Source organism: Oncorhynchus mykiss, chromosome 7 (assembly GCF_013265735.2).
Source record: "Oncorhynchus mykiss isolate Arlee chromosome 7, USDA_OmykA_1.1, whole genome shotgun sequence".
Taxonomy (NCBI): domain Eukaryota; kingdom Metazoa; phylum Chordata; class Actinopteri; order Salmoniformes; family Salmonidae; genus Oncorhynchus; species Oncorhynchus mykiss.
In genome coordinates this window covers 6,523,872-6,591,650 of record NC_048571.1, presented here as the reverse complement: position 1 = coordinate 6,591,650, position 67,779 = coordinate 6,523,872, and the positions used below count along the sequence as shown (strand labels likewise).

At 46.0% G+C, this 67,779-nt stretch overlaps 7 protein-coding genes across 15 annotated transcripts; 2 read left to right on the top strand and 5 right to left on the bottom strand.

Moving 5' to 3' along the window:
* Positions 1–11,749: 11,749 nt before the first annotated feature.
* LOC110538829 (dystrotelin) lies at positions 11,750–33,018 on the top strand. 2 transcript variants are annotated; one of them, XM_036982259.1, is made up of 22 exons: positions 11,750–12,121; positions 12,241–12,428; positions 12,570–12,804; positions 13,042–13,299; positions 13,423–13,507; positions 13,607–13,698; positions 14,126–14,294; positions 16,228–16,979; positions 23,259–23,296; positions 23,550–23,624; positions 23,753–23,954; positions 24,597–24,682; positions 24,764–24,855; positions 25,387–25,458; positions 29,791–29,954; positions 30,575–30,686; positions 30,767–30,903; positions 31,011–31,182; positions 31,340–31,392; positions 31,480–31,621; positions 32,134–32,596; positions 32,694–33,018. In XM_036982259.1, exons 4-22 carry the CDS (start codon positions 13,076–13,078, stop codon positions 32,858–32,860), a joined length of 3,297 nt encoding a protein of 1,098 aa, XP_036838154.1. In that variant the 5' UTR covers positions 11,750–12,121; positions 12,241–12,428; positions 12,570–12,804; positions 13,042–13,075; the 3' UTR covers positions 32,861–33,018. The 2 variants fall into 2 exon arrangements, with proteins under 2 accessions (XP_036838154.1, XP_036838153.1); XM_036982258.1 differs by lacking the exon at positions 25,387–25,458 and adding an exon at positions 25,289–25,360.
* On the bottom strand, positions 17,493–21,174 carry LOC110528739. Its single transcript, XM_036982267.1, has 5 exons — positions 21,072–21,174; positions 19,234–19,935; positions 18,865–19,028; positions 18,561–18,645; positions 17,493–18,442 (listed from the first exon to the last, which is right to left on the bottom strand). The coding sequence occupies exons 2-5, from the start codon at positions 19,363–19,365 to the stop codon at positions 17,729–17,731; spliced, it is 1,095 nt and encodes a 364-aa protein (XP_036838162.1). The 5' UTR covers positions 19,366–19,935; positions 21,072–21,174; the 3' UTR covers positions 17,493–17,728.
* LOC110538824 lies at positions 32,971–38,731 on the bottom strand. Of its 5 annotated transcripts, none has more exons than XM_036982264.1 (7): positions 37,326–38,731; positions 37,168–37,218; positions 36,781–36,832; positions 36,456–36,683; positions 35,095–36,342; positions 33,633–34,979; positions 32,971–33,526 (listed from the first exon to the last, which is right to left on the bottom strand). In XM_036982264.1, the coding sequence occupies exons 2-7, from the start codon at positions 37,202–37,204 to the stop codon at positions 33,523–33,525; spliced, it is 2,916 nt and encodes a 971-aa protein (XP_036838159.1). In that variant the 5' UTR covers positions 37,205–37,218; positions 37,326–38,731; the 3' UTR covers positions 32,971–33,522. The 5 variants fall into 5 exon arrangements, with proteins under 5 accessions (XP_036838159.1, XP_036838158.1, XP_036838156.1 ...); XM_036982263.1 differs by having other exon boundaries at positions 32,971–34,979; positions 37,168–37,242; positions 37,326–37,428; positions 37,560–38,731; XM_036982261.1 differs by having other exon boundaries at positions 32,971–34,979; positions 37,326–37,428; positions 37,560–38,731.
* Positions 38,732–39,059: 328 nt separating this feature from the next.
* Positions 39,060–41,801, bottom strand: LOC110538826 (elongation factor 1-beta). The gene is made up of 6 exons (XM_036982268.1): positions 41,646–41,801; positions 40,901–41,023; positions 40,480–40,597; positions 40,143–40,209; positions 39,731–39,856; positions 39,060–39,362 (listed from the first exon to the last, which is right to left on the bottom strand). Exons 1-6 carry the CDS (start codon positions 41,723–41,725, stop codon positions 39,208–39,210), a joined length of 669 nt encoding a protein of 222 aa, XP_036838163.1. The 5' UTR covers positions 41,726–41,801; the 3' UTR covers positions 39,060–39,207.
* Positions 41,802–42,137: 336 nt separating this feature from the next.
* LOC110528737 (NADH-ubiquinone oxidoreductase 75 kDa subunit, mitochondrial) lies at positions 42,138–52,968 on the top strand. Of its 2 annotated transcripts, none has more exons than XM_036982265.1 (17): positions 42,138–42,424; positions 42,957–43,033; positions 43,157–43,248; positions 43,373–43,639; positions 43,721–43,851; positions 45,337–45,522; positions 45,639–45,773; positions 45,881–45,995; positions 47,695–47,840; positions 48,481–48,609; positions 49,022–49,151; positions 49,454–49,614; positions 49,859–50,013; positions 50,173–50,348; positions 52,150–52,284; positions 52,528–52,600; positions 52,718–52,968. In XM_036982265.1, exons 2-17 carry the CDS (start codon positions 42,961–42,963, stop codon positions 52,807–52,809), a joined length of 2,196 nt encoding a protein of 731 aa, XP_036838160.1. In that variant the 5' UTR covers positions 42,138–42,424; positions 42,957–42,960; the 3' UTR covers positions 52,810–52,968. The 2 variants fall into 2 exon arrangements, with proteins under 2 accessions (XP_036838160.1, XP_036838161.1); XM_036982266.1 differs by having other exon boundaries at positions 42,141–42,424; positions 43,169–43,248.
* A 5,547-nt stretch (positions 52,969–58,515) lies between these two features.
* On the bottom strand, positions 58,516–60,547 carry LOC118965228 (ADP-ribosylation factor-like protein 6-interacting protein 6). The gene is made up of 4 exons (XM_036982257.1): positions 60,071–60,547; positions 59,860–59,913; positions 59,550–59,682; positions 58,516–58,982 (listed from the first exon to the last, which is right to left on the bottom strand). The coding sequence occupies exons 1-4, from the start codon at positions 60,225–60,227 to the stop codon at positions 58,889–58,891; spliced, it is 438 nt and encodes a 145-aa protein (XP_036838152.1). The 5' UTR covers positions 60,228–60,547; the 3' UTR covers positions 58,516–58,888.
* Positions 60,548–61,735: 1,188 nt separating this feature from the next.
* LOC110539057 (ropporin-1-like) lies at positions 61,736–65,507 on the bottom strand. Of its 3 annotated transcripts, none has more exons than XM_036982256.1 (6): positions 65,384–65,507; positions 63,210–63,363; positions 62,812–62,905; positions 62,489–62,650; positions 62,167–62,348; positions 61,736–61,899 (listed from the first exon to the last, which is right to left on the bottom strand). In XM_036982256.1, the coding sequence occupies exons 2-6, from the start codon at positions 63,323–63,325 to the stop codon at positions 61,833–61,835; spliced, it is 621 nt and encodes a 206-aa protein (XP_036838151.1). In that variant the 5' UTR covers positions 63,326–63,363; positions 65,384–65,507; the 3' UTR covers positions 61,736–61,832. The 3 variants fall into 3 exon arrangements, with proteins under 3 accessions (XP_036838151.1, XP_036838150.1, XP_036838149.1); XM_036982255.1 differs by having other exon boundaries at positions 61,741–61,899; positions 62,788–62,905; positions 63,210–63,326; positions 65,384–65,501; XM_036982254.1 differs by having other exon boundaries at positions 61,744–61,899; positions 62,788–62,905.
* Between the last annotated feature and the right edge of the window lie 2,272 nt (positions 65,508–67,779).

Sequence of the window (67,779 nt, the reverse complement as noted above, 5' to 3'; positions counted from 1 at the left end):
ACACAGGTTTTCCAGCTACCTTCGTGAACATATACTCCGACTCCCACCTTGTTTGAAACCCCCGGTTCTCAGTATCCACCTTCCGTTTTGCCATTTTTGATGGGTATCTGAAAGTTAATTTTACTGTGATGCTGACGACTGCTGTGCCAATAAATATTGAAATGAAGCAGCCTACTGCTCGGTGCGTCACCTTTGCATTGTGGGAAATGTAGTATTGGTGCGTGTAAAAGATCTGCGGGCTGCCGGCTTGCTGCGGGCCGGTTCTAATAATAAATCAAGATCATCCCAGGGGCCGTAAAAAACCTTCTTGCGGGCCGGATGTGGCCCGCGGGCCTTGACTCTGACATATGTGGGTTAGGGTTACAGTAGAGGTTAAGGTTAGGGTTACATTAGAGGTTAAGGTTAGGTTAGGGTTACAGTAGAGGTTAAGGTTAGGTTAGGGTTACAGTAGAGGTTAGGGTTACAGTAGAGGTTAAGGTTAGGTTAGGGTTACAGTAGAGGTTAAGGTTAGGGTTACAGTAGAGGTTAAGATTAGGTTAGGGTTACAGTAGAGGTTAAGGTTAGGTTAGGTTAGGGTTACAGTGGAGGTTAGGGTTAGGTTAGGTTAGGGTTACAGTAGACGGTAGGGTTAGGTTAGGGTTAGGTTAGGGTTACAGTAGAGGTTGGGGTTATGTTAGGGTTACAGTGGAGTTTAAGGTTAGGTTATGGTTATGGTTATAGTGGAGTTTAAGGTTAGGTTAGGACTGCTGGTTTACATGGCCTGTGGAACCATGTAACATTCAATCCTGTTTGCTGGACACAGTCCAGGGTCTCTGGACAGATCTCTGGCTGACACAGCACCCCAGATGTACACACTGCTGTCTTCACCTAATCCCTCAGCACTGATCACACACACAAATACACATACACACACACCAACACACACACAAATAAAGTTCATGACACTGTTGTGTCAGGTTGGGTATCAAATGCTGGCCATAAAAAAATGTGTCATGATTTGACATCATTGTGAACCTCTAGTGGTAGGCCGTGTGTGTGTGTGTGTGTGTGTGTGTGTGTGCGTGTTTGAACCTGATGTTGTATTCCTAATGAGATGAGTTAGTTCTCAGGTCATTATATTTCCCTCCTCGCTCTGGCCTTTCCTGTGACCCCCAGTCTCCAGCTCTGAGTGGAGGGCGTAGCAGCACTGCCATTGTGGTGAAAAAATAAACATTAGTGTCAGTGTGTGACCAACCCTCTCGTGTTTAACATATACATTGTCTCGAAGGCGTCTAGTAGACCACTTAAGATAATATATATTTCCTTTCTTTGGACAAAATGTATTTCCTTAACAGTGGGACGGCTCCTACACCATTGGATGGGGCAGGGACAGGGGTGAAACACCATGGGGTTCAGGTCAAAAGTCCCCAGATGTCCTTATATGGCACATTCCTCACATGTCCTGCCTCTGTGGGATCCAATCCTGGCTTTCTCAACTATATCTCCCTCTGTCCATCTCCTCCTCACAGCAATAAAACATTTACATTACTGGTTTTGATGGTCCTGAATGACAGCAATATATAGGCCTGTCGACCTTAAAGGGGAATAGAAACACTTTAGGAAGTTTACAGTTACAGTTAGCTGGCGTTCAAAATCCTAGTGTTTCCATTCCCCTTTAAGATTACATTTCAACCTCACATTAGTGCAGAAAAGGAAGAAAGGTCGCCCCAGACCACAGTACTGAGACAGTCCTCTATATAGTACCACAGTCAGACCACAGTACTGAGACAGTCCTCTATTTAGTACCACAGTCAGACCACAGTATTGAGACAGTCCTCTATATAGTACCACAGTCAGACCACAGTATTGAGACAGTCCTCTATATAGTACCACAGTCAGACCACAGTACTGAGACAGTCCTCTATATAGTACCACAGTCAGACCACAGTATTGAGACAGTCCTCTATATAGTACCACAGTCAGACCACAGTATTGAGACAGTCCTCTATATAGTACCACAGTCAGACCACAGTATTGAGACAGTCCTCTATATAGTACCACAGTCAGACCAGAGTACTGAGACAGTCCTCTATATAGTACCACAGTCAGACCACAGTACTGAGACAGTCCTCTATATAGTACCACAGTCAGACCACAGTACTGAGACAGTCCTCTATATAGTACCACAGTCAGACCACAGTATTGAGACAGTCCTCTATATAGTACCACAGTCAGACCACAGTATTGAGACAGTCCTCTATATAGTACCACAGTCAGACCACAGTACTGAGACAGTCCTCTATATAGTACCACAGTCAGACCACAGTATTGAGACAGTCCTCTATATAGTACCACAGTCAGACCACAGTACTGAGACAGTCCTCTATATAGTTCCACAGTCAGACCACAGTATTGAGACAGTCCTCTATATAGTGCCACAGTCAGACCACAGTATTGAGACAGTCCTCTATATAGTACCACAGTCAGACCACAGTATTGAGACAGTCCTCTATATAGTACCACAGTCAGACCACAGTATTGAGACAGTCCTCTATATAGTACCACAGTCAGACCACAGTATTGAGACAGTCCTCTATATAGTACCACAGTCAGACCACAGTATTGAGACAGTTCTCTATATAGTACCACAGTCAGACCACAGTACTGAGACAGTCCTCTATATAGTACCACAGTCAGACCACAGTATTGAGACAGTCCTCTATATAGTACCACAGTCAGACCACAGTATTGAGACAGTCCTCTATATAGTACCACAGTCAGACCACAGTATTGAGACAGTCCTCTATATAGTACCACAGTCAGACCACAGTATTGAGACAGTCCTCTATATAGTACCACAGTCAGACCACAGTATTGAGACAGTCCTCTATATAGTACCACAGTCAGACCACAGTATTGAGACAGTCCTCTATATAGTACCACAGTCAGACCACAGTATTGAGACAGTCCTCTATATAGTACCACAGTCAGACCACAGTATTGAGACAGTCCTCTATATAGTACCACAGTCAGACCACAGTATTGAGACAGTCCTCTATATAGTACCACAGTCAGACCACAGTATTGAGACAGTCCTCTATATAGTACCACAGACAGACCACAGTACTGAGACAGTCCTCTATATAGTACCACAGTCAGACCACAGTATTGAGACAGTCCTCTATATAGTACCACAGTCAGACCACAGTACTGAGACAGTCCTCTATATAGTACCACAGTCAGACCACAGTATTGAGACAGTCCTCTATATAGTACCACAGTCAGACCACAGTATTGAGACAGTCCTCTATATAGTACCACAGTCAGACCACAGTATTGAGACAGTCCTCTATATAGTACCACAGTCAGACCACAGTATTGAGACAGTCCTCTATATAGTACCACAGTCAGACCACAGTATTGAGACAGTCCTCTATATAGTACCACAGTCAGACCACAGTACTGAGACAGTCCTCTATATAGTACCACAGTCAGACCACAGTATTGAGACAGTCCTCTATATAGTACCACAGTCAGACCACAGTATTGAGACAGTCCTCTATATAGTACCACAGTCAGACCACAGTATTGAGACAGTCCTCTATATAGTACCACAGTCAGACCAGAGTACTGAGACAGTCCTCTATATAGTACCACAGTCAGACCACAGTACTGAGACAGTCCTCTATATAGTACCACAGTCAGACCACAGTACTGAGACAGTCCTCTATATAGTACCACAGTCAGACCACAGTATTGAGACAGTCCTCTATATAGTACCACAGTCAGACCACAGTATTGAGACAGTCCTCTATATAGTACCACAGTCAGACCACAGTACTGAGACAGTCCTCTATATAGTACCACAGTCAGACCACAGTATTGAGACAGTCCTCTATATAGTACCACAGTCAGACCACAGTACTGAGACAGTCCTCTATATAGTACCACAGTCAGACCACAGTATTGAGACAGTCCTCTCTCTATATAGTACCACAGTCAGACCACAGTATTGAGACAGTCCTCTATATAGTACCACAGTCAGACCACAGTATTGAGACAGTCCTCTATATAGTACCACAGTCAGACCACAGTATTGAGACAGTCCTCTATATAGTACCACAGTCAGACCACAGTACTGAGACAGTCCTCTATATAGTACCACAGTCAGACCACAGTACTGAGACAGTCCTCTATATAGTACCACAGTCAGACCACAGTACTGAGACAGTCCTCTATATAGTACCACAGTCAGACCACAGTATTGAGACAGTCCTCTATATAGTACCACAGTCAGACCACAGTACTGAGACAGTCCTCTATATAGTACCACAGTCAGACCACAGTATTGAGACAGTCCTCTATATAGTACCACAGTCAGACCACAGTATTGAGACAGTCCTCTATATAGTGCCACAGTCAGACCACAGTATTGAGACAGTCCTCTATATAGTACCACAGTCAGACCACAGTATTGAGACAGTCCTCTATATGGTACCACAGTCAGACCACAGTACTGAGACAGTCCTCTATATAGTACCACAGTCAGACCACAGTACTGAGACAGTCCTCTATATAGTACCACAGTCAGACCACAGTATTGAGACAGTCCTCTATATAGTACCACAGTCAGACCACAGTATTGAGACAGTCCTCTATATAGTACCACAGTCAGACCACAGTATTGAGACAGTCCTCTATATAGTACCACAGTCAGACCACAGTATTGAGACAGTCCTCTATATAGTACCACAGTCAGACCACAGTATTGAGACAGTCCTCTATATAGTACCACAGTATTGAGACAGTCCTCTATATAGTACCACAGTCAGACCACAGTATTGAGACAGTCCTCTATATAGTACCACAGTCAGACCACAGTATTGAGACAGTCCTCTCTCTATATAGTACCACAGTCAGACCACAGTATTGAGACAGTCCTCTATATAGTACCACAGTCAGACCACAGTATTGAGACAGTCCTCTATATAGTACCACAGTCAGACCACAGTACTGAGACAGTCCTCTATATAGTACCACAGTCAGACCACAGTATTGAGACAGTCCTCTATATAGTACCACAGTCAAACCACAGTATTGAGACAGTCCTCTATATAGTACCACAGTCAGACCACAGTATTGAGACAGTCCTCTATATAGTACCACAGTCAGACCACAGTATTGAGACAGTCCTCTATATAGTACCACAGTCAGACCACAGTATTGAGACAGTCCTCTATATAGTACCACAGTCAGACCACAGTATTGAGACAGTCCTCTATATAGTACCACAGTCAGACCACAGTATTGAGACAGTCCTCTATATAGTACCACAGTCAGACCACAGTATTGAGACAGTCCTCTATATAGTACCACAGTCAGACCACAGTATTGAGACAGTCCTCTATATAGTACCACAGTCAGACCACAGTATTGAGACAGTCTTCTATATAGTACCACAGTCAGACCACAGTATTGAGACAGTCCTCTATATAGTACCACAGACAGACCACAGTACTGAGACAGTCCTCTATATAGTACCACAGTCAGACCACAGTATTGAGACAGTCCTCTATATAGTACCACAGTCAGACCACAGTACTGAGACAGTCCTCTATATAGTACCACAGTCAGACCACAGTATTGAGACAGTCCTCTATATAGTACCACAGTCAGACCACAGTATTGAGACAGTCCTCTATATAGTACCACAGTCAGACCACAGTATTGAGACAGTCCTCTATATAGTACCACAGTCAGACCACAGTATTGAGACAGTCCTCTATATAGTACCACAGTCAGACCACAGTATTGAGACAGTCCTCTATATAGTACCACAGTCAGACCACAGTACTGAGACAGTCCTCTATATAGTACCACAGTCAGACCACAGTATTGAGACAGTCCTCTATATAGTACCACAGTCAGACCACAGTATTGAGACAGTCCTCTATATAGTACCACAGTCAGACCACAGTATTGAGACAGTCCTCTATATAGTACCACAGTCAGACCAGAGTACTGAGACAGTCCTCTATATAGTACCACAGTCAGACCACAGTACTGAGACAGTCCTCTATATAGTACCACAGTCAGACCACAGTACTGAGACAGTCCTCTATATAGTACCACAGTCAGACCACAGTATTGAGACAGTCCTCTATATAGTACCACAGTCAGACCACAGTATTGAGACAGTCCTCTATATAGTACCACAGTCAGACCACAGTACTGAGACAGTCCTCTATATAGTACCACAGTCAGACCACAGTATTGAGACAGTCCTCTATATAGTACCACAGTCAGACCACAGTACTGAGACAGTCCTCTATATAGTACCACAGTCAGACCACAGTATTGAGACAGTCCTCTCTCTATATAGTACCACAGTCAGACCACAGTATTGAGACAGTCCTCTATATAGTACCACAGTCAGACCACAGTATTGAGACAGTCCTCTATATAGTACCACAGTCAGACCACAGTATTGAGACAGTCCTCTATATAGTACCACAGTCAGACCACAGTACTGAGACAGTCCTCTATATAGTACCACAGTCAGACCACAGTACTGAGACAGTCCTCTATATAGTACCACAGTCAGACCACAGTACTGAGACAGTCCTCTATATAGTACCACAGTCAGACCACAGTATTGAGACAGTCCTCTATATAGTACCACAGTCAGACCACAGTACTGAGACAGTCCTCTATATAGTACCACAGTCAGACCACAGTACTGAGACAGTCCTCTATATAGTACCACAGTCAGACCACAGTATTGAGACAGTCCTCTATATAGTGCCACAGTCAGACCACAGTATTGAGACAGTCCTCTATATAGTACCACAGTCAGACCACAGTATTGAGACAGTCCTCTATATGGTACCACAGTCAGACCACAGTACTGAGACAGTCCTCTATATAGTACCACAGTCAGACCACAGTACTGAGACAGTCCTCTATATAGTACCACAGTCAGACCACAGTATTGAGACAGTCCTCTATATAGTACCACAGTCAGACCACAGTATTGAGACAGTCCTCTATATAGTACCACAGTCAGACCACAGTATTGAGACAGTCCTCTATATAGTACCACAGTCAGACCACAGTATTGAGACAGTCCTCTATATAGTACCACAGTCAGACCACAGTATTGAGACAGTCCTCTATATAATACCACAGTATTGAGACAGTCCTCTATATAGTACCACAGTCAGACCACAGTATTGAGACAGTCCTCTATATAGTACCACAGTCAGACCACAGTATTGAGACAGTCCTCTCTCTATATAGTACCACAGTCAGACCACAGTATTGAGACAGTCCTCTATATAGTACCACAGTCAGACCACAGTATTGAGACAGTCCTCTATATAGTACCACAGTCAGACCACAGTACTGAGACAGTCCTCTATATAGTACCACAGTCAGACCACAGTATTGAGACAGTCCTCTATATAGTACCACAGTCAGACCACAGTATTGAGACAGTCCTCTATATAGTACCACAGTCAGACCACAGTATTGAGACAGTCCTCTATATAGTACCACAGTCAGACCACAGTATTGAGACAGTCCTCTATATAGTACCACAGTCAGACCACAGTATTGAGACAGTCCTCTATATAGTACCACAGTCAGACCACAGTATTGAGACAGTCCTCTATATAGTACCACAGTCAGACCACAGTATTGAGACAGTCCTCTATATAGTACCACAGTCAGACCACAGTATTGAGTCAGTCCTCTATATAGTACCACAGTCAGACCACAGTATTGAGACAGTCCTCTATATAGTACCACAGTCAGACCACAGTATTGAGACAGTCCTCTATATAGTACCACAGTCAGACCACAGTATTGAGACAGTCCTCTATATAGTACCACAGACAGACCACAGTACTGAGACAGTCCTCTATATAGTACCACAGTCAGACCACAGTATTGAGACAGTCCTCTATATAGTACCACAGTCAGACCACAGTACTGAGACAGTCCTCTATATAGTACCACAGTCAGACCACAGTATTGAGACAGTCCTCTATATAGTACCACAGTCAGACCACAGTATTGAGACAGTCCTCTATATAGTACCACAGTCAGACCACAGTATTGAGACAGTCCTCTATATAGTACCACAGTCAGACCACAGTATTGAGACAGTCCTCTATATAGTACCACAGTCAGACCACAGTACTGAGACAGTCCTCTATATAGTACCACAGTCAGACCACAGTATTGAGACAGTCCTCTATATAGTACCACAGTCAGACCACAGTATTGAGACAGTCCTCTATATAGTACCACAGTCAGACCACAGTATTGAGACAGTCCTCTATATAGTACCACAGTCAGACCAGAGTACTGAGACAGTCCTCTATATAGTACCACAGTCAGACCACAGTACTGAGACAGTCCTCTATATAGTACCACAGTCAGACCACAGTACTGAGACAGTCCTCTATATAGTACCACAGTCAGACCACAGTATTGAGACAGTCCTCTATATAGTACCACAGTCAGACCACAGTATTGAGACAGTCCTCTATATAGTACCACAGTCAGACCACAGTACTGAGACAGTCCTCTATATAGTACCACAGTCAGACCACAGTATTGAGACAGTCCTCTATATAGTACCACAGTCAGACCACAGTACTGAGACAGTCCTCTATATAGTACCACAGTCAGACCACAGTATTGAGACAGTCCTCTCTCTATATAGTACCACAGTCAGACCACAGTATTGAGACAGTCCTCTATATAGTACCACAGTCAGACCACAGTATTGAGACAGTCCTCTATATAGTACCACAGTCAGACCACAGTATTGAGACAGTCCTCTATATAGTACCACAGTCAGACCACAGTACTGAGACAGTCCTCTATATAGTACCACAGTCAGACCACAGTATTGAGACAGTCCTCTATATAGTACCACAGTCAGACCACAGTATTGAGACAGTCCTCTATATAGTACCACAGTCAGACCACAGTATTGAGACAGTCCTCTATATAGTACCACAGTCAGACCACAGTATTGAGACAGTCCTCTATATAGTACCACAGTCAGACCACAGTATTGAGACAGTCCTCTATATAGTACCACAGTCAGACCACAGTACTGAGACAGTCCTCTATATAGTACCACAGTCAGACCACAGTATTGAGACAGTCCTCTATATAGTACCACAGTCAGACCACAGTATTGAGACAGTCCTCTATATAGTACCACAGTCAGACCACAGTATTGAGACAGTCCTCTATATAGTACCACAGTCAGACCAGAGTACTGAGACAGTCCTCTATATAGTACCACAGTCAGACCACAGTACTGAGACAGTCCTCTATATAGTACCACAGTCAGACCACAGTACTGAGACAGTCCTCTATATAGTACCACAGTCAGACCACAGTATTGAGACAGTCCTCTATATAGTACCACAGTCAGACCACAGTATTGAGACAGTCCTCTATATAGTACCACAGTCAGACCACAGTACTGAGACAGTCCTCTATATAGTACCACAGTCAGACCACAGTATTGAGACAGTCCTCTATATAGTACCACAGTCAGACCACAGTACTGAGACAGTCCTCTATATAGTACCACAGTCAGACCACAGTATTGAGACAGTCCTCTCTCTATATAGTACCACAGTCAGACCACAGTATTGAGACAGTCCTCTATATAGTACCACAGTCAGACCACAGTATTGAGACAGTCCTCTATATAGTACCACAGTCAGACCACAGTATTGAGACAGTCCTCTATATAGTACCACAGTCAGACCACAGTACTGAGACAGTCCTCTATATAGTACCACAGTCAGACCACAGTACTGAGACAGTCCTCTATATAGTACCACAGTCAGACCACAGTACTGAGACAGTCCTCTATATAGTACCACAGTCAGACCACAGTATTGAGACAGTCCTCTATATAGTACCACAGTCAGACCACAGTACTGAGACAGTCCTCTATATAGTACCACAGTCAGACCACAGTACTGAGACAGTCCTCTATATAGTGCCACAGTCAGACCACAGTATTGAGACAGTCCTCTATATAGTACCACAGTCAGACCACAGTATTGAGACAGTCCTCTATATGGTACCACAGTCAGACCACAGTACTGAGACAGTCCTCTATATAGTACCACAGTCAGACCACAGTACTGAGACAGTCCTCTATATAGTACCACAGTCAGACCACAGTATTGAGACAGTCCTCTATATAGTACCACAGTCAGACCACAGTATTGAGACAGTCCTCTATATAGTACCACAGTCAGACCACAGTATTGAGACAGTCCTCTATATAGTACCACAGTCAGACCACAGTATTGAGACAGTCCTCTATATAGTACCACAGTCAGACCACAGTATTGAGACAGTCCTCTATATAGTACCACAGTATTGAGACAGTCCTCTATATAGTACCACAGTCAGACCACAGTATTGAGACAGTCCTCTATATAGTACCACAGTCAGACCACAGTATTGAGACAGTCCTCTCTCTATATAGTACCACAGTCAGACCACAGTATTGAGACAGTCCTCTATATAGTACCACAGTCAGACCACAGTATTGAGACAGTCCTCTATATAGTACCACAGTCAGACCACAGTATTGAGACAGTCCTCTATATAGTGCCACAGTCAGACACTGCACAGGGGCTTTTCAAAACAGACAGGAAACAGGGAGAACAAGCAGAAAACACAAAAGTGATTTTAATTCCCCTCTTGCTTTTGTTGTATTGTAGTATTAGTGTTCTCTTAAGTTCTCTTTTAATTCTCCTTTTGTCAAAATGAAAATAGGTCCCTCATCTAAAAATGAAAGTCTCAACAGACATAGCCTGCGGGTCATAGCCGGCTCCGAGTGAAACCCAGAGAGCGTCACGTTTTTTAAGACCGGTGGGAGACAAGAGGGTGACCCTGCAACATGTGCTCACTGAACTTTAGCTCCTTCTCTTCCTGTAGGATGCCCCTCACTCTGACTGAGAGAGCCACACACAATACAGACAATGAGAGGCTGGGGAACAACAGATGCATCAGCCTTAGTTTTGGCCCAAACTCCAGAGAGGAGAGGCGTGCATGCAGCCACTGCCCACTTTGGGAAGGTACAGATACGTGAATCAATACCAATACTCTTTCTGTGTGTGTGTGTGTGTGTGTGTGTGTGTGTGTGTGTGTGTGTGTGTGTGTGTGTGTGTGTGTGTGTGTGTGTGTGTGTGTGTGTGTGTGAGGTGTGTGTGTGTGTGTGTGTGTGTGTGAGAAAGAAAATAGAGATATGTGTCATAGTTTACAATACATAGGGGGAAACTGTTGGGAATCCATTCCAGACAACCGTCATAACATGCTAACATAGTAAGTGAAAGGTTGCTGGATCAAATTCCCTGAGCTGATGAAAACAAATTTAAGGAAAAATATGTCGTTCTGCCCCTGAACAAGGTAGTTAACCCAGTGTAGGCCGTCATTGTAAATAAGAATGTGGACAGATCTTTGGCTGACACAGCACCCCAGATGTACACACTGCTATCTTCACCTAATCCCTCAGCACTGATCACACACACACACACAAATAAAGTTCATGACACTGTTGTGTCAGGTTGGGTATCAAATGCTGGCCATAAAAAAATGCGTCATGATTTTACATCATTGTGAACCTCTAGTGGTAGGCCGTGTTAAATAACGGTTTAAAAAAAATAGCATGTAATATCGCATGAATTCACAAGGGGGCACACATGTACCAAGGCATCTTTCTGGATTACCATGACTACGGCAAACAGGTGTCTATTAGTTGTTGCTGCTTACGTCAGTTTCAGAGCGTTTAACAATAAGCTAGCTAGCTGCATAGTTAGCTACTAAAGTTTAAACCTTTGCTGATATAGCAGGGCACGCACATCGACTTAGTATGAAGACATGGCTCTAGTCTTGTCTCCTCCTCAGTCCTCTTCCCTAGAAATTCTGTGAGAGTTGTGCTATGTTCAGAAAAACTGTCTGGAAGAATACCGTGAGTGATGCCGTTAGCTGGCACCAGGACGAGGCCCTGAACACGACCATGTTCATCCTGAAAGAGTATGGTCCGACCGGATTCCTACTCAAAGAGGAGGGGGAACCCAAAAACTTCAAAGTAGGCCTACATGTGCAACATCCTAACTTGACATCATCAACATTATAGTCCTATTTACATTTTGACACGAAATACTTTCTTAATTCTTAATCAGGTAGCCTATTTTACATATTCCACAGGTGTTCTTGGGAGACCCTCATACGTGTACCTGTTCAACATTCCACAAAGAGAGAGACCTCTGCAAAGTAATAACGAAGAAAACATACCGATCACACATAAAAGATATTGCATGCTCATTCTGTACAATAATTCTACTCTCAATGTAGGGTTTTATTGCGGAAATTCCGACTGCCTAGAGAACATGAATGTAAGTTTCACTTAGACATAACATAGGCTACAATGCATATGCCAAATTGCAATTCAAACCCGAGGCACTCTGTAGAAATGATTGGATTTTTAACAGCATATCCTTAAACTCTACTGTGCCCTCTGGTATGTACACTTGCAGATTGCTTCCAGCAGGTCCTGGTTGAAAGGCAGATCCTGGAGCTGCTACAGGGTTTACACAGGAGCAGAACCCCCCGGCCTGTACACCCACCCTGCTCTGAGGCTGACCCTAACCCCAGACCAGACCCAGCTGAGGGGGACGGGGGGGTCAGACAGAAGGAGATCGAAGCCGAGGATGTGTGTCCCATCTGTCAAGAGGAGTTGCTGGGGAAACGTCTACCTGTGTCTTACTGCAGGTCAGATCATCACGTGTATTATAATGTCAACACACTTACTGGGCCACCCTTGGTATACCTATTAAATGCTTACTAGATCTTAATGATATGATGGAGAACACAAAGGAAAGTGATTTGAGGATAGGGGAAATGTGCCTGAACTGACCTACTGTTTTACTGCAACAACAGGGGAACATGTGAGTGGGAGGGAAAATGCCTTCTGCCACCAACTGTCATCCCCTATGTCCTCTCACTCAGGTTTGGCTGTGGCAACAACGTCCATATCTCCTGTATGAAGGTGTGGGCAGACCACCAGGCACGTCCGGAAGGGGAGGGGGAAGCCATGGTGAAGTGCCCGCTGTGCCGGGAGGACTTTGGGCCGGTCAAGCTGCTCCTGGAGCAGGTGAGGAATGTGGCTAAGCTCCACACAGCTGCTGAGAGAGAGAGGCCCGACAGACACCTCGGGGTGCTCTGCAACAACTGCAGGGTCTGCCCCATCACTGGCAAGTGCTTCAAGTAAGTCTTGTTGTCATAATGCCCAGTTCCAATAGACCTTGAGCTCAAATTTACGTACTTTCCCCCCATCCACTTACCTATACTGTTGTGGATCAACTATTCATGTCTATGACTTCCCTTTAGGTGCACAGTCTGCCGGTACTATCACCTTTGCGAGGACTGTATAAGAAGGTGCTGTCACCCTCAGCATGCGTTTGCCATACGTACGGTAAGCAGTCTTCAGTTAGACTCTGTGAGCATTTCTGCATATATTTGTGTCAGGAAGTAGACATGATAAACTTATGACATCAGCTATTATGTCCATCAGAAAAGGACTGCGAAGTGGCTGTCCTTGGGTCAGCGTGTGTTCAACACACTGGGTGAACCACGTGAGATGACCACTCAGTCAGTGGGTGACAGGTGAGCTCTGGAATCTCTGTGAGAACCCTGTATGAATAGATTATTATGCTCAGTGCCTGAACACCCTGAATGACATTTAGACAGTGCAAAATGTTGTCACACATACAGGCTGTTACACTTTACAACCTGCTGCAATAAGCATTGTGATTAATCTTTAAGTGCAGTTAATTCCATTTTTATTTTTAATAGATGTTTTCTTGTCACATACACCAGATAGGAACAGTGAAAAGTGTTGTTTTACAGGGTCAGCCATAGTAGTACAGCACCCCTGGAGTAAATTAGGGTTAAGAGCCTTGCTCAAGGGCAGAGATTTTTTCACTGGTATTCGAACCAGCGACCTTTCGGTTACAAGCCCAACGTTCTAACCACTAAGCTTCCTGACGTTAAAATATAGCCCATGAGTCTCTGGTTTCCTCTCCCCCTTCAGCATGATTCCTGTTGAGAGTGACCCACTGCCAGAGCACCTGGTCAGGAGCCTCCTTTCGGTCAGGGTGAGGAGAGGCTGCCCCCTGCTGGACCCTGGGCAGCAGTGTAGGATCTGCCTGAAGAGCTTCCAGCAAGGGCAGCAGGCCAGACACTTGCCCTGCCATCACAGGGTAAAGACTTAACTCAAATGATCCTGTCACCGCCAAGTAAAGAGTTAGGTAAACGGACCCTGACATGTTCTGCCACCACAAGGTTAAGAGTTAGATAAACTGCCCTGACCTGGGCCTCCCGAGTGGCGCGGTGGTCTAAGGCACTGCATCACCCTTCTTTGGACACTGTGTTAACTAACCTCCAGACGAGCTTCAATGCCATACAACTCTCCTTCCTTGGCCTCCAACTGCTCTTAAATGCAAGTAAAAACTAAATGCATGCTTTTCAACCGATGCTGCCCACACCTGCCCAACCGTCCAGCATCACCTCTGGAAGGTTCTGACTTAGAATATGTGGACAACTACAAAAACCTAGGTGTCTAATTAGACTGTAAACTCTCCTTCCAGACTCACATTAAGCATCTCCAATCCAAAATTAAATCTAGAATCAGCTTCCTATTTCGCAACAAAGCATCCTTCACTCATGCTGCCAAACATACCCTCGCAAAACTGACTATCCTACCGATCCTCGACTTCGGCAATGTCATTTACAAAATAGCCTCCAACACTCTACACAGCAAATTGGATGCAGTCTATCACAGCGCCATCCGTTTTGTCACCAAAGCCCCATATACTACCCACCACTGCAACCAGTATGCTCTCGTTGGCTGGCCCTCGCTTCATATTCGTTGACAAAACCCACTGGCTCCAGGTCATCTATAAGTCTTTGCTAGGTAAAGCCCCGCCTTATCTCAGCTCACTGGTCACCATAGCAGCACCCACTCGTGCACTCCAGCAAGTATATCTCACTGGTCACCCCCAAAGCCAATTCCTCCTTTGGCCGCCTTTCCTTCTAGTTCTCTGCTGCCAATGACTGGAACGAACTGCAAAAATCACTGAAGCTAGAGACTCATATCTCCCTCACTGACTTTAAGCACCAGCTGTCAGAGCAGCTCACATATCACTGCACCTGTACATAGCCCATCTGTAAATAGCACATCCAACTACCACATCCCCATACTGTTATTATTTTTTATTTTTTTATTGCCTTACCTCCCTTATCCTACTTCATCTGCACACACTGTATATATAGACCTTATCTATTGTATTATTGACTGTATGTTTGTTTATTCCATGTGTAACTTTGTGTTGTTGTTTGTGTCACACTGCTTTGCTTTATCTTGGCCAGGTCACAGTTGTAAATGACAACTTGTTCTCCGCTAGTCTACCTGGTTAAATAAAGGTGTTCTCCACTAGTCTACCTGGTTAAATAAAGGTGAAATAATAAAACATTTAAAAATAGCTGTGCCACCAGAGATTCTGGGTTCGAGTCCAGGCTCTGTCGCAGCCGGCCGCGACCGGGAGACCCATGGGGCGGCGCACAATTGGCCCAGGGTCGTCCGGGTTAGGGGAGGGTTTGGCCGGCAAGGTTGTCCTTGTCCCATCTCGCACTAGCGACTCCTGTGGTGGGCCGGGCGCAGTGCACACTGACAGTCGCCAGGTGTACGATGTTTCCTCTGACACATTGGTGCGGCTGGCTTCCGGGTTAAGTGGGCATTGTGTCAAGAAGCAGTGCGGCTTGGTTGGGTTGTGTTTCGGAGGACGCACGGCTCTCGACCTTCGCCGCTCCCGAGTTCGTACGGTAGTTACAGAGATGAGACAAGACTGTAACTACCAATTGGATATCACGAAATTGGGGTGAAAAAAAACGGGGTAAAAGAAAAATAATTTTAAAAACTGCCTCCTGCTCTGCCACCACAAGGTCAACAGAGTAAGTCTAAAGTGGGTGATGCCCTGTCTTTAACTCTAAGGCCCCCAAAACCAAAATGCTAAAATTCCTGTTGACACTTTTAAATTCTGGACTAGTTTGAGTATGTTCTGAATGGAAGTACTGTGTCCTGATGGACGGCGAGAACAGTAACTGAATTTGATCCATCTTTGTTCCCTACTACAGTTCCACACAGACTGTGTCGACCCGTTGCTTCGGAGGTCCAACTCCTGCCCTCTGGACGGATACGTCATCTACAACCCCCTAACATGGAGCAGCGGAGGGGGGAAGGGTACACCCAAGCTGGCCTCCTCCCTTGACCATCCAAAGCTCTCAGAGCAGCACAGACTGGAGCTGTTTGTCCCAGGAGTAGCTCTGCTGGACAGAGCAGCCAGAGTGGTTCCCTCCCTGAGTATGTTCAGCTCCGAGGGCTCAGCCGATACCCTAGTACCTCTCCCTCAGGACACTATGGTCGTTGGCTTACAAGGTCTAAGCATCAATACAGTGAACATTGAGAGCATGGAGGGTGGAAAAAGCAGGACAGAGAAGGATGGAAGTCCAGTCAAATCAGTCATTCTCAACAAGAGCCTTTCTTCCCAGCATCTAAGGACAGACGTGTCTAGAGTGAGGTTGGGACGCACCAAGTCAAGCTCCTCGACCAAGAGTTTGGCCCAAAACAATGCTACCTCAACTAACAGGCTGGGTGGGGTCTCTGGAGGGACGGGAAGGGCCCAGCCGAGTCTGTTTGTGGGTGTAAACAGGTCAGACATGACTGCTGCTGCTGCTCAGACTAGAGCTGTCATCACCCTGTGGAGAGCCAGGCCCCAGTGGAAGAGGAGACCCAGGGTACCCAGACCCAGTACAGGAGACAGCCAGCAAGCCACAGGCCTGAGGATGACAGGGGTACTGATCAATGCTCCTCACCAGGGAGAAAAGGAGTAAGAGTTGGATTCTAGAACATATTTTGTTGTGAACAGACTGCTGCTTTTAACTACATAGGTATTGAGAGTATGGTACAGTCTTACTACTTAGAGTGGTTTTTTATACAGGGCATTCAGAAAGTATTCAGACCCCTTTGATTTTTTTCAACATTTTGTAATGGTACAGCCTTATTCTAAAATTGATTAAATTGTTTTTTTTCTCAGTTGTACTAGTTAGTTAGTTTATTTCTACATAAAGGAAATGGATGACAGTTCTGTTTTATATTTGCTTGTGTGCTCAGCTCTTGGTTAGATATCTACACTGCACAGCCATGTGTTCACTTCACCCAAGTCTGTTTGGCTTTCAGTTCCCTGTGTTTTTACAAGTGCTATTTTCATTGACACCGTTTTTCAATCTCCATTTTATTCGCTTAACAGAGCTTGTTTTAAACAAATGTCAAAATGAAATACAAAATGAGCTTTTACCTGGACATATAAAAGTACCAGACATACTGACACATTATAAAAAGAAACATTTTAAAAGTATTTTTTATTATCAATCTATTTACATTTTCAGCTTGCCGTTTTTCATCTAAGACATATTGAAGTAGTGGCCCAGGTGATATCAAAATGACTAAAGGAACCACGCCCCTATGTCTTTATTTTAATCCCCGTCCCCCAGGAGGCCTTTTGTAAATAAGAATTTGTTCTTAACTGACTTGCCTAGTTAGATCAAGGTTAGATCAAAATAAAACCATCAGTCCAGACTAAACGCGCTGTTGCGCAGTAATATTCCTCTTCTCATCCTGTGTGGTGACATCCTGACTCTGAGTTGTAACGGTTGACACATGACCATTGAGAACAGTAACTGTCACTGGTGGCAGTTCGACCAGCGCGTCCTGAATGTCCTTCAGAGACTCTCTCCCCTCCCACCTTCCTCGCAGAACATTTCTGATGACATGGTCCTCTACAGTGAACACCCGGCTGACCAGATCATCAGATTGTATGGAGAGCTTCCCTCTAGTTATCCTTCCCATCAGGGATAGTATGTACGACATAGGGCAATGCTTACAAGTCACCATCTTTTCAGTGGTGTCCACCCTCTCCAGGTGGTGCGCTTCTGGGCAAGTGTACTCTTGGGACAACCAGTATCCAATGATTTTCCCCTCAAACTTCTCAGGCTGTACCATGTTGTGTGGCAGATCGCATTTCCTACCACTGGCCACGTTGACCAGAGTAGATTCTGGTGTTGTGTTCAGCACGGTTTGACCCCCATACTTAGCAACAGAAACATTGGTGACCCGGTACCATTTCCCCTCTTCGACCGTGTTTTCACGACCCCACACGGTCAGGTTTGTGAGTGTTGTTGAATCATCTACAATATGACCGACTAGGTATTCCACCATGGGCATGCTTTTGTTAAATCTCGTTTTACAATGGCCCTCTTTCAGTTTCTGAATCACCTCCACTGTAACGTTCACCTACAATGCAAGAAAAACACCAAAAGGAGAAATACATTACAGGGCACTGAACTAGACAAGGTTAGAGTTTAAAACATACAGTACTTCATTCATAGTGAATTATTATTATTATAGCTACCTTCTGTTTTACAGCATTTTCTGTGTTTTCTTTGTCCTCTTGAAGGTCGGCTAGCGCCACATCCTTGACCCTCCCGTCAAGGTCGCTGTTGAATTTGAAGGGTAAATCTTCGAGGATGGAAAATGTGGATGTGTATGTAAACATTTATCTGCATCTTGTTGTTTCTGCTTATGGATGGCCGGAGCACCACTTTCACCAACTTCACTGGAGTTCTGAAAAAACATGCATTATAAAAGATGAATAACAGATATTCCTCATCACATAGCACTCAAAGCCTTTGCAGAGCCCTTCATACCCAACTTACCTGCGACTCTCTGCTGTGGCAAAGCGGTCTCGCAGCTGCGGCTGAAAAACGATCAGATTCCTGCTCTCATCTTCTTGCTGTAAAACGGCATTGAAATAGCCTGTCTTCTTCCCTCTCTTCACTGCTGAGACATTGTGGATGTAGCCGCAGGCCTTGATTACTTCCTGCAAATTACCCATTATGGAGCCGATTGGAGGGACAAAATGCAGCATTTGAAAGGAAATACATCTATAGACATGCATAACCTAGATATTCAGAGTCAGGGATACTCCGTTTGAGATTAGGAATTTTAATAGGTGCCATGTTGGCACAATAAGCTTCACAACAGTCAGCAACATTCTAGACTAGATTAGATGGGCAGGGCTGTACCTGCTCTGATGCTTGGTGGGACTGGGGGTGGGTCAGGGGCACTAGAGTCTTTGAAGGTGGTCCAGTCCAGCTCTTTGAGTCTGGGGAAGTTTGCGATGATCTCTTGCTTATGCAGGAGGGCCACAAAACCATGGCAGTACTTCTCTCCTCTCTCTCTCAGCATGTCCAGTAGCTTGATGACTGTAGTCTCTGGAGGCTGACTGGATTGCAGGTGGCAGAGGATGTTGTATCCACGCTGCTCCACAAGTTTATTTGAATGGGCGTACTGGAGAATATTGTCGGGTTCCGCTGACAGAATCTCTGTTAGGAGCGGCTTATTCTCCAGCAGAAACTCCTTCGCCATTCCTCTCTGGGGTGGTTGGCTGTTGTTGGCCTAAGTTGCTTTCCTCCTGGAGACTCAAGTTATGGCTGTGTTCAGCAGGACACAACGGCGTGCAACTTTTGATTGAACGGAAAACTGTGCTGTTCTCAACGGTCGGGCAACACACCGCCACAACCACCAAACAGGAGCAAAGACCCCTCAAAGAACAGTTGGGGAGAAGTGTGTCGTTCAGGCACGTAGTAAAACGTTTAATGAACTGAACACAGCCCTGCTTCATTGGCAGGCAGAATCTACTTCCTATTAGCCGGAGAGGTATGGCTTGTTGTCATGGGAGAGTCTATTGGTGCTGGCCAGGTTGTCAGGTGAAATCAAACTAGCACCTGGAGAACGAGATGGAACCACAGGTTAATTACTGTGTCAAGTCAAAATATACAGTGAGTGACCGCTGTGTTTAAGAGTGGTATCAGGCAAAAGACTATGATGCATGGTTAGTACACTACTACTGGGTTATAGCTAGGATATTAGCCTACATGATATTGCTATGATTATATTGATCTCTTGTCTTGCCTCTTTAAGGTATCAAAAGGTCAAAAGTAATATCGCTCACTGGAAAGCCACGTTGACATAGAAGGCGTTGTAATTAACAAAGGTAGCTGAAGTAGTCGGGTATGCCTTCCCCAATCTATAATTAATACACGGTTATTTGAGCCACAACAGACAGCCAAGAGCAAAGTCAAGAGTATTGACCCACACAGAACTAGCAGAAGGATGGTCTCTTTAACAAGCTGATAATACCGGTTCGTTCCAACGTTTCTTTCAACAAAGTAAGTCATGATATTTTGTATATTATTAGTTATGTGACTTTTAACCCAAACTATAAGTTGTTTTTTGCTGAAATGTTTGTAAACAATCTATCTATAGCTTCAAAATATGTTTCAAACTATGATATTGATGTCATATAACTACCATATTGATGTCCACTAAATATAATATTGATGTCATATGACTTTCATACTGATGTCAGTCCGTGCATCCATAACTACATGTTAATTTTAGAGTTTCAGCTACAGAATATTCATCCGGACACATTCCTCAACTTTATAGTAAAAGTGACAACTTTATAGTTGAGGAGGGGTGTCGCTCGTTTGGCAGAAAAACGAATTGTGCCGCGCTGCGCACAGCACCGCACAATTCAAAATATACGACCTGGAACGGCGCAGGAGCGAAGGCGCTAAAATGTAGGAGAGACACTTTAACCATTTTACCTGGACCAGAGGAGTCATTTTTCTAAAGCATTATCCTGCACCACATACCCATTATTTTAAAACCAAACAGTTTCACAATATCTAATAAGTAATGCTAGCTAGAAGTCCTGGTAAATAACGGTAAGGAAATTGATCGTGCTATCAGGAATCCTTGGGACGTCCCTACCCCAAGTTGAAAATGGTTCAGGTAGGGTTATTATAGTTGGTTAGGGTAGGAGTTAAGGTTTAACCGTAAGGAAATAGTTATGTACCGATTCTTGTCTTCTGCTTTTTCCCGCGCTCTCACTGAACAAAGAAAAAGAAGGTTACTCTTTAGTGTTTACTAGCGGCTTCAACATTTCCCTGACTGTGGGCGGTTCGCACATTTTATTTAGGTGCATGCCGCCACCTACTGTGCGCTAGTGTGTGTTATATCACGTTACATTTGTGATAAAAAAAATAAAAAGGGGGAACATTTTTCTAAAAATCACCACCAACCATCCCTTCGCCTATATACCAATATTTCATACAAATAAAATCTCAAAACATCTTATAACCCTTCTGCAGTAAAATCTCAAAACATCTTATAACCCTTCTGCAGTAAAATCTCAAAACATCTTATAACCCTTCTGCAGTAAAATCTCAAAACATTTTATAACCCTTCTGCAGTAAAATCTCAAAACATTTTATAACCCTTCTGCAGTAAAATCTCAAAACATCTTATAACCCTTCTGCAGTAAAATCTCAAAACATCTTATAACCCTTCTGCAGTAAAATCTCAAAACATCTTATAACCCTTCTGCAGTAAAATCTCAAAACATCTTATAACCCTTCTGCAGTAAAATCTCAAAACATCTTATAACCCTTCTGCAGTAAAATCTCAAAACATCTTATAACTCTTCTGCAGTAAAATCTCGTACACCCAGGTACTTCTCGGCAGCAACCACCTACACTCATTAAAAACCCACTACCCTATTCCACTACTTTGACCCTACCTGCTCCTGCACCATGACTACTGCCTGGGAGGACTGGACACCATCACTCAACACACCCTGTAACTCTTCTGAAGTCAAATCTCATATACCCAAATACTTCTCTGCAGCTGCCACCGCAACACCTATTTTCTGTGAGCCAACCTTACTGAAGCATGAATCACTCGTTGGCCTATCCCTCGATGCTGGCACAAATCTACTACTCACTGGGATCCTCTCAGGATCCCTCACCCTTGACCCATCTCCCTCTACTTTCTTCACTGCCTCAGCATATGACACCTTCTGCACTACTCTGACTCTAGCCACCTCAACCTGCCTCTTTCGCACCGGACACTTCCGCTCCCCAGGAACATGGGCACCCCTACAATTGACACACAACTTTATCCACCAAAACTTCACAGTCCTCTGTGCCCTCCTGTACACTACCCATGTCCTCATGCCCTCCTGCACACTACCCATGTCTTGGAATCTCCCTCCTACACTCTGCTGTGACATGACCACAAGCGTGGCACCTGAAACACTGCAGTGGATTTGGCACAAAAGCTCTAACAGGAATAATGATGTATCCTAACATGACTTTGACGGGTAAAGACACTGACTCAGAAGGAAGGACTGACAGTGATTCCTCTGTTTCACCATGCTCCCCACCAGGCCTGCGTCACACCAAACGGTTCGCATCACAAACACCAAGAATCTTCAACTTCAATTGCTCCACCTCCACACTTAATGCTAAGCCAAAAATCCCTACTTTCAATGGTGCCCCGTTCCTAAGAGCAAAGCAAGAAACAGGCCTTGGCCCAAATTGCATTCCTGCTTCAGTGGGGTAAATGTGTGTGTGATCATCAGTAGCAAATGAGTACTATCCCCTGTCCAAAATAATTATTTATGACCTATGACTTAATGTGTACTTCACTGATTCAACTGCACCCAACTCCTTTCTCACTCACCCTGAAACCAGAAATGGATCCGCCAAAAGACAAAGGTCCACTTTCTCACTCCTACTTAACCAGGTTCTTCTTTACCATGACCAACGATGCCAAGCTCAGGTTCCAAGCTTTTCACCACACCTTCCATCTCACTTAACTCGCCCTCATTCACTTCCATTTCCCCTCCAGAACTCATTCAAATCCAACCTCTGCTTTCCTCATTCTCTTCAACATCTTCTTCCTCTCTTTCCACCTCAATTCCTCCTCAGAAATCCAAGTGTCTGTGTCCCTGTCCTAATATTCCTGTTCTTGTTCCATGATTCCTCCTACGACCTCCTGCATACATGTCTCTTACGCCTTCTTTCCTCTCCGATCAATTCATTCGGTTGGCTAACAACAAATCTAGTCCCAGATATTCTAATCTGACACCTTATTTGTCCAATCATGTGTCAGTCTGTATTTTAGATTTTCTTTTTAGAGATAAGGCTTAGACCTTGTAATGTTATGTGTGTGTAAATGACCTTCATCACTCTTTACTCAGGCACAAGTGTGATACCCTCATGGATATGGATAGCATTGGTGAGTAAATTCTATGTTAGAGCTCAGAGGGTCACGTTCAGTATAGGGCTCTATTCTATTCTGTTTAATCTCTTGTTGTGCATTGTGCCCGAGCCCTAGTCATGTATTATGATATCTACATATATGTTCTAGTTCTGTGGTCCATGCTCTATGTTCTAATGTTCTAGTGTTCTATTTCTATATTATGTGTTCTTCCTCATTATTCTGTGTGTTACCTGTGTTCCAAACCTCATTTTGTGTGTCTTCTTTTCAGAGGGGTTGAATGAAGTGCGTCCTGCTGTGTACCGCACTGCAATGAAGCTCCGTTCCTTACAGAAACTCTGCCATAGTGAGTGTGTGTGTGTGTGTATGTGTTTGTGTGTTTGTGTGTTTGTGTGTGTGTTTAAATGAAATGCTTTTTAGGTGTGTGTAATCTGTTACAGTGTATGTTTGTAATGCTCTGAATGTGTGTTACAGTGCATGTTGTGACACTGCGGGAGCTCATCCCAGCCCTGTGCTCTCTGGGCGGAGCCCGGGACACTGGGGCGGGGCTTAGTGAACAGGAAGTGAGACAGTGCATAAACAGGATGTTCCAAAGCGTGTCACAGGAAGTACCTGGGCAGGTGTCGGCAGAGGTGCCAGAACAGACTTGCAGACTGATGTACAGACTGTTTGACCGGTGAGGACACACTACTGTTCAAACACACACTACTGTTCAAACACACACAACTGTTCAAACACACACTACTGTTCAAACACACACTACTGTTCAAACACACACTACTGTTCAAACACACACTACTGTTCAAACACACACAACTGTTCAAACACACACTACTGTTCAAACACACACTACTGTTCAAACACACACTACTGTTCAAACACACACAACTGTTCAAACACACACTACTGTTCAAACACACACTACTGTTCAAACACACACTACTGTTCAAACACACACTACTGTTCAAACACACACTACTGTTCAAACACACACAACTGTTCAAACACACACTACTGTTCAAACACACACTACTGTTCAAACACACACTACTGTTCAAACACACACAACTGTTCAAACACACACTACTGTTCAAACACACACTACTGTTCAAACACACACTACTGTTCAAACACACACTACTGTTCAAACACACACTACTGTTCAAACACACACTACTGTTCAAACACACACTACTGTTCAAACACACACTACTGTTCAAACACACACTACTTTTCAAACACACACTACTTTTCAAACACACACTACTTTTCAAACACACACTTAGTCTGTAAACTAAAGGGTGTATGTCTTTCCCAGGGGACAGAGTGGCGCTGTCTGTCGCAGGTCAGTTGAAGCCGCTCTCATCTCTCTCTCAGCAGACACACTCTCAGCCAAACATAAGGGTAAGTAACACACACACACACACACACTCACACACACACACATAATATACACTCTGTGTTCATTCCCTGTGTGTGTTGCAGCTCTGGTTCATCTGGCAGAGAGGTGCAGTGGGAGAGAGAGCGGCACGGTGAGCAGGAGTGGTCTCAGAGTCGTACTGCAAGACCTCAGCCAGGTTAGACACACACACACACACACACACACACACACACACACACACACACACCTGAGTACTACCTCACATGATTATCAAATCAAATTTTCTTCGTCACATGCGGCGAATACAACAAACCTTACAGTGAAATGCTTTACTTACGAGCTCCTTACCAACAATGCAGTTTCCAAAAAATACAGATAAGAATGAGTAATTAAAGAGCAGCAGTAAAATAACAATAGCGAGACTATATACAGGGGGGTACCGGTACAGAGTCAATGTGCGGGGGCACCGGTTAGTTGAGGTAGTATGTACATGTAGGTAGAGTTATTAAAGTGACTATGCATAGATGACAACAGAGAGTAGCAGTGGTGTAAAGAAGAGGGGGGGTACTGCCAATATTCTGGGTAGCCATTTGACCAGATGTCTAGCCTATGTGTGCGTGTGTCTGTAGGTGCCGGCTGTAGTGCAGGAGAACCATGTGTTTGGCTCAGCTGAGACAGCTGTTCGTTCCTGCTTCAGTGGGGTAAGTGTGTGTGTGTGTGTCTGTAGGTGCCGGCTGTAGTGCAGGAGAACCATGTGTTTGGCTCAGCTGAGACAGCTGTTCGTTCCTGCTTCAGTGGGGTAAGTGTGTGTGTGATCGTCAGTGGCAAATGAGTACTATCCCCTGTCCAAAAGAATGATTTATGACTTAATGTGTACTGATAAGAAACTTAGGGCGGGGTTAGGGGGGTTGGTCATGGGGTTTGGAGGAGTTGGTTATGGGGTTGGTCATACGGTTAGAGGGGAGTTGGTTATGGGGTTGGGGGGGTAGGTCATACGGTTAGGGGGGAGTTGGTTATGGGGTTGGGGGGGTAGGTCATACGGTTAGGGGGGAGTTGGTTATGGGGTTGGGGGGGTTGGTCATACGGTTAGAGGGGAGTTGGTTATGGGGTTGGGGGGGTAGGTCATACGGTTAGGGGGGAGTTGGTTATGGGGTTGGGGGGGTAGGTCATACGGTTAGGGGGGAGTTGGTTATGGGGTTGGGGGGGTAGGTCATACGGTTAGAGGGGAGTTGGTTATGGGGTTGGGGGGGTAGGTCATACGGTTAGAGGGAAGTTGGTTATGGGGTTGGGGGGGTAGGTCATACGGTTAGGGGGGAGTTGGTTATGGGGTTGGGGGGGTTGGTCATACGGTTAGGGGGGAGTTGGTTGGGGGGTTGGTCATACGGTTAGAGGGGAGTTGGTTATGGGGTTGGGGGGGTTGGTCATACGGTTAGGGGGGAGTTGGTTATGGGGTTGGGGGGGTAGGTCATACGGTTAGGGGGGAGTTGGTTATGGGGTTGAAGGGGTAGGTCATACGGTTAGAGGGGAGTTGGTTATGGGGTTTGGAGGAGTTGGTTATGGGGTTGGGGGGGTTGGTCATACGGTTAGAGGGGAGTTGGTTATGGGGTTGGGGGGGTAGGTCATACGGTTAGGGGGGAGTTGGTTATGGGGTTGGGGGGGTTGGTCAAACGGTTAGAGGGGAGTTGGTTATGGCCATGGGTTTAAGTCCGTCAAGATCCCTAGATCTGTAACTAAATGACTTAATAAATGACAGAAGTCATTCTTTAGAGGTCACTACAGGTGTAGAACAAGGTCAGGGTCAAGAGAACAGGGTCAGGAGAACAGGGTCAGGAGAACAGAGTCAGGGTCAGGAGAACAGGGACAGGAGAATAGGGTCAGGAGAACAGGGTCAGGGTTAGGAGAACAGGGTCAGGAGAACAGGAACGGGGACAGGAGAACAGGGTCAGGAGAACAGGGTCAGGAGAATAGGGTCAGGAGAACAGGGACAGGAGAACAGGGACAGGAGAACAGGGTCAGGAGAACAGGGTTAGGATTAGGAGAACAGGGTTAGGATTAGGAGAACAGGGTTCAGATAATAGGGTTAAGAGAACAGGGTTAGGGTTAGGAGAACATGGTCAGGAGAACAGGGTTAAGAGAACAGGGACAGGAGAACATGGTTAGGGTCAGGAGAATAGGGACAGAAGAACATGGTTAGGGTCAGGAGAACAGGGTCAGGAGAACAGGGTCAGGAGAACAGGGTCAGGAGAATAGGGTTGGGCTCAGGAGAACAGGGTCAAGGAGAATAGGGTCAGGAGAACAGGTGTAGGAAAACAGGGTCATGAGAACAGGGTTAGGGTCAGGAGAACAGGGTTAGGGTCAGGAAAACAGGGTTAGGGGCAGGAGAATTGGGTTAGGGTCAGGAGAATAGGGTTAGGAAACAGGGTCAGGAGAACAGGGTTAGGGTCAGGAGAACAGGGTTAGGGTCAGGAGAACAGGGTTAGGAAAACAGGGTCGGGAGAATAGGGTTAGGGTCAGGAGAACAGGGTCAGGAGAACAGGTGTAGGAAAACAGGGTCATGAGAACAGGGTTAGGGTCAGGAGAACAGGGTTAGGGTCAGGAAAACAGGGTTAGGGTCAGGAGATTTGGGTTAGGGTCAGGAGAATAGGGTTAGGAAACAGGGTCAGGAGAACAGGGTTAGGGTCAGGAGAACAGGGTTAGGGTCAGGAGAACAGGGTTAGGAAAACAAGGTCGGGAGAATAGGGTTAGGGTCAGGAGAACAGGGTCAGGAGAACATAGGTAGGAAAACAGGATCACGAGACAGGGTCAGGAGAACAGGGTTAGGGTCAGGAGAACAGGTTTAGGGTCAGGAGAACAGGGTTAGGAAAACAGGGTTGGGAGAATAGGGTTAGGGTCAGGAGAACAGGGTCAGGAGAACAGAGGTAGGAAAACAGGGTCAGGAGAACAGGGTTAGGGTCAGGAGAACAGGGTTAGGAAAACAGGGTCGGGAGAATAGGGTTAGGGTCAGGAGAACAGGGTCGGGAGAATAGGGTTAGGGTCAGGAGAACAGGGTCAGCAGAACAGGGGTAGGAAAACAGGGTCAAGAGAACAGGGTAAGGGTCAGGAGAACGGGGTAAGGGTCAGGAGAACAAGGCTAGGGTCAGGAGAACATGGTTAGGGTCAGGAGAACAGGGTTAGGGTCAGGAGAACAGGGTTAGGGTCAGGAGAACAGGGTTAGGGTCAGGAGAACAGGGTTAGGGGGTCAGGAGAACAGGGTTAGGGTCAGGAGAACAGGGTTAGGGTCAGGAGAACAGGGTTAGGGTCAGGAGAACAGGGTTAGGGTCAGGAGAACAGGGTTAGGGGGTCAGGAGAACAGGGTTAGGGGGTCAGGAGAACAGGGTTAGGGTCAGGAGAACAGGGTTAGGGTCAGGAGAACAGGGTTAGGGTCAGGAGAACAGGGTTAGGGTCAGGAGTATAGGGTTAGAGTCAGGAGAACAGGGTTAGGGTCAGGAGAACAGGGTTAGGGTCAGGAGAACAGGGTTAGGGTCAGGAGAACAGGGTTAGGGTCAGGAGAACAGGGTTAGGGGGTCAGGAGAACAGGGTTAGGGTCAGGAGAACATGGTTAGGGTCAGGAGAACAGGGTTAGGGTCAGGAGAACAGGGTTAGGGTCAGGAGTATAGGGTTAGGGTCAGGAGAACAGGGTTAGGGTCAGGAGAACAGGGTTAGGGTCAGGAGAACAGGGTTAGGGTCAGGAGAACAGGGTTAGGGTCAGGAGAACAGGGTTAGGGGGTCAGGAGAACAGGGTTAGGGGGTCAGGAGAACAGGGTTAGGGGGTCAGGAGAACAGGGTTAGGGTCAGGAGAACAGGGTTAGGGGGTCAGGAGAACAGGGTTAGGGTCAGGAGAACAGGGTTAGGGGGTCAGGAGAACAGGGTTAGGGGGTCAGGAGAACAGGGTTAGGGTCAGGAGAACAGGGTTAGGGGGTCAGGAGAACAGGGTTAGGGTCAGGAGAACAGGGTTAGGGGGTCAGGAGAACAGGGTTAGGGTCAGGAGAACAGGGTTAGGGGGTCAGGAGAACAGAGTTAGGGGGTCAGGAGAACAGGGTTAGGGTCAGGAGAACAGGGTTAGGGGGTCAGGAGAACAGGGTTAGGGGGTCAGGAGAACAGGGTTAGGGTCAGGAGAACAGGGTTAGGGTCAGGAGAACAGGGTTAGGGTCAGGAGAACAGGGTTAGGGTCAGGAGAACAGGGTTAGGGGGTCAGGAGAACAGGGTTAGGGGGTCAGGAGAACAGGGTTAGGGTCAGGAGAACAGGGTTAGGGTCAGGAGAACAGGGTTAGGGGGTCAGGAGAACAGGGTTAGGGGGTCAGGAGAACAGGGTTAGGGTCAGGAGAACAGGGTTAGGGGGTCAGGAGAACAGGGTTAGGGGGTCAGGAGAACAGGGTTAGGGGGTCAGGAGAACAGGGTTAGGGTCAGGAGAACAGGGTTAGGGTCAGGAGAACAGGGTTAGGGTCAGGAGAACAGGGTTAGGGTCAGGAGAACAGGGTTAGGGTCAGGAGAACAGGGTTAGGGGGTCAGGAGAACAGGGTTAGGGTCAGGAGAACAGGGTTAGGGTCAGGAGAACAGGGTTAGGGGGTCAGGAGAACAGGGTTAGGGTCAGGAGAACAGGGTTAGGGTCAGGAGAACAGGGTTAGGGGGTCAGGAGAACAGGGTTAGGGTCAGGAGAACAGGGTTAGGGGGTCAGGAGAACAGGGTTAGGGTCAGGAGAACAGGGTTAGGGTCAGGAGAACAGGGTTAGGGGGTCAGGAGAACAGGGTTAGGGTCAGGAGAACAGGGTTAGGGTCAGGAGAACAGGGTTAGGGGTCAGGAGAACAGGGTTAGGGTCAGGAGAACAGGGTTAGGGGGTCAGGAGAACAGGGTTGGGTCAGGAGAACAGGGTTAGGGTCAGGAGAACAGGGTTAGGGGGTCAGGAGAACAGGGTTAGGGTCAGGAGAATAGGGTTAGGGGAATACATTCTTCTTTTCTTTTTCCATTATTTTTGATAGTACTCATTTACTGTAACTCATTTACTGTAATTACTGTAATCACATGTAGATGATGAGCATTTATGTAAATAATCAGCAGTTAGATAGATGCTGAAGGTGTTTGTGTATGTGTGTAGGTGCTGAGTGCGTGTGTTTGTGAGGAGCATGTCCTCTCATGGCTGCAGTGTGAGCCCTGTTTGTTGCTGTGGCTCCCCACCCTGTACCGCCTGTCAGTCAGCGAGAACGTCACACACTCCGTACGCTGCCACACCTGCAAGGCCTACCCCATCACTGGACTTAGGTGGGTGTCTGTGCTCCATATTATGCTGCATGATGTGTGTGTGTGTCTGTGTAATATGTGCGTGTGTGTCTGAGACTCTCTCTCTCTGTGTTGTAGGTATCGCTGTATGAAGTGTGTGTGTCTGAGACTCTCTCTCTGTGTTGTAGGTATCGCTGTATGAAGTGTGTGTGTGTCTGAGACTCTCTCTCTGTGTTGTAGGTATCGCTGTATGAAGTGTGTGTGTGTCTGAGACTCTCTCTCTGTGTTGTAGGTATCGCTGTATGAAGTGTGTGTGTGTCTCAGACTCTCTCTCTGTGTTGTAGGTATAGCTGTATGAAGTGTGTGTGTGTGTCTGAGACTCTCTCTCTGTGTTGTAGGTATCGCTGTATGAAGTGTGTGTGTGTCTGAGACTCTCTCTCTGTGTTGTAGGTATCGCTGTATGAAGTGTGTGTGTGTCTGAGACTCTCTCTCTGTGTTGTAGGTATCGCTGTATGAAGTGTGTGTGTGTCTCAGACTCTCTCTCTGTGTTGTAGGTATAGCTGTATGAAGTGTGTGTGTTTGTCTGAGACTCTCTCTCTGTGTTGTAGGTATAGCTGTATGAAGTGTGTGTGTGTGTCTGAGACTCTCTCTCTGTGTTGTAGGTATCGCTGTATGAAGTGTGTGAACCTTCATCTGTGCCAAACCTGCTTCCTGACAGAGAGACACACAAAAAAACACAAGAGCTCCCACCCAGTGCTGGAGCACTGCACTCAGGTATAGGTACACACACACACACACACACACACACACACACACACACACACTTGTGATTGACTGTTGTGTTTCGTCTCCAGCCATCCTGGAAAGAATCCCTAGCCTCATTAGCATACAGCGCCCGCCACGCCTTGTTACCACGGCGATACACACACAGGGAGGCAGAGAGGAGAAGGTGCCTAATCAGGGCGGAGTCACGAGGGGAGCCGCAGACCAGGTAGACCAATCAGAGATGGACCTGTGTGTACACCAAAAGAGAAGAACTTTAGTTTTAGTTTAAAAAAAGAGTAATACATGTTTCCATTGTATTTTCTGTGTTTACAGCTTCACCACCCCTGACCCTTCACCTCAGTCAGCCGCTGAGGACACACCCCCTGACGACAGAGCCCCTCCCACTAATCCTCCCCAACTGCTGGCCACACCCTCAGCTGTTTGGCCCAGGAAGGCATCTAAAGCCCTGCAAACTGAGGAAGAGCAGGAGGAAGCACAGCCACAGGTGACCTTTCACCTCTACCCCTCTCCCTTCACACCTCACCTCTCAGCTCAGTGGATTTTTAGTACGGTTCAGATTTATGCTAAATTAATCTTCAGAAGATTATTGATGCGCTCCACTAGATCCTCTATTGATTCATATCTGTTGTTTCTGTCCCCAGAGGAGAGACTCTGTCCTCATTAAGGACATCAAGGACCTGCAGAGGGACAAACGGTGAGCCTCAATCACTGTAGCACTCTAACCTCCTAACCTAGCACCTAACCTATAGTCTGGGTGATGCTCATTACACGTGTGTGTCAGGCTGCTGGAGAGGGAGCTGCAGGTGTGGAGGGTAACGGTTCAGTCGGAGCAGGGCTCGCTGGAGTACCGCTGCTCTGAGATGGAGGCCAACATGGAGACTCTGAGACAACACAACCTCAGACTGCAGGACATGATGTCACAGGTAGACACACACACACACACAGACTGCAGGACATGATGTCACAGGTAGACACACACACAGACTGCAGGACATGATCTCACAGGTAGACACACACACACAGACTGCAGGACATGATCTCACAGGTAGACACACACACACAGACTGCAGGACATGATGTCACAGGTAGACACACACACACAGACTGCAGGACATGATCTCACAGGTAGACACACACACACAGACTGCAGGACATGATCTCACAGGTAGACACACACACACAGACTGCAGGACATGATGTCACAGGTAGACACACACACACAGACTGCAGGACATGATCTCACAGGTAGACACACACACACAGACTGCAGGATATGATCTCACAGGTAGACACACACACACAGACTGCAGGACATGATCTCACAGGTAGACACACACACACAGACTGCAGGACATGATCTCACAGGTAGACACACACACACCTCAGACTACAGGCCTGACTCGCTGTGCTAAAATTTCCCTCTTCCTTTCAACAGGCTCTTAGCATGTCAGGGACACATGCTGACATCATGCCTCATGCTAATGTCATCCCACATGCTAAATACAGGCCAGAGAGAGACATAGCCTGTCCTGTAGAGTCCCAGAGCTCTGCATCTTCTTCTGGATTCAGAGAAAGAGAAGAGGAGGAGGAGAGGGAAGAGGAGGATGAATGTTGCACAGCAAAGATGCAGAGGAATGAGATGAAGACAGAAGAACAGAGAGGTGATGATGATGAAGAGGAGGAGCAGACTGAGACTGACTCAGTCACAGAGACTCATACTCCCACAATTACCTCTAACCCACAGCCCTGTGATGGGCAGGTCACTGGGCCAATGAAAGACCAGAGTGTCTCTGAAGAGGAGTATTCTGGGATGTGTAGTTTAGCGGAGGAGGAGCGACTGTGTGAGCTGGTGCAACGACTAATAAGTGAGCTGTCGCTACACACTTACTCACTTACAGGTGAGTTTACGGATGAGCTCTCTCTAGTTCTACACACTACTACACTTGTGTGTGTGTAGTTGTGTGTGTGTATTAAGGTATGAGTATGTTTCTCCAGACTGCAGACAGGAGTTGGAGTTGTTGGAGGCTGCAGAGGAAGTGGGGGACTCTGTGTGTCATCTCGTCTATGCAGTGAACACACACTCCGTCCCAAACACACACACTTCATGCCCCATCCTCCTACACAACCACAGGCCAGAGTATGTATCCAAAAGGCTTCTCTAGACTTTGACGCCTGATGATGTGAGTTATTGTGTACTTTCCTGATATTTGTATGTAGCACAGTTGTACTGAAATGATTCTGCTCTTTCATTAGAGAAACCTATGACAAAATGTTTTAATTCATGTACATTATTTATTAAATAAACAAGCTTTTTGACAAAGACCGTATAAACGTAAAAAAATATCCTGATTGTAAAAAATCAAACTGAGAGCACAACAACCACCATGTCAGAACAGACAGCTTGACAAACATCCTGCTAACTATTCTACTGCTGGTTTCTGGGCAAAACATGACCGTATGAGAGAAGGATGGGAAGCAGAGGAGAGAGGAAGAGGCAATCTCTCCTCCACTTCTCTACATTCTCTCTCTCACCCCGTCTCTTCAGAGAGCCAGGGTACATCTCAATAGATGCTCCTCGTCTCCTCTCCTTCATCTGCACCGAGAGCAGGACAGGAGAAAGCCATGTGGAAACAGTCAACGTTTCAGGTAGAATTGTAATGAAGTGGAGCAGACAAAGCTCTTATCATGTGAAGTAGTAACATTTGTATCTGCTACATTATGAACCTTCACCCTGCTAAACATGCCCATTTTATTTCATGTCAGTGTATCTGGAGGAAAGGAGACAAGGAAAGGAAGCCCCTGTAGACTGTTGAGATGCATCCCGTCATCTCCTCACCCTGCTAAACACGGCCATTTTATTTCATGTCAGTGTATCTGGAGGAAAGGAGACAAGGAAAGGAAGCCCCTGTAGACTGTTGAGATGCATCCCGTCATCTCCTCACGCTCCTCCTCAGTGTTCGGGTGGGCAGTGGAGCAGGGGATTGTCGGGGGGACGACCGGCGGCTTGGTGTTCTGATGGCCTGTTTCAGAGGGGTCGAAGTGACCCCCCTGGCTGGGCTTTTGGGCTTTGGGAGTTTCTTACTCTCTGCGACCCGTCTCGAGGACCCTTTCCTGGACCCGACTGTGGGAGAGAGGTCCTGGGGTGGTGGGGGTTTAGGTGGAGGGCTGATTTGAGGTGGTCGCCCCCTTTTGGAGCTGCGTCTTGCTGGTTGCCGTTCTCCCCTACCCCCTCTTGTCCAAGGCCTGTACGGAGGAGAGTGGTCTTTCTCAGGGGTTAGAGGTCGGTCCGTCTTTAACTTCCGTTCTCCTCCTCTCCGCCTCCGCTGCCGGGTCACTTCTGGGTTAGAGTTTGTGTCGGGAGAGAGCGTGCTCAGTAGAAATCGGCTGCTATTGGACAGAGAGGAGCGGCTGAAGGGCGTAGTCACAGATGACCCTGCCTCCGATGAACCCTGACCTTCAGCTCCAAATGACCCCACTGCCTCTAAGAGTGACCCCGACGCCACACTGTCCCCGCTACGACCCCTCCTCCTACCCCCCGACCCATCTCTCCCTCCCTCTCCCCCCTGTCTCTCTGTATTGATGTCTGGACTCAGGCTCCTGAACAGTTGTCTGACCACGTGGGACTGGGGGGGTCTGGGGAGGCCAGAGGAGGAGGGGGTGAGATTCAAGCCCTTGGGGGGGGTCTTCAGAATGCGGTGTGTGGCAGGGTCATAGTACCTCAGAGGAACCCTTTTGTATTTGACCTTGGCCCCCACGTCGCCTTCACACCCGTCACATGACCTTTTCCTGCGGCGGTTGCCCCTGGCGATAGGTCTGAGGCGGGGCTTGGGGTCAAAGGGAGGGGTTTCGGGGGAGGAGAGGACATAGATCAGGGTGGTTTTGGGCTGCAGGGGGGTCATGATGCGGGAGTAGGAGACAGGCAGGCGGAGAGAGCACAGCCTTGTCTTCATCTCTGGGGTCTTCTCCTGGTCAACGCCGGGGTCCTGACACGGCAGCGTTAGGATGTCCGGGGATGTGCCCGTCTGGTCCAGTGTTCTCTGTCGGATGGTGGGGATGATGGCTGCTGTAGTCTGTGTCCCGTGACTCACTTTGACCACCTGACACCTGGACGCCAGGCGATAACTCCTACTAACTTTCCTCCGCCTAAACACCTCCCTCCCCCTCATGTGGCATTCTGGGTCGTCATCTTCATTGTCATGGTCACCAAGGGGAACCCACCCCCCGTCTTCCAACCCCTCCTTCTGGCCACGCTCCATATCTCTGCTGATCCGCTTCCCATGCCTGTGAATGACATCAGAAATATGAACATGAGGAGAGAGAATAGTAGCCGTTTGGTGGATTTCAATGATGTAGAAATACTCGTGATGAGGCAGGTCAAAATTTGGTCTGTGCGTACCTGGCGAGGGATTCACTTTTGAAGTAGCAGATGAACCTTCCTTGTCGGAACTCTCGAACCATGTTCTCCACCTTCTGCTCGTCCTCCAGCAGCACCTGGGTCCACGTCTTCCCCAGGAAGGACACAGGGATGTGGGGGAGTGCAGGGAGAATCTCCTCCACTGTTCGTTCCATTTCTCCCTCTGCCTCCCCCATCCCTGCCTCCCCCGCTGTCCTAGTCTCAGGGTTGAGGGCAGAATCCAGCTGGCTGGTGTACATCTGGTCCTCCATGTTCACCTGTACCTCCGTGAGACAGGCCAGGGCCCTGCCCTCCCGCTCCCCTCCACCCTGCCTTAAGCCCACGACCACAGGGATGTCCTTCCTCCGCTCCTGCCCCCTCCCAATAGCCACCTGCACAGGGGTATCCCAGTCCGCATCCGATCCCGAACCCACTCCCAGTGAGCCAGGGAGGCTAAGGTGGAAGCTGTCCGTATCCCCCCTTGCCTCTCCTCTCTCCCCCCCTGTCCATATGTTGTGGTCCCTCTGGTGGTGTTGTGTGGGACTGCGGCCGTAGCAGTGTCTCTGGATCACCTCCTCTATCGTGTCCCCCTCAGGGTCGGAGTGGTCACTGGAGAACGCCTGCTCCTTCTGGGTCTCCCTCCGCCTCCATGGGGGCACCCCCGCCCACGCGGCCCAGCCAGTGTTTACCGTCCGGGGCTTGGGGTCTGGGGTCCGGTCCCTCGGCCTGTAGGGAGGCTGGTTCTCTGGTGTTCCCTGGGTTATCTGGTCCGTTGGGGTAGCACACAACTGTGGAGAAGCGGGGGAGCAGGGAGGATGGATGGAGGAAGAGGAGTTGCTCCCTCTCTCTCTCCGCCGGTTGGTCTTCCTGTGTGCTTTCCGGTGGAGCGGAGGAGGGGTTTGCTTCTGGCTACAAGGTCTCGTGGGGTGTGTTGGTAAGTGGTCCAGGGAAGGTGTGCGTGAGTGAGTCCCTTCCTCAGAACTTGGTCTTATATCCTGGTCTGGAGCAGTTGGGGTTAACCTCTCTGACCCCACATTTCCCCCTCTACCTTCTTCTGGTAGGCTGGTCCTTGTTTCCGAGGCAACATCCGCTTCCTGTACGTAAAGGAGCTGACAGGAAGAGTCGTCAGAGCTGGGCATGTGCTCTCGGGTTCCGAATGACGCCCCGTCATCGTTGCTGGCGCAGAGATCCAATAGCTCCTCCCTGGGAACCAGCGGGCTGCTCAGAGATGGCAGGTCAGCGTGGGTGGGGCTTAAGACACACAGAAAGGTAAATCAGGGAAAGGAGACTAGGGCTGACAGAAATAATACTGACAGGGATAGATAGTTGAGGGTGATGTTAACAGATTGTGTGTGTGTGTTTACCGAGGGTCGTTGTAGAGGTTCGGGTGATGCTGAATTACGTCAGATAAGAATCTCTCCATCAGGCTTCCAGAGGGGACGTAGGTGCGAGTGCTATGAACCACCTCCCTGTGTCTGGGGCTTAGGATGTGCTGCTCCACGTTGTTGTAGAGTATCTGGCAGCAGCTGCAGTAGCCCTGTCTGGGGGGAGGAACTCTGGACGGCCCGGGCTGCTCCTCCTCCCTCTCCCCCCTTGAGAAGACGGAGAACACGACATGTAACATAACACAACTGATGTGGACACAACCAAAACACGACAAATAAACCCTGTGGGTGTTTGTTGACTCACCTGCTAACAGTGTCCATCTCCTTCTGTGGATCTGTCTGACCCTGCTCTGCATCTGTCAGAGATAAGGACGTTCACTCCAAAGCTAGCTTGAAATATCGCAAATGGTGCTATTGAATTGGATCATTTTCTATACGTTGTAAAGCAGGCGGGCGGTCACGTGTGTTAGTGAGTTAGAGGACCCTGGCTCAAACCCAGTCAAGAGGCAAGTTCATAGAGGCAGCGCTATATGCTACGCTAGCACACGGACGCCGTTTACGCTCAGACAATGCAAACTTGTATGCACGCTCACAAGCATTTCGCTACACCCACAATAACATCTGCTAAACACGTATATTTTACAAATAAAATGTCATTTGAGTTGGCTAGTAGTACTTTCTGTCCTCTTACCTTGAGCAGACTGGGCAGACTGCTCGTCAGCAGGCATTTGGTGTTCTACATCTGAAAAGACACACAAAGAGGATACTAAAATATAAAAGTGTATCCTGTACAAGTTGTGTGGCTTGTTATGAAATAAATCACATCCAAAACACCAGAAACCAACTCACTCGCTGGGGGAAGAGTCAGGGAAGCTTCAGTCTCAGGCTGGCCAATCACATTATGTCAGATCAGTCTCCCATCTCCAAGGGCAACCTGATTCTGGACCAACTACTGAAGTAGTGACACATGACAATTAAAAGATGCGGCATTTCAGAGGTTATTTCATTTTCCAGCATTGTCATAAGGATACAACAAAAGTTATCTGGCTAGTTTACAATTCCAATGTTATTGCTTAGGCCTACTGAGATCTGTATCTTGCATGTATGCTACTTATTCCACGGCGCGCGGGGTTCCATTGGAAATCTGCAGATCGCGCGAGTGAATCGGCAAGACAGCAAGCTCCGCCGTGATTGGTTGGGACGAGGACACGCTGGGCACAGGAAGCCAACTTGGCCTTCTGCTCTGTCCTCGATTAGCTTTCTCAAAATAAATCACAATTTCGCTTCTACAGCAAGGAGCTAGCTGGATGACTGCAATATGCAGCACTGCTGATATGCATAATTAATGAACACAACATAGCTTTAGGTATCTAGCAAGTAACGAAGTTTTAAAACAGTTGGGAAATAGCTGATTTCTTTATGCTAGCTAGTAGTAGCAGCCTCACTGACGTTAGCTAGCCATGCTTGCACGGTGAGATTCCGGGACTAAAAACACGCTAGAGAAATATAATACAGCAGAGACCCGTTGTACATTTTAACGAGTTTAGTTTCCATATCCACACAAACATTCCTTCCCGCCTTTTCACCTGTTTTGTTATTCCATTCGGCATCCGTATTTTGCTCTTCTCTTCCCGGAGAAGTGACGTTACCCGGCTTGGCGGACACGAACTCCTACCGGTACCAGAGATTACGGAAGAGGAAGCAAGACATCCATCTCGCAAATATTTGTTGGTTCATATGTTAGTCAATGAACTAAGCCGACCAGACAGATGTCGCATTTCTCCATAGGAGGCACCCCCTAAGTTGCAAAGTATTTTGCAACACCCCGGAATTGCGGCCATTTTTCTTCAATGTAAACGTCTTGAGCTAGAGATCTTTATTCAGCCATTGAACTAAGCTGTGGCAACATCAAAGGGAAGTTACACTGAGTCTCGCCTACCTCGGGTCCCCAGGTTACCTTTGTGTGAAACGACAACCGTCTCCCAAGGGTCAACTGAATTTAAGGGTAAATCCTATTTTTGAAATGAATGAGCTATGCCCTGCATCGCTATGTTCAAACATTTCAGAATGACAGCCTTAAAGATGCCATGTAACTTTTTGGGGGATCCGACCAAATGCAGACTTTTTGTAAATCTGTCACTTGGCTGCTCGCCCAAAACGAGTTGAACTCGGGGTCGTCCAGGCATCCCTATGGGAAGAAATGACAAACGTGTTTGAATAGCCGAAGATAAGGTCTGAGGCAAGTCTCAGATTTTATACTTGTCAGATGGCAGTCAGTTGACCTCTATGAAGACTGCTCATTACATAATGTTTACTGATGATACCTAGAACACAAGACCTAAGCCTGTGTTTACTTGGGTGTTTCACCCCAAAACTGAAAATACTCTGCTCAATAGAAGATTTCCAACCATTTATGCGTCCAAGTTGTTACATTACCATAAACAGCTGAAAATAGTGTGTTTTACTACATTTCAGCAGTTTAGAATGTACAATGAATCTCTACACAACCCATTTTAGCAACCAGGAAATGGCAGTGATTTCAACACATTTAGGACCCTCAGAGAATGCAATTCACCAGCCGAGTTTAACCCAAAACACCCAAGTCTTTACTCAAAAGCTACATAAACCAGGCAGAACCACTTGTCAGAATATGTAAAACATTTTCCATCTGAAGTGCTTTTTATTACAACTCCAAAGTGCTCAGTGTCTTTGTTGGTAAGTGTTTTGAGTTTTAGATCTTGTTGAAGGCAGCCACATCCATAGACTGGACATAGTCCTCAAAGGCTGTAATCTGTTCCTCCAGCTGGTCTGTTCCCACCTTGTCGTCCTCTACCACACACCCGATCTGCAGCTTCTTGATGCCATAGCCCACTGGTACCAGCTTGGCTGAAGGGGGAGAAGGGAACAGATGTCAACACGAGTTTTGGTGGAGACATTCAAACAAGAGCAGAGCCCATGACAGATTGAGCAAGATCTACAGAAAAGTGTTTGAGACAAAGCATCCCTGCCTTCCGTGGAGTGCAGACAGACCGGGACAGTAGGAAACACATTTCTGTGTTTAGGGGCAGCACTGAACCAGCTGCATTGTAACTTAATCTGCAGCAGTCAATAGTAGCACTGGTAACTGTTGCACTGTCCTCAGGTTGTTCCCAGTGAATGGCTGGAATGAAACCATAGCAGGTCCATTCCAGCCTTTACCATGCGCTGTCATCCTTTCACCAGCCACCACTGTAGTGCACTCTGCCTGCACTTACACTGTCCCCAAAGCAGGCCGTCCATTGAGATGCTGCGAACACACTCCTCCAGCTTGGCCATGTCCGTCTCATCATCCCACGGTTTCACATCAAGCAGGATCGATGACTTGGCGATGAGTGTGGGCTCTGTGGTGGTAAGATGTGCACACAGAAAGAACAGACATACCGACCGTGAGTGTCAACCCCTCAAAACAACCAAGCAAACAATGACCTTATATTGTCTGGCAGTACTCAGATTATAAAAAGGTGTCATCACGAATCAGCCGAAAGATGGTGTTAGAATCATCATAGATTAGCCAGCTTTGTGCATGTGGGCAATGTTCCATCCTTTACAGCATCGCAGGACATGCACGTTGTGTAATGTAGACTAGAAAAGTCACAAGGCATGCAATGTTAGCTGTGCATGACGTACTCTTTGACTTCTTGGCGGCATAGGCTGCGATTCTCTCCTCCTTCAGCCTTTCTGCCTCTGCATCCTCCTGCAGGGGTGAGAGAGCAAAGGTTAGAGGGATCAGCTATGCTTGAGATGGATTTCCAACAGCCAACCATGTTAAATTCCACAAATACAAAAAAATGAGGGGGGCGCAATATATGGAGTCTTCAGCGAGCTGACATACAAGATAGTCATTGTCGTAGAACATTTGGGGCCAACGTGGATAGCTCTGCGTCTGACATCTCAGATCATTTGAAACAGCTCACCCGCTGAGGATTAATAAAGTTGAATTGAATTCAAGACAGGAAGCTGTCACCTCGTCATCAGAGCCAAACAGGTCCATGTCATCGTCGTCATCCTTTGAGTCTGCAGCTGTGTTGTCCTCCACACCGGAAGGACCATACTGGCCCAGGGGCTTCTTAACTCCTGGCAAACTGCAGTGAGGGGAGGGAGACGAGAGAAGGGGAAGACAGAAGTAGAGATCAGAAAGGGCAGGGAAGAACAGTGAGTAGAGAAGGGGTAAAGAGAGGGCGGGGCGGTCAGAAAGGGCAAGTTAAACAGGTGTCCCAATCTGTGTATACACCAATCTTATTTTCATCTATGATCCAGACTCATCAGTACTAAAAGTTTGTGCATCAGGCAATCAGGCGAAAGATGGTGTGAAATCATCATGCAAATCCTAGATCAGTAGCAAAGGGTAACTAGTAATTAACTGGCAATTATAGTGCACAACTCACCTTCCCTTCTGGTTCTGGAATGACTTGATGTGGTTGTACCAGCGAAGAGCATGGCACTGGACTGTTGAGGGGGCTGAGGGGATTGCATCGAACACAGCCACGTCGGCCTGGGAGGGCACCCACCTGCACAGGGAGGAAAGTTAGAAGTCAGCATAGAATGAGGACAATTGGATCCTAGATCTGTGCCTACAGCACATTGCAGATATAAAAGTAATGTAGCGCAGATTCCCGTGATTTCATACTTGATAACCATCACGCAAGTCGCAGAATACTACCTGAGCATTCTGGACCTTCCAATTAAACCAAATACACGCCACGCCACGCCCCCCCCCCCCCCCCGGTTCAGTACCCGAGCCTCACTAAATTTCACTCAACGTGTAGTGGAGTTACCTAGCCATTTTAGTTAAATATTCGACTTCCCCTCCAATCTAGCACCTTCATGTGCAGCCGTCCACGTCCTTTAAATTAAGTTAGCAGTTAACCTCACCGAAGAGCATGTAACACCATTACCTACTATAGGTGTCCACAAAAGCTAGCCTCTGGTTTGGCGTCTACTTTAGGACGACACGAGTATCATAACTGAATTCAAAATCATATCCGTAAAATAATTTGCACGAAGTTCAGATCGCTAAGGTTAGCGAGAAGGTCGCTAACATAGCGAACTTGCCTTATGCGACGCCATTGTCGGTTGGCTGGCTAACTTGGTCGATACATACAACAAAAATGGCTACAAATGCCTACCAACCCCTCGATGTAGCTCTTGTCGGCTAAAAAGTCGTTGAGGACCTTGAGGCCGCCAGGGGTTTTCAGGTCGCCAAAGCCCATTGTTCAAGATGCTTCTGAGACGAGACTTGCAGTGCAGGAAGAGCGAAAGAACGAGGAAGAAACACGAGGAGGATTTTATACCAGTGACGGCGACCCGTGCGACTCCACCTCCTTGTTCTCTCCTTTGAATGTTATTTTCTTCCATTCTAAAAATAATGTTACTTTCACCAAACTGCAGCTATACAATTTGAGATTCTATTATTATTTTGATCGTTTCACGTTTATACAAAAGTCTCACAAAATGCAGCATATAATCAGCATTCATCACTCTCGTAACAATACTGTTATAATACGATGCAAATAAAAAATCTGGCTTGCTAATGTATTTCAATATATATATCTATTAAACATCAAAGTGGTTATTTAAACAGTAAAAGCACACAAATCACGAACATTTAGGAAAGCATTTCAACCGGAAGTACTAACGTTTTACGGGGTGAAAGGGCATATTATAACTCGACAACGTTAAATATCTTTATGGTTATAATAGTTTTGAACATATGCATATGTTTTATTATTATGTAAATACATGTAACTTAATTTTAAATTAAGAAGTATGGGCAAAATTAGCTATTTCTTCCTTTAATATGTCGTGGTGAATCGTTCATTTTCGTTGTTGTGACCGAGATTCGCAGTAGGATTGCTAGCTAGTACATACATAAATCGCTGTTCTGGTCAAGAAGGCCAAATAGCGACAAGGTGAGAATAAAATACCAATACTTCATTCCTATGTGACCATGCCGATTGTATAGTTTACAATCTTTGGATTTAGTAACAGCCAGCCGCTGAAAAATCAGTGCGATGTCCGGTGTCCTTGACTTGTAGTTAGCTAACATTGAACGCTTTAACTTGCTAACCTAGAAAGCATTCAACACCAACTCGAGTGGGGAGAAAACGTCAACAGCTGTACCAGGGCTAACATTAGAGATAGGGGAGACCGTTAGATGTAACTTAACTGACGTGGACATGGATTCACTCTTATTTTGACTGTGTGTGTGACAACTTCTAGCAAGGGTGTCCGATTTTGTAACATCTTGAGTTTACAGCTCGTTACCCATTTGCCATAGATCACCGGTAGTGGTGCACATATATGATCATAATTAATCAAACTAATGTAATTTGTTATGACATATGTAACCCATACAGTGAATTACTCCTAGATAAGATAGCTAGAAGTATTAGCTATAGCCACAGTAGCCAGTTGTTTGACTTCTGCGCTCTCTCTTTCTAGCGTCATGTTGCGTTTGCCATCCGTTAGCCGCGCGCTAGCAGGGGCAGCCAAGGGCAGCCTGGCCCCCTCCAACAATGGTAAAGATCGTGTGTGCACCTTCAAGCTACTTGGATACATTCATGTGTTTTGAAGAGAACACTCACAATTTCTCTCTAGGGTTTCTGGTTGCTTTGAAGTGTAATCTTTATCTGTGTTTGCAGTGCGTACCTCAGCGAGAGCTGCCAGTAACATGGTAGAGGTGTTTGTTGATGGGAAACCAGTGGAGGTGCTGCCTGGAACCACTGTGCTGCAGGTAACCTTTGAACTTTGACCTCACCCTTACCCCAATCACCCTGTAGGGTTAAATTCTAGGCCTGGTGACTAATTAGGGTTGTGTGTTTTATCGTGACTGACTCATTGTATCTGTGTGTGTTTAGGCCTGTGAGAAGATGGGGGTGCAGATTCCTCGGTTCTGCTACCACGAGCGCCTGTCCGTGGCTGGGAACTGCAGAATGTGTCTGGTGGAGATTGAGAAAGCCCCAAAGCTGGCGGCCGCGTGCGCCATGCCAGTGATGAAAGGCTGGAACATCCTGACCAACTCAGAGAAGACCCGCAAGGCCAGAGAGGGAGTGATGGAGTTCCTGCTGGCTAACCACCCTCTGGACTGCCCCATCTGTGACCAGGGAGGAGAGTGTGACCTTCAGGTAAAAACACACTCTGGATGTGTAAATGGACACACACACACTGACTGACTGTTGTGTTTTTGGGTTTGGTTTGTGTCTCAGGACCAGTCCATGCAGTTTGGTTCAGACCGCAGTCGTTTCTCTGAGGACAAGCGGGCTGTGGAGGATAAGAACATTGGACCACTCATCAAAACAATCATGACCCGCTGCATCCAGTGCACACGCTGCATCCGGTGAGTGTACTATGCTCAGTATGTCCCTCTCAGCCACTGTACTAGTCTTTCTCCTCTTTGTTTGTCCTTCTCAGCCACCGTACTCCTCACTCTCTCTCTCCCTTCGCTTGGTTTAAAAAATATATATATATATATATATATATATATATATATATATATATATATATATATATATATATATATATATATATATTACTACCATTCAAAAGTTTGGGGTCACTTAGGGGTCTTTGTTTTTGAAAGAAAAGCTTTTTTTTTTTGTCCATTAAAATAACATAATATTGATAGTGTAGACATTGTTAATGTTGTAAATGACTGTTGTAGCTGGAAACGGCTGATTTTTAAACAAATGGAATACCTACATAGGCGTACAGAGGCCCATTATCAGCAACCATCACTCCTGTGTTCAATGGCATGTTGTGTTAACTAATCAATTTTTAGAATTTTAAAGGCTAATTGATCATTAGAAAACCCTTTTGCAATTATGTTAGCACAGCTGAAAACTGTTGTGCTGATTAAGGAAGCAATTACAACTGGCCTTCTTTAGACTAGTTGAGTATCTGGAGCATCAGCATTTGTGGGTTCGATTACAGGCCAATTTCTAGCATGGAATAGCCTTAATTTCTCAGAACAAGAATAGACTGCCAAGTTTCAGAAGTTCCTTGTTTCTGGCCATTTTGAGCCTGTAATCGAACCCACAAATGCTGATGCTCCAGATACTCAACTAGTCTAAAGATGGCCAGTTTTATTGCTTCTTTAATCAGAACAAGTTTTCAGCTGTGCTAACATAATTGCAAAAGCGTTTTCTAATGATCAATTAGCCTTTTTAAAATGATAAACTTGGATTAGCTAACACAATGTGCCATTGGAACACATGGTTGCTGATAATGGGCATCTATGTAGATATTCCATTTAAAAAAATCTGCCGTTTCCAGCTACAACAGTAATTTACAGCATTAACAACGTCTGATCAATTTGATGTTATTTTAATGGACCATTTTTATTTTTCCAAAACAAGGACATTTCTAAGTGACCCTAAACTTTAGAACGGTAGTGTATATTTAACTTTTATTTAACTAGGGAAGTCCATTAAGAAAAACATCTTATTTACAATGACGGCCTATCCCGGCCAAACCAGCTGGATGACGCTGGGCCAATTGTGCGCCGCCCTATGGGACTCCCAATCACAGCCGGGTGTGATACAGCCTGGATTTGAACCAGGGACTGTAGTGACGCCTCTTGCACTGAGATGCAGTGTCTTAGACCGCTGTGCCACTCGGGAGCCCCAGTATGTCCTTGTCATCCACTGTATTCCTCTCTCTCTCTGCTCGGAGTGTCCTTCTCAGCCACCGTACTCCTATCTCCACTCTGTATACATTCTAATGCTAGGCCTTTGTGCCCAAATGCCAGTTTTGCCTGTGAGATTGCAGGCCATGGGGTGGTATTGACCAGTTGATTTGATTGTTTTTTTTCTCCCTATGCCAGTTTTGCCAGTGAGATTGCAGGTGTAGAGGACCTGGGTACCACAGGCAGAGGGAACAACATGCAGGTGGGAACGTACGTGGAGAAGATGTTCATGTCCGAGATGTCAGGAAACGTCATCGACATCTGTCCCGTAGGAGCCCTCACTTCCAAACCATACGCCTTCACCTCACGACCCTGGGAGACCAGGTAAGTGTGTGTTTGTAAAAAGGACGATGGAACTACACTCTAGATCTAGTATATAGACATGATAGAGGTGTAGGCAGTACCATTGTTGAGTGTGTAACCTTGCTGTGTGTTTGCAGGAAGACAGAGTCTATAGATGTGTTGGATGCAGTAGGCAGTAACATCATTGTGAGTACACGTGGTGGAGAGGTGATGAGGGTTCTGCCCCGCCTGAACGAAGACATCAACGAGGAGTGGATCTCAGACAAGACCAGGTGAGACATAGAACCTGCCCACACCTGGCCCTAACCACGCCCCTTACCTGTCTATCACCCTGCAAACAGCTGGGACTTCAATAAGTATATATAATGTGTGTGTGTAGGTTTGCGTATGACGGTCTGAAGCGCCAGAGGCTGACCCAGCCTATGGTGAAGGACGCGTCAGGACAGCTGGTCCCCACATCCTGGGAAGACGTACTCACACGCGTGGCTGGAGCAGTAAGTCTGTGTAGTGTCTGTCACTGATGTGTCTGTCACTGATGTCACTCAACAGACATGTTGGACACTGTAGGCAATGACATTGTTTTCTGTCTGTCTGAAGATCTGAAGTGGTGTCTAATCTTTATGTCTGTATAAAAAGTTAGTATATACAGTACATTTCAAAAGTATTCAGACCCCTTGACTTTTCCCACATTTTGTTGCGTTACAGCCTTATTCTAAAGGTGATTAAATCTTTTTTTCCCCCTCAATTTACACACAATACCCCATAATGACAAAGCAAAAAACGTTTTTTAGAAATGTTTGCAAATGTATTAAAAATTAACATATTACATTTACATAGGTATTCAGACCCTTTACTCAGTACATAGTTGAAACACCTTTGGAAGCGATTACAGCCTTGAGTCTTCTTGGGTATGACGCTACAAGCTTGGCACACCTGTATTTGGGGAGTTTTTCCCCTTCTCTGCAGATCCTCTCAGGCTCTGTCAGGTTGGAAGGGGAGCGTCACTGCACAGCTATTTTCAGGTCTCTTCAGAGATGTTTGATCTGGTTCAAGTCCAGGCTCTGGCTGTGCCACTCAATGACATTGAGACTTGTCCCGAAGCCACTCCTGCATTGTCTTGGCTGTGTGCTTAGGGTTGTTGTCCTGTTGGGAGGTGAACCTTCGCCCCAGTCTGAGAACCTGCTCCAGAGTGCTCAGGACTTCATCAAAGATCTCTCAGTACTTTGCTCCGTTCATCTCCATCCAGGCCAAAGTGTTCAATCGTGGTTTCATCAGACCTGAACCATCTTTTCTCATGGTCTGAGAGTCATTTAGGTGCCTTTTGACAAACTCCAAGCAGGCTGTCATGTGCCATTTACTGAGGAGTGGCTTCCGTCCGGCCACTCTACCATAAATGCCTGATTGGCGGAGTGCTGCAGAGATGGTTGTACTTCTGGATGTTTATCCCATCTCCACAGAGGAACTCTGGAGCTCTGTCAGAGTGACCATCGGGTTCTTTGCCACCTCCTCAGTTTGGCCGGGCGGCCAGATCTAGGAGGAGTCTTAGTGGTTCTAAACTTCCTCCATTTAATAATGACGAAGGCCACTGTGTTCTTGGGGAACTTCAATGCTGCAGAATTTTTTTGGTACCCTTCCCCAGATCTGTGCCTTGACACAATCCTGTCTCAGAGCTCTTTGGACAATTCCTTCAACCACATGGCTTGATTTTTGCTCTGACATGCACTGTCAACTGTGGGACCTTATATAGACAGGTGTGTGTGCCTTTCCAAATCATGTCCAATCATTTGAATTGACCACAGGTGGACTCCAAGTTGTACAAACATCTTAAGGATGATCAATGGAAACAGGATGCACCTGAGCTCAATGTTGAGTCTCATAGCAAAGGGTCTGAATACTCATGTAAATATTGTATTTCTGTTTTGGAAAATACATTTGACAACATTTCTATAAACCTGTTTTCGCTTTGTCATTGTGGGGTATTGTGATGTCATTGTGGGGTATTGTGATGTCATTGTGGGGTATTGTGATGTCATTGTGGGGTATTGTGATGTCAAAATGGGCATTGTGTGTAGCTTGAGGAAATACATTAATTTAATACATTTTAAAATGAGTCCGTAACGTAACAAAATGAAGGGGTCTGAATACTTTCCTGAATGCACTGTATGTATGTTTAGGTATCATGTGTGTGTATAGTTGCAGGGAGCCCAGGGCAGTGACGTAGCAGCCATAGCTGGAGGCATGGTGGATGCAGAGGCTCTGGTGTCTCTGAAGGACCTGCTCAACAGACTGAACAGTGACAACCTCTGTACCGAGGAGGTCTTCCCTGATGCTGGGGCTGGGTGAGTCAGGGTGAGGGTCTTCCCTGATGCTGGGTGAGTCAGGGTGGGGGTCTTCCCTGATGCTGGGTGAGTCAGGGTGGGGGTCTTCCCTGATGCTGGGTGAGTCAGGATTGGAGGTCTTCCTTGATGCTGGGTGAGTCAGGGTGGGGGACTTCCCTGATGCTGGGTGAGTCAGGGTGGAGGTCTTCCCTGATGCTGGGTGAGTCAGGGTGGGGTCTTCCCTGATGCTGGGTGAGTCAGCGTTGGAGGTCTTCCCTGATGCTGGGGATGGGTGAGTCAGGGTGGAGGTCTTCCCTGATGCTGGGACTGGGTGAGTCAGGGTGGAGGTCTTCCCTGATGCTGGGACTGGGTGAGTCAGGGTGGGAGTCTTCCCTGATGCTGGGACTGGGTGAGTCAGGGTGGGAGTCTTCCCTGCCACTGGGGCTGGTTAAATCAGGGTGGGGGAGCGTGCTGAGTCAGTGGGGAGGGAGGGGAAGAAAGGGTGTGGGAGTAAGGGGTGAGTAGTGGGGAAGGAGTTAATGGGAGTGAGTTGTGTTATGGTTAGATTATGGTTGGTTATGGTATATTAATAATAGTTTGTATTATGGTAAGTAATAGGTTGGCTCATGATTAGTAAAAGGTTGTATTGTGGTTTGTGTAGCTCTGACCTGCGTTCCAACTACCTGCTGAACTCTGGGATCAGTGGCATTGAGGAAGCTGACCTGCTGTTACTTATAGGAACCAACCCTCGTTACGAGGCCCCACTCTTCAATGCACGCGTCCGCAAGAGGTACACACACACACACCTAAACTCACTCACACACACACACACACCTAAACTCACACACGCACACACACCTAAACTCACACACACACACACACGCGCACACACACGCACCTAAACTCACTCACTCACACACACACACACACACACACACACACACACACACACACACACACACACACACACACACACACACACACACACACACACACACATCTAAACTCACTCACACACATCTAAACTCACTCACACACACACCTATCCTTGCTGTGAGGTCCCGCTTTCTTCAACAGATGTATCCAAACGGCTACCTGCACAAACACACACACATTAATTGATGTCTGCAGCTCACACACACACACACACACACCAACTTGCAGTAGGAAGCCTCCCTCATCATCTCCCCCTCCCCTCTCAGCTGGTTGCATAATGAGTTGAAGGTGTCTGTGGTGGGGAGCAGTGTGGATCTGAGTTACACTTACGACCACCTGGGAGAGTCCACTCAGGTGCTGCAGGACATCGCTAACGGAACACACCCCTTCTGCCAGGTAACCACGGCCACCACAGACCAGGAAGGGATTGGTGGGGGGGGCCAGTCGGCGGGAGCGGGGGTTGTATTGTTGTTGATAGAAATGTTGTAACAAACATTGTTACAGATAGGAATGACTTGAATAAACCTGACATGATTGGTCATTCTGCATGACAGAGAAGCACGTCTGTTCTAGAATCTAGTCAATGTATTTCCACCTGCCTTCCATAATGGTGTGTACTACTGGACGTGATCCAGCTCTGTTTGTGGTTATGCACTGCCCTAACCTTTCCCCTGTCCCTCTCTCTCTCTCCCCGCCAGGTGCTCGCGCAGGCCAAGCAGCCGGTAGTGGTGGTGGGCAGTGCCTCTCTTCAGAGGGACGATGGAGGAGCCATCTTGAGCTCTGTGCAAACCATCGCCCAGAATTCCCGGGCCAGCAGCGGAGTGGAGGAGGGCTGGAAGGTCCTCAACGTGCTGCACAGGTTAGCATGCTAAAGCTATCACTGGGCTAACTTCTAATCGCATTTAGCATCCAGCTATTATTAGCATTTAGTATATAGCTAATATTAGCATTTAGCATCTAGCTTTTACTAGCATTTAGCATACAGCTAACAACTTAGTCTATCCCTACTAGCATCCAATCATCATCCAATCAAATAAAGGTGGGAAAGAGAAAAAAAAAATCTGTGTGTACTAGCGTCCAGTCATATTTTTGTCTATCTGCAGGGTAGCCAGTCAGGTGGCAGCCCTGGATCTGGGCTACAAGGCGGGGGTGGAGTCTATCCGTAAAGCCCCGCCCAAGGTTCTGTTCCTGCTAGGAGCTGACAGAGAATGCATCACCAGACAGGACCTGCCTAAAGACTGCATGATCATTTACCAGGGTACACACCTATCTGTACACACACACACACACACACACACACACACACAGGACAGCATGTTCATTTATCAGGGTAGAACACCCAGTGCACTTCCCATGACACACACCATTGTCATGCTATATACAGCATATGTATGGTACTTGTGTGTATCGTTGCCAGGTCACCATGGAGATGTGGGTGCCACCATGGCTGATGTCATCCTGCCCGGCGCGGCGTACACTGAGAAGAATGGAACATATGTCAACACAGAGGGGAGGAGTCAACAGACACGCGTGGCCGTCACTGCGCCCGGCATGGCCAGGGAGGACTGGAAGATCATCAGAGCCATCTCCGAGGTACACACACACACACACACACACACACACACACACACACACACACACATATCGTATACATTTCTTGAAGACGCTGTGGGTGTGTGTGGGTGTATATGTAACTGTGTGGGTGTATATGTAACTATGTGTGGGTGGGTGTATATGTAACTGTGTGTGTGGGTGTATATGTGGGTGTGGGTGTATATGTAACTGTGGGTGTATATGTAACGGTGGGTGGGTGTAATATGTAACGGTGGGTGTAATATGTAACGGTGGGTGGGTGTAATATGTAACGGTGGGTGGGTGGGTGGGTGTAATATGTAACGGTTGTTGGGTGGGTGGGTGTAATATGTAACGGTGGGTGGGTGTAATATGTAACGGTGGGTGGGTGGGTGGGTGTAATATGTAACGGTGGGTGGGTGTAATATGTAACGGTGGGTGGGTGTAATATGTAACGGTGGGTGGGTGGAATATGTAACTGTGGGTGGGTGGGTGTAATATGTAATGGTCGGTGGGTGGGTGTAATATGTAACGGTGGGTGGGTGGGTGTAATATGTAACGGTGGGTGGGTGGGTGGGTGTAATATGTAACGGTGGGTGGGTGGGTGTAATATGTAACGGTGGGTGGGTGTAATATGTAACGGTGGGTGGGTGTAATATGTAACGGTGGGTGGGTGGGTGTAATATGTAACGGTGGGTGGGTGTAATATGTAACGGTGGGTGGGTGGGTGTAATATGTAACGGTCGGTGGGTGGGTGGGTGTAATATGTAACGGTCGGTGGGTGGGTGGGTGTAATATGTAACGGTCGGTGGGTGGGTGGGTGTAATATGTAACGGTCGGTGGGTGGGTGGGTGTAATATGTAACTGTGGGTGGGTGTGGGTGTATATGTAACTGTGGGTGTAATATGTAACTGTGGGTGGGTGTATATGTAACTGTAGGTGTATATGTAACTGTGGGTGGGTGTATATGTAACTGTGTGGGTGGGTGTATATGTAACTGTGGGTGGGTGTATATGTAACTGTGTGGGTGGGTGTATATGTAACTGTGTGGGTGGGTGTATATGTAACTGTAGGTGTATATGTAAGTGTGGGTGGGTGTATATGTAACTGTGTGGGTGGGTGTATATGTAACTGTAGGTGTATATGTAAGTGTGGGTGGGTGTATATGTAACTGTGGGTGGGTGTATATGTAACTGTGGGTGGGTGTATATGTAACTGTGGGTGGGTGTATATGTAACTGTGTGGGTGGGTGTATATGTAACTGTAGGTGTATATGTAAGTGTGGGTGGGTGTATATGTAACTGTGGGTGGGTGTATATGTAACTGTGTGGGTGGGTGTATATGTAAGTGTGGGTGGGTGTATATGTAACTGTGGGTGGGTGTATATGTAACTGTGGGTGGGTGTATATGTAACTGTGGGTGGGTGTATATGTAACTGTGGGTGGGTGTATATGTAACTGTGTGGGTGGGTGTATATGTAACTGTGGGTGGGTGTATATGTAACTGTGGGTGGGTGTATATGTAACTGTGTGGGTGGGTGTATATGTAACTGTAGGTGTATATGTAAGTGTGGGTGGGTGTATATGTAACTGTGGGTGGGTGTATATGTAACTGTGTGGGTGGGTGTATATGTAAGTGTGGGTGGGTGTATATGTAACTGTGGGTGGGTGGGTGTATATGTAACTGTAGGTGTATATGTAACTGTGTGTGGAGGTGTATATGTAACTGTGGGTGTATATGTAACTGTGTGGGTGGGTGTATATGTAAGTGTGGGTGGGTGTATATGTAACTGTGTGTGTATATGTAACTGTGTGTGTTGCAGCTGGCGGGGCTGACTCTGCCCTATGACTCTGTGGATGAGGTGAGGGGTCGGCTGGCCGAGGTTTCTCCTAACCTGGTCCGCTACGACGACGTTGAGGAAGCCAACTACTTTAAACAGGCCAACCAACTCTCACAGGTAACCCTTAACCTTTTACCCCTAACCTCAAACTCTCACAGGTCAGAACATAACCTTGAACATTCCACCCCTTAACTGACTTTTCTTTACGATCAGCTGTTATGAAATCAGAAATGGAGACTGTGGTCTTTGACACTGAAATTGAGAGCAACCTCAACTGTCCTTTATTTCTCTGTCTCTCTGTCTGTCTCTCTGTGTCTCTGTCTGTCTCTGTCTGTCTCTCTGTCTGTCTGTCTCTCTCAGGCTGTGAATCAGACTCTTCTAGCAGATCCTCTGGTCTCTCCTCAGCTGACCGCTAAAGACTTCTATATGACAGGTATCATAGCACAGCTGGGAATGTGTTGTCAGACTGATGAGAGGGTGGAATGCACATGGATAACTGGTGGGATCCTCTCGTTGTGTGTGTGTGTAACATTCTCTATCTCTCCCATAGATCCCATTAGCAGAGCGTCTCAGACCATGGCCAAGTGTGTGAAGGCCGTCACAGAGGGAGCTGACGCCGTCGATGAACCATCCATCTGCTGAACTCATACACACTCAGCTAAAACATACACAGTGATGTTGCTCTCCTTTATTTAAGTTGTTTTTTGCTGATTGCTGTAAAGATGTTCGAGGGAAGAGGCTTTGTTAAAGAAAGCTGAAAATGAAACTGTACTCTGATTATGAATAAAATCCTATCCTGTAGCACTCTGTCCTTGTGTTATTGCCCTCATGAGGTCATCTCCAACACCACTGTTTGTCCTTTGTTCCACACACATTATAACAGTTTTCTGTCTTGTTTCTACTTTGTGGAGTTGAAGCGTTGTAGCCAACACAGACTGACGTCAGCAGAGATGTTCTGTTCTAAACCTGTCAGACATCAATTTCATTCAGACTCCTGTCTTGAACTTCCCTAAGACGTATTTCAGGGTGTGGAGAGCTAATGGCAGGACAGGTCAAATGTTCTTCTGTAGTGCCAGATGTGTGGGGAACGGTATCGTAGGTGCCTGCTGTTATGTCCTCTCCCCAGGGGTGGTAATAGATGGGGCTGGCGAGAGGAGTCTGTTCACGTGGTGCAGATTGTGATTTGTGTGCTGGGGCTCGCTGTGCTGTTCAGTGTGTTCTGCCTAGGCTATGACCTCATCACAAGGACCGAGAGCGTGGTCACCTTGCTGACCTCCAAAGATGCCATGGTGGAGGTGTACTACAGTAGTGCTGGACCCAACAGAGTGGAGAGAGTAGGAGACAGAGATAAGCTGTGAAGGAGACCGAGAAGCTGTGGAGGAGAGAGAAGGAGACAGAGAAGCTGTGGAGGAAATAGAATACAGAGAGATATGTTGTGGAGGAGAGTGGAGACAGAGAAGCTGTGGAGGAGAGAGAAAGAGATGAGCTGTGGAGGAAATAGAATACAGAGAGATATGTTGTGGAGGAGAGAGAAGGAGACAGAGAAGCTGTGGAGGAAAGAGGATACAGAGAGATATGTTGTGGAGGAGAGACAAGGAGACATAGATAAGCTGTGGAGGAGAGAGGAGACAGAGATTAGCTGTGGAGGAGAGAGGAGACAGAGAAACTGTGGAGGAGAGAGAAGGATACAGAGATAAGCTGTGGAGGAAAGAGGATACATAGAGATAAGTTGTGGAGGAGAGAGAAGGAGACAGAGATAAGCTGTGGAGGAGAGAGGAGACAGAGATAAGCTGTGGAGGAGAGAGGAGACAGAGATAAGCTGTGGAGGAGAGAGGAGACAGATAAACTGTGGAGGAGAGAGAAGACAGAGATAAACTGTGGAGGAGAGAGAAGGATACAGAGATAAGCTGTGGAGAGAGAAGGATACAGAGATAAGCTGTGGAGGAGAGAGAAGGATACAGAGATAAGCTGTGGAGGAGAGAGAAGGATACAGAGATAAGCTGTGGAGGAGAGAGAAGGATACAGATGTAAGCTGTGGAGGAGAGAGAAGGATACAGAGATAAGCTGTGGAGGAGAGAGAAGGATACAGAGAGAAAAGTTGTGGAGGGGAGAGTGGGAGACAAAGAGATCATTTGTGTAGGACTGCGTGGGAGACAAAGAGATCATTTGTGTAGGACTGCGTGGGAGACATAGAGAAGCTGTGGAGGAGATAGTAGGAGACAAAGAGATCATTTGTGTAGGACTGCGTGGGAGACATAGAGAAGCTGTGGAGGAGATAGTAGGAGACAGAGAAGCTGTGGAGGAGAGCATGGGGTGTCTGGATGGGGACTGACTGAGATTCAGAGATGTGCTAGAAGAGCTCTGGACCCAAAAGAGTGGGAGAGAGAGTGGAACATCTTTGGTCATGGACTGACTGAGCTCAAACTGCCTACACTACCAATGTATATTAAAACTATATTCTGGGATGTATGGACTGTTGCATTTGCACTATGGACTATTTTTTGGACGGTACTATATCCATTACACTTGTCGTGTCTTTGGCTATGCCAGATTAAGTGATATGACATTCTATTCTATAAAATAATTTATCTATAATTAATATCACCTGATTGAGCTAATCATGTAAATGTAATTAACTAGAGAGTCGGGGCACCACAAAATAATATTTATAGAGCTGTTATCTTCTGAATAAACTCTTAAAGACCTAGTAATATTTTACATCAACAGCAGTCAACATTAATCGTCATCTTATTTCAGTCTCATCTGAAAGTTGTAAATTCTTGGTTATCTGCACGAACCCTGGCTCACAAGTTGAATCAGCAATACAAAATTGGGTTTAATTATTTATTTACTAAATACCTAACGAATTACACATACACATATTTAAATCATAACTTGATTACAAATGACGTCATAAAGGAAAACGTCCCTAGCGGGCGGAACAGATATGACAGCTTGTTACACAAAAAAAAAGGGCTGGGTTTGAGTGAAAGAGCGGGAAGACTGATGAACAAAGGGCGAAGCTGTGCTATTGTAAATACAGTATGTTATGCATTCTAAATTACCGCCCGAAAAGGAAAATGCAATAAATATTTACTCTGAGCTGCGCTTTGGTAGGTTGGTGGTAAATGGAAGGCCGTGTTGCCCAACCGAGTCATTTGAAGAATGTCTCTGCTGGTAAATTGAATAAGTTGTAGTAACGTCGTTGTTTGGTAGATGGGATACTCTATCTGTTCCTTCCTAACCCTCGTTTGCAGCGGCTGTTGCTAACTCAAAGGCTAGGTTGAGGTATCACTTCTGTAGTGATTAAGAGTAGTGAATAAGAGTTCAAAGTTCATACCATTCACAACCAAAGCTTATGCTGATGTTGGCTTCGTTCTGTAGTTATTATCTGAACCACACTGACATCGGACCGTCGTCCTACATCCTCGGAACAGGAGGTTATATTGTCGTCAAGGCTTTATATAGGAAGGGAGAGGAGGGCGTGTTTGAAAAGTTTTATAGCCCATGTCCCTTCACAGGGGCGGGCCACTGATTGAGCAGAGGCCAATCTTATGAAAACCCAAATCTCACATTTTAGAAGCTAAAATCACATTTCATCCCATCACGAATAATTTCATATTCAAACATTTAAATTGAACAACAATTCCATGTGAATCCGATAACTCTGATGTGTAGACTTTCCACTGTCATCTTATCATTGATGAGAATGTCTCAGATGACAACCGAACTGACATCATATTCATTAAGTACCACCGCATATGTTCAATTGGTCGGATTACCAGAATATAGTTAATTTCCCCCCACCTTCTGATGTTCCCAGAATCTCTATGTTAACCAAGGGTTTTGCAAATGTAACACCAGTAGGGTAGAGAGAGAGGAAAAAGTGGGGAAGAGGTATTTATGACTGTCATAAATCTACCCCCAGGCCAACGTCATGACACTCTGTATTACTGTCTGCCTGTATTGTATTGTACTGTTGGTTGTGTTTATTATTAGTGTATGTTAATCCTGCCAGCAACAACAGCCCCTCTGGGATGAATAAAGTTAACTGAATTGAATCACAGCACCTTCGTTCATAATCCTACCTTATGTGTGTATCCAGGAGTTGTTCCCTATGTGTGTATCCAGGAGTTGTTCCCTATGTGTGTATCCAGGAGTTGTTCCCTATGTGTGTATCCAGGAGTTGTTCCCTATGTGTGTGTCCAGGAGATGTTCCCTATGTGTGTGTCCAGGAGTAGTTCCCTATGTGTGTGTCCAGGAGTTGTTCCCTATGTGTGTATCCAGGAGTTGTTCCCTATGTGTGTATCCAGGAGTTGTTCCCTATGTGTGTGTCCAGGAGTTGTTCCCTATGTGTGTGTCCAGGAGTTGTTCCCTATGTGTGTATCCAGGAGTTGTTCCCTATGTGTGTGTCCAGGAGTTGTTCCCTATGTGTCGTGAAAAGGGCACAACAAAACCTTTTCCCCCTCAGGAGACTGAAAAGATTTGGCATGGGTCCTCAGATCCTTAAAAGGTTCTACAGCTGCACCATCGAGAGCATTCTGACTGGTTGCATCAATGCCTGGTATGGCAGCTGCTCGGCCTCCGACAACAAGGCACTACAGAGAGTAGTGCGAATGGCCCAGTACATCACTGGGGCCAAGCTTCCTGCCATCCAGGACCTCTATACCAGGCGGTGTCAGTGGAAGGCCCTAAAAATTGTCAAAGACTCCAGCCACCCAAGTCATAAACTGTTCTCTCTGCTACCGCACTGCAAGCGTTACCGGAGCGCCAAGTCTAGGTCCAAGAGGCTTCTAAACAGCTTCTACCCACCAAGCCATAAGACTCCTGAACAGCTAATCAAATGGCTACCCAGACTATTTACATTGACCCCCCTCCCCGTCTTTTATAACGTTGCTACTCTCTGTTGTTATCATCTATGCATAGTCACTTTACTAACTCTACCTACATGTACATATTACATAAAATATCTGGTACTTCCCTGTATATAGTCTTGCTATTGTTATTTTACTGCTGCTCTTCAATTACTTGTTTATTTTATTTCTTATCTGTATTTTATTTAACTGCATTGTTGGTTAGGGGCATTGTTGGTAAGTAAGCATTTCACTGTAAGGTTATATTATACCTGTTATATTCGGCACATGTGCCTTATACAATTTGATTTTGATGTGTGTATCCAGGAGTTTATCCCTATGTGTGTCTCCAGGAGTTGTTTCCTATGTGTGTATCCAGGAGTTGTTCCCTATGTGTGTCCAGGAGTTGTTCCCTATGTGTGTGTCCAGGAGTTGTTCCCTATGTGTGTGTCCAGGAGTTGTTCCCTATGTGTGTATCCAGGAGTTGTTCCCTATGTGTGTATCCAGGAGTTGTTCCCTATGTGTGTGTCCAGGAGTTGTTCCCTATGTATGTGTCCAGGAGTTGTTCCCTATGTGTGTGTCCAGGAGTTGTTCCCTATGTGTGTATCCAGGAGTTTATCCCTATGTGTGTCCAGGAGTTGTTCCCTATGTGTGTCCAGGAGTTGTTCCCTATGTGTGTGTCCAGGAGTTGTTCCCTATGTGTGTATCCAGGAGTTGTTCCCTATGTGTGTGTCCAGGAGTTGTTCCCTATGTGTGTATCCAGGAGTTGTTCCCTATGTGTGTATCCAGGAGTTGTTCCCTATGTGTGTGTCCAGGAGTTGTTCCCTATGTGTGTGTCCAGGAGTTGTTCCCTATGTGTGTGTCCAGGAGTTGTTCCCTATGTGTGTGTCCAGGAGTTGTTGGCGTGTTGTGAGGAGGATAACGGTGAGATCAAGGAAGGAATGGACATCCTGCTGAGGGCCTGTATGTGTGTGTGTGTGTGTGTGTGTGTGTGTGTGTGTGTGTGTGTGTGTGTGTGTGTGTGTGTGTGTGTGTGTAAGAGACATCATTTCAGATAGGAGAAAAGATACTTCTTTACTGTTCAGTAGTACAGACAGTGTGGGAAGGAGAGACAGTGAGAGCATCATTCAGTGGTACAGTGAAAGCATCATTCAGTGGTTCAGTGAGAATAACAGTCAAATGCACAGATACACTGCATGGAACATACCTCTACAGGTTATATATTAGACTTACAATAAACTATAGAGTTAGAATGTGTGAGCCTCATTTAATATTTTAAATGTTCTCTTTATAGCACTAATGTGGCACAAAAAACCTCTTTAGGCTAGATATAACACAATATACAGTACATTAAAAAAGGTATCCTGACTTTGTAGAAACCTGGGACTCAACACTTCATCAGCCTGGGACTTGGCCAAGAAGAGGACAGCATGGAGAACCAAATGACAAGGAGCTAGTGAGTGAGATGCTGACTTTAGTACTGGACATATTGTCTCATAGTATCACATCATGTTCTACTGCTTCTCTTGATATGTACACTTACACATGGGAAAGATTGTGTGTAAAGTCAGGTAGAACAAGGGGTTCTGGGTTAGGTGAGAGGGTTGTGGGTCAGAGCAGGGGGTTGTGGGTAAGGTCAGGTAGAACAGGGGGTTGTGGGTAAGGTCAGGTAAAACAGGGGGTTGTGGGTAAGGTCAGGTAGAACAGGGGGTTGTGGGTAAGGTCAGGTAGAACAGGGGGTTGTGGATAAGATCAGGTAGAACAGGGGGTTGTGGGTAAGGTCAGGTAGAACAGGGGGTTGTGGGTAAGGTCAGGTAGAACAGGGGGTTGTGGGTAAGGTCAGGTAGAACAGGGGGTTGTGGGTAAGGTCAGGTAAGGCTCCAGATGATGGTGATCGCCGCTACAATGCCATTTAGGACCGCCACACTGTAGCTCATGTGCAAGGAGTGACCTGTCACCTGCCTGAGACACACACACACAATTAGACATCAAAGGTGGCAACACATAGACAGCTTGGGACTGTAAGGTTCTATCTGGAAAAAGATGATTCTGAGATAATTGGCTTTAAAGTCCTGAAACCTCATTGGTTTAAATGATGTCAGCAATTTTGACCTGAGGTATTTAGACTACTGTTTAGGTAGAGAACATTGAACAGAACAAGGTTGTTTCAATAACTACATGTTGACTAAAATACAGATAGAACCTTATAGTCCCAAGCTCTCTATATGTCATCATTCTCTTTACACACGTGTGTGTCCTGCTATCTGGGCTTGGGAGACAACAGGGAGCGATGGAACAAGAGGATTTAGGAAAAGGACAAGAGAATTAGGCTAAGGCCAGTGGAAGAGTTAGGGAATGTAGGTTAGTCAGTAGAAGCTTCTGAGGGGAGGACGACTCATAATAATGGCTGGAATGGAGTCAGTGGAATGGTATCAACTACATGGTAACCACATGTTTGATATGCCTGATATCATTCCATTGACTCCATTCCAGCCATTATTATGAGCCGTGTGTGTGTGCGCGCGTTACCTGAGGTGGCCAGGGGACAGGGGGGTTGGGGGGAACGTGCCGGGCTCAAAAGAGTCAAAGTAGGTGATGGTCCATGTGAAGCTACAGCAGCAGAACCCTGCTAGCACCGACATGACCAGAACACTCCAGAACCCTACAGAGAGGGGGAGGAGAGAGAGACAGAGGGAGAGAGAGAAGGGGGGGGGGTAAAGGGGGGAGAGAGAGAGAGGTGGGGCGGAGGGGAGGGAGAGAGGGAGAGGAACATGTTTTGTTAATTTTCTATTCTGGAGGCTTTGTCTGTATGAACTTTTGTGAACAGACCTGTACTTGCCTAGGAGTCTAACCTCTGAGCCATCCTCTCCAATCACTCTCTCATTCTGCATCTCTGAAACACAAACACAGAACAAACAGTATACAGAAGTGACAAGATGACATATTTACATAACAATTAACAGAAAGCAATATCATTCAGCTACTGTCCAAGAGGGTCTTCATCCGCGCATGCGCAACTAGAATTCTGTAACTCTTGACAGACGATGTACCTTTCAAGATGAGGTAAACAAAGGCGCAGAATACTGCAACGACCGACATCACCATAGCACAGCAGAGCATGGAGAAAATCCTTGCGGTCCACAGTCTTCGGTTGTCCCAAAAACTCTGGTCCGGTTTGACCGGACGCTGCCGGTGTTGTATGTCCATCTTGGTAAAAGTCAAGTTATACAACTCAAAAACGTTGAACTAGTTGTCAAAGCAAGCACACGCTAGATATCAACGTACCGAAGTTAGTTTCCTCTCCCAAACTGCCTTCCTTCAATTAGTGACACGCACGTTGTTAAAATAGAATTAGGATGTATTTTAATAGTATCACTGCCCTATGTAAATAATGTAATGTAAAGTTATTTCAACAAGTCCCTTTTTCGTAACTTTCTAAACTTCTGACAATGCTTTCAAAACATAGCTCCTTCCTCTTCCGTATCCGAAAACTAAGCCCGCCCTAATAACGTAAATCCAACCGAATAGCATAACTTTTCCTGACGCAACCAATGAACATCTTGTCTATTGGTTTGAACACGTCTATCATCTTCTTTTCTCACCAGTGTTCAGTAGGTTACACCTTATCTATACTTGACCTAGAGTGACGTTCAGCAGAGCACAGTGTAGCTAAACAATTTGCAACATCATTATCAAACAATGTTGAAAGAAAGTGTACCAAAACACGCTTCAGCCCAGCTTGAACAAAATGGACTCAGGTGCTCGACTGAGGGACATTCCTTACCCCAAGACACTTCAACGGGTGATTATCCACTAAAATAAAGATAAATGATTATTCTGTATATATCCCATACATTAGGCCAAATATATCTGTAGCACAACTGTCCAGACCAGATTATATTTTAAATTACGTGCACCTACCTGGTCAGACATGAAAACGTTTGAGAAAACCTGTTGCCAATTTTATCAACAGTAAACCCGTTATCTTAACTCTGTCTATATGTTTTCATTTTTTTTTTTTAAATGACGTGCAACTCCGTCTGTTTCCTTGAATCCTCCCATCTCTGCAATAATACAAATCCTATACAATGTATTAATCTGACAAATACGACAGTGACCAATCTCTCAGGATTTGGCTTGGACTAGAGACAGTTAGAGAACGCAACATTGTACGTGTCCCATTATAGTGTTGCCTATGCTAAAACGGGCTTTTGGGAACTAGAGTCCTCTATTAATCTCTATGTTTGACTTTTACTATGTGTTTCTGGCCTCTTGTGGCAGCCTCAATCAGTGATGACTTTTCATGATTGACTTTTCATTTCATGTAATACACAAACACTGTCCTCTGATATTGATGGAGGATATACACAAACACTGTCCTCTGATATTGATGGAGGATATACACAAACACTGTCCTCTGATATTGATGGAGGATATACACAAACACTGTCCTCTGATATTGATGGAGGATATACACTAACACTGTCCTCTGATATTGATGGAGGATATACACTAACACTGTCCTCTGATATTGATGGAGGATATACACAAACACTGTCCTCTGATATTGATGGAGGATATACACAAACACTGTCCTCTGATATTGATGGAGGATATACACAAACACTGTCCTCTGATATTGATGGAGGATATACACAAACACTGTCCTCTGATATTGATGGAGGATATACACAAACACTGTCCTCTGATATTGATGGAGGAACACTGTCCTCTGATATTGATGCAATAACAGAGTTTTTCTTTGGAACCATCTTTATTAGAACAAAGTTCTAAAGGGGAAAGAGGGTGAGTCTATCCCAAACGCACTTTACGACTGTTGACGAAGTCCGACACCTTCACCATCCCATCACGCGCCTTCCTGAGAGACAGACAGACAGACAGTCAGAGATACACACATTTTGTGCGAAGTCAATTTTGTTTCTCACACCTGTGTCTCCTGGTACTTGAGAGCTTTTGTTTTCACTGTGTAGCTGCTGTGTAATTGTAGTGTAGTTGTTGTGTCTCTGTTAAGTTGTTGTGTAGTTGTTTTGCAGCTGTGTAGTTTTTTTGTTGCTGTGTTGTTGTGTAGTTGTATAGCTGTGTAGCTGTGTTGTTTTTCGTGTAGTTGTGTAACTGTTCAACTCACGCCTGAGCCTCCAAGTAGGTAATGGTTCGGTCTATCTGGGCCTGGGACACCTCTTTGTCCACCGCTGCCAGGTAGGAGTAAAGGAAGCGGAAGGTCTCAAAGGGGACGCAGGCGTCTGGGGGCTTACACGAGCTGTCTGAGTTCAGGATGTACAGCGCGTGGGTTATGGCGTTCTTGATCGTCTGCCAGAGAGAAGTCAGAGGTCACCAAGATAACGGGCCGAAAGGTCATTTGATAATGTCTGTATGTTATTAAGTGTGTGTGTGTGTGCAACATGCATGCATGAGTGTATGCTTGCATGCATGCACAACATCATATGTACCCCTCCCAGATAGCTGCAGCACAGGGCGAAGAATTTTATCCAGTCGAGTTGGTCTCCGAAGCAGCCCACTGTCATGATGTGTCTGAGAAGGTCGTCAGCCAATCCTAACGACCGCCACAGCTTGCTCACCTCCTTCTTACTGACTGTGCCATTCTTATGTAGCTGGGAAGGGGAAGGGGGGGAGAGAAGGGGGTAGGGAGACGGGGACAGAGAGAGAGGGTTCACGTTTATGTGTGTGTGTGTGTGCACACGCGTGAGTCATGTCTAGCTGTGGTGTGTTTGTGTGTGTGGCCCGGTACCTTTTCGTGCATTGTGGTGAGTACCTCAGGTGTGAGGTCCATGGTGTTGGGGGTTACCACTTTGTCTGGTGTCCTGTTCACAGGTAACGTCTTCCCCTGGACCAGAGCACTGAAGTACCTGTAGCAGACATGCATACCAGCACAATACTGGGTTTAATACAGCAGAGCAGGAATCCTGGTCTTGGAGGACTGTAGTGAATGTATGCAGGCATATTATCAACACAGTTCAGCTACAACTGACCTTAGATCAGTGGACTTTGTCCCCTATAGGCCCTGGTCAAAAGTAGTGCACTATGTAATGAATAGGGTTCCATTTGGGAAGCAGATGAGGTCAAGGGCCAACTTTCATCCTTCTCCTCTCAGAAGCTACAATACTAAACTGACCTTGGATCAGTGGCTAGGCATAACTTCAAGCTACTCACAGTGTGGCCCATTCCAGCAGGTCTTCAGGTTGTGTCCGGATGGCGTCCTTGGTGAACTGCTTCAGAATGCCGGGGAGCTCTGGAGGGATGACCACTGTTTTACCTGTGTGAGACATTCTAAACCCAGAATGGGAACCAGAGGCAACAAAAACACCTGTATGATGAAAAGAAAATGGTATTTTAACCTCATTCTTGCAATATCTGCCTGACTCTAAAATAAAAATGTTATAGGCCCAATGCAGTCATTTTTAAGTCAATATCAAATAAATGATTGTTAACAATGAAGTACCGTACTGTAATAGATTTATATTAAAATCAGCCGAAGGGTTTTTATTTATTTTAAATATTTTCTACATGTAGAATAATAGTGAAAACATAAAAACTATGAAATAACACATATGGAATCGTATAGTAACCAAAAAAATGTAAAACAAATCAAAATGTATTTTATATTTGAGAATCTTCAAATAGCCACCCTTTGCCTTGACAGCTTTGCACATTCTTGGCATTCTCTCAACCAGTTTCACCTGGAATGCTTTTCCAACAGTCTTGAAGGAGTTCACACATATGCTGAGCACTTGTTGGCTGCTTTTCCTTCACTCAGCAGTCCGACTTATCCCAAACCATCTCAATTTGTTTGAGGTCGGGGGATTGTGGAGGCCAGGTCATCTGATGCAGCACTCCATCACTCTCCTTCTTGGTAAAATAGCCCTTACACAGCCTGGAGGTGTGTTGGGTCATTGTCCTGTTGATAAACAAATGATAGACCCACTAAACCCAAACCAGATGGGATGGCGTATTGCTGCAGAATGCTGTGGTAGCCATGCTGGTTAAGTGTGTCACCACCAAAGCACCCTCACACTATAACACCTCCTCCTCCATGCTTTACGGTGGGAAATACACATGCAGAGATCATCCGTTCACCCACACAGCGTCTCACAAAGACACGGCGGTTGGAACCAAAAATCTCCAATTTGGACACCAGACTAAAGGACAAATTTCCACCAGTCTAATGTGCTTGTGTTTCTTGGCCCAAGCAAGTCTCTTATTATTGGTGTCCTTTACTAGTGGTTTCTTTGCAGCAGTCTCCTGTGAACAGTTGATGTTGAGATGTGTCTGTTACTTGAACTCTGTGAAGCATTTATTAGGACAGCAATTTCTGAGGCTGGTAACTCTAATAAACTCTGCAGCAGAGGTAACTCTGGGTCTTCCTTTCCTGTGGCAGTCCTCATGAGAGCCAATTTCATCATAGCGCTTGATGGTTTTTGCGACTGCACTTGAAGAAACTTTCAAAGTTCTTGAAATATTCTGTATCGTCTGACCTACATGTCAAGAATGATGGACTGTCGTTTCTCTTTGCTTATTTGAACTGTTCTTGCCATAATATGGACTTGGTCTTTTACCAAATAGGGCTATCTTCTGTATACCACCCATACCATGTCACAACACAACTGGTTGGCTCAAATGCATTAAGAAGGAAAGAAATTCCACAAATTAACTTTAAGAAGGCACACCTGTTAATTGAAATGCATTCCAGGTGACGACCTCATGAAGCTGGTTGAGAGAATGCCAAGAGTGTGCAAAGCTGTAATCAGGGAAAAGGGTGGCTATTTGAATCTCAAATATAAAATATATTTTGATTTGTCAAATACTTTTTGGTTACTACATGATTCCATGTGTGTTATTTCATAGTTTTGATGTCTTCACTATTATTCTACAACGTAGAAAATGTTAAGAATAAAGAAAAACCCTTGAATGAGTCGGTGTTCTAAAAGTTTTGACTGGTAGTGTGGCTTTTACCAAAAAAAAAACATTTTAAAAGCAAGAATTTAGCTAGGAATGTCTGAGTGGGGAGGGTAACGCTGAATAGTGAGGTTTGGAACTCCCGCATGATGATGTCAACATGGAAAACCGAAACTCACGCCTATGCAAAACCACCTGATTAGAAGGTCCTATGTAGATTGTTATATTCAATAAGCAACTATCAGGAAATAACACTGATACAAAAAATCTCACTTTTACAGTGTTAGTTTCATCAGCTGTTGTACATGATTATATAAAATACAGGAAAACTGAATTTGGACTGCACTGGGACTTTTAAATTGCAGGCCTATAGCCCACTAAAAACTGTGGATTCATTTATGAAAGCCATGTAAATCAATTAAATAATTCACCTGTAAAAGACGGTGCAGTTCTCTGCGCTTGATCAGACGACGTAAACGCTGTGAAAGCGGGAAGAACAGTAGCAGGTGATGCGCCGGTTATTTTGTATCAGTTTGTGATTCCCGCGTAACAGACGGCAATTGTGACGTCACAGTGTGTGCTCCTGGGTGTGTGTGAAATGAAAAATAACAAATGTCCGCACTGGGGCGACATTTCCTCATGTTTTATCATTTGCAGCTCTCGACAGACATTTCTGGGACATTTTCGCAGTAGAATAGTAGTTGATCTATACGAGACGATAGTTTACCTTGAGTCATTCTACCCATAATCGAATAGTAGGGCTATATAACTTTCCTAAGATAAATTAGTTAAACTAAAAGTGATATCCGATATGCCAACATTCCCTTTTATCTTTTATATTTGACAGACATGAATCATCATGTACATCCATATTATAAAGCAGTGATAGATTTAATTAAAAAGGCAAAAGGTAGAAGGGAAGGGAGAGATAGATGGGGCACGTGTGTGTGCGCCTGCTTGCTTGCATTTGTGTGAGTCACAGGAGGTTGGTGGCACCTTAGATGGGGAGGACGGGCTTGTGGTAATGGCTGGAGCTGAGTCAGTGGCGATTTTAGCATGTAAATCATGGTGGGGCAAAATCCCCAAACCAATTTTAGAGGCATACCAGCAAAGCCACTACACAACACTAAACAATGTATTAATTGCACAATAACGGTGACAAACAGAGCCCACAAACTGTTAGGGCCTACATAAAGCTGTCCTGACACGGAGCTTTGTTTTCAGCACCACGGAGTGAATCCTTACCACCGCTACACCTGGCTATCAGTGGAGCCTTGTCTGGCAGCGAAATAGTTCATTCAGCCCCATTTACTACCTTTTATCAAACATAGCTGATATGGCTGACTTGCTTAATCAAATGTGGTTTCTACTGACAACAGAGATGTAAAAACTATGGCATAAGGGAACGACAAACGGATAAGAGGCAATCCCTAATTTCGATAAAGACATTAATGAACGAGCTAGGACGGACGTAGTCAATATAACTATTTGTTCAACACTTTTGAAATGTACAGCGCCAGAATTCAGAACATGGGCCGTTCTTACAGTATTCTCCCTGTACACCAAGTCAGAACCAAAGGATAAATAGATGGGGCATATAAGCAGCAAATGAAAGCTCTTGCAATATTCAATAATTACATTTCTCTAAAACAGGCTATAGTCTACATGTGCAACACCAAGTCAGAACAGTAGGCAAAGTTATGAGGGGGAAAGGGACCAAATCATTAGGGTGAGACACATCGGCTACTAACAGCTTACGACACAACATACACTTAGTATTACTCTCTTAGGAAATCTGAAAAAAAAGGTTGAATCATGACGACGTCAGTGATCTTCATGTCGAAACTGTCACACCCTGATCTGTTTCACCTGTCTTGTGCTTGTCTCCACCCCCCTCCAGGTGTCGCACATCTTCCCCACTATCCCCTGTGTATTTATACCTGTGTTTTCTGTTTGTCTGTTGCCAGTTTGCCTTGTCCCATCAAGCCTACCAGCGGTTGGACTGCACTGCACTGGGACTTTTAAATGGCAGGCCTATAGCCCACTAATAACTGTGGATTAATTTATGAAAACCATGTAAATCAATTAAATAATTCACCTGTAAAAGACGGTGCAGTTCTCTGCGCTTGATCAGACGACGTAAACGCTGTGAAAGCGGGAAGAACAGTAGCAGGTGATGCGCCGGTTATTTTGTATCAGTTTGTGATTCCCGCGTAACAGACGGTAATTGAAAAAAAAGGTTGAATCATGACGACGTCAGTGATCTTCATGTCGAAACTGTCACACCCTGATCTGTTTCACCTGTCTTGTGCTTGTCTCCACCCCCCTCCAGGTGTCGCACATCTTCCCCACTATCCCCTGTGTATTTATACCTGTGTTTTCTGTTTGTCTGTTGCCAGTTTGCCTTGTCCCATCAAGCCTACCAGCGGTTTTCCCCTACTCCTGTTTTTCTCTCTTGTCCCTGTTTTCTAGTTTTCCCGGTTTTGACCATTCTACCGGCCCTGAGCCTGCCTGCCGTTCTGTACCTTTCGGACTCTGCTCTGGATTACTGACCTCTGCCGGCCCTGAGCCTGCCTTCCGTTCTGTACCTTGTGACTCTGCTCTGGATTACTGACCTCTGCCTGCCCTGAGCCTGCCTGCCATTCTGTACCTTGTGACTCTGCTCAGGATTACTGACCTCTGCCTGCCCTGAGCCTGCCTGCTGTTCTGTACCTTTCAGACTCTGCTCTGAATTACTGACCTCTGCCTGCCCTGAGCCTGCCTGCCATTCTGTACCTTTCAGACTCTGCTCTGGATTTACTGACCTCTGCCTGCCCTTGACTTGTCG

What these genes read in the sequence shown, in the direction of transcription:
- LOC110538829 (XM_036982259.1), top strand. Translation starts at nt 13,076, where the DNA reads ATGAAGGTGTGGGCAGACCACCAGGCACGTCCGGAAGGGGAGGGGGAA. An exon ending in ATCACTGGCAAGTGCTTCAA is followed by an intron (nt 13,300 to 13,422) that starts GTAAGTCTTGTT and finishes ACTTCCCTTTAG; the next exon opens with GTGCACAGTCTGCCGGTACT. An exon ending in CATGGATATGGATAGCATTG is followed by an intron (nt 23,297 to 23,549) that starts GTGAGTAAATTC and finishes TCTTCTTTTCAG; the next exon opens with AGGGGTTGAATGAAGTGCGT.
- LOC110528739 (XM_036982267.1), bottom strand. Translation starts at nt 19,365, where the DNA reads ATGGTTTTGTGGCCCTCCTGCATAAGCAAGAGATCATCGCAAACTTCC. An exon ending in GCCACAGCAGAGAGTCGCAG is followed by an intron (nt 18,646 to 18,864) that starts GTAAGTTGGGTA and finishes CAAATTCAACAG; the next exon opens with CGACCTTGACGGGAGGGTCA. An exon ending in AAAATGCTGTAAAACAGAAG is followed by an intron (nt 18,443 to 18,560) that starts GTAGCTATAATA and finishes CTTGCATTGTAG; the next exon opens with GTGAACGTTACAGTGGAGGT.
- LOC110538824 (XM_036982264.1), bottom strand. Translation starts at nt 37,204, where the DNA reads ATGCCTGCTGACGAGCAGTCTGCCCAGTCTGCTCAAG. An exon ending in GTCTGCCCAGTCTGCTCAAG is followed by an intron (nt 36,833 to 37,167) that starts GTAAGAGGACAG and finishes TATCTCTGACAG; the next exon opens with ATGCAGAGCAGGGTCAGACA. An exon ending in GAGATGGACACTGTTAGCAG is followed by an intron (nt 36,684 to 36,780) that starts GTGAGTCAACAA and finishes CGTCTTCTCAAG; the next exon opens with GGGGGAGAGGGAGGAGGAGC.
- LOC110538826 (XM_036982268.1), bottom strand. Translation starts at nt 41,725, where the DNA reads ATGGGCTTTGGCGACCTGAAAACCCCTGGCGGCCTCAAGGTCCTCAAC. An exon ending in TGTTTGGCTCTGATGACGAG is followed by an intron (nt 40,210 to 40,479) that starts GTGACAGCTTCC and finishes TCACCCCTGCAG; the next exon opens with GAGGATGCAGAGGCAGAAAG. An exon ending in CGGCCTGCTTTGGGGACAGT is followed by an intron (nt 39,363 to 39,730) that starts GTAAGTGCAGGC and finishes CTCCCCCTTCAG; the next exon opens with CCAAGCTGGTACCAGTGGGC.
- LOC110528737 (XM_036982265.1), top strand. Translation starts at nt 42,961, where the DNA reads ATGTTGCGTTTGCCATCCGTTAGCCGCGCGCTAGCAGGGGCAGCCAAG. An exon ending in TGGATCTCAGACAAGACCAG is followed by an intron (nt 45,774 to 45,880) that starts GTGAGACATAGA and finishes GTGTGTGTGTAG; the next exon opens with GTTTGCGTATGACGGTCTGA. An exon ending in GTCCTCAACGTGCTGCACAG is followed by an intron (nt 49,615 to 49,858) that starts GTTAGCATGCTA and finishes GTCTATCTGCAG; the next exon opens with GGTAGCCAGTCAGGTGGCAG.
- LOC118965228 (XM_036982257.1), bottom strand. Translation starts at nt 60,227, where the DNA reads ATGGACATACAACACCGGCAGCGTCCGGTCAAACCGGACCAGAGTTTT. An exon ending in CTCAGAGGTTAGACTCCTAG is followed by an intron (nt 59,683 to 59,859) that starts GCAAGTACAGGT and finishes CCCTCTCTGTAG; the next exon opens with GGTTCTGGAGTGTTCTGGTC. An exon ending in CTGTCCCCTGGCCACCTCAG is followed by an intron (nt 58,983 to 59,549) that starts GTAACGCGCGCA and finishes TGTGTGTCTCAG; the next exon opens with GCAGGTGACAGGTCACTCCT.
- LOC110539057 (XM_036982254.1), bottom strand. Translation starts at nt 63,325, where the DNA reads ATGTCTCACACAGGTAAAACAGTGGTCATCCCTCCAGAGCTCCCCGGC. An exon ending in GCTGCAGCTATCTGGGAGGG is followed by an intron (nt 62,349 to 62,488) that starts GTACATATGATG and finishes TCTCTCTGGCAG; the next exon opens with ACGATCAAGAACGCCATAAC. An exon ending in ACCTACTTGGAGGCTCAGGC is followed by an intron (nt 61,900 to 62,166) that starts GTGAGTTGAACA and finishes TCTGTCTCTCAG; the next exon opens with GAAGGCGCGTGATGGGATGG.